Raw genomic sequence first — 72,089 nt, 5'->3', positions numbered from 1 at the left:
GTGTATATATGTATCTATATAGTGTGTACGTGTCCCGCAGTGTATATATGTATCTATATAGGGTGTACGTGTCCCGCAGTGTATATATGTATCTATATAGTGTGTACGTGTCCTGCAGTGTATATATGTATCTATATAGGGTGTACGTGTCCTGCAGTGTATATATGTATCTATATAGGGTGTACGTGTCCTGCAGTGTATATATGTATCTATATAGTGTGTACGTGTCCTGCAGTGTATATATGTATCTATATAGTGTGTACGTGTCCTGCAGTGTATATATGTATCTATATAGTGTGTACGTGTCCTGCAGTGTATATATGTATCTATATAGTGTGTACGTGTCCTGCAGTGTATATATGTATCTATATAGTGTGTACGTGTCCTGCAGTGTATATATGTATCTATATAGGGTGTACGTGTCCTGCAGTGTATATATGTATCTATATAGGGTGTACGTGTCCTGCAGTGTATATATGTATCTATATAGGGTGTACGTGTCCTGCAGTGTATATATGTATCTATATAGTGTGTACGTGTCCTGCAGTGTATATATCTATCTATATAGGGTGTACGTGTCCTGCAGTGTATATATGTATCTATATAGGGTGTACGTGTCCTGCAGTGTATATATGTATCTATATAGGGTGTACGTGTCCTGCAGTGTATATATGTATCTATATAGGGTGTACGTGTCCTGCAGTGTATATATGTATCTATATAGGGTGTACGTGTCCTGCAGTGTATATATCTATCTATATAGGGTGTACGTGTCCTGCAGTGTATATATGTATCTATATAGTGTGTACGTGTCCTGCAGTGTATATATGTATCTATATAGGGTGTACGTGTCCTGCAGTGTATATATCTATCTATATAGGGTGTACGTGTCCTGCAGTGTATATATGTATCTATATAGGGTGTACGTGTCCTGCAGTGTATATATGTATCTATACATACCTTGCTGTACCCCCCTCCTCTCACTCCCGGTATACATGGACAGTGTCAGTATATACTGTTTACATTTGTAGATTTAATGTCTCCTCGTCCCCTAATTCACATTCTTTACATTTCCCTTGTCCCGGAGATGAGACCTATTATGGTAATGAGAGCGGGCGAGAGACATGAAAGCGGGCGAGAGCCGGGAGAGGAGGCAGAGAATGGAGCCAAAGCTCAGGACACGGGCCCCGGGGGGTATACAGCACATGGGAGGAGGGTGCAGATACATGAGAGACCGTATATACCAGAGGGTGCAGAGAGCCCTGTATATACCAGAGGGTGCAGAGGGTCCTGTATATACCAGAGGGTGCAGAGAGCCCTGTATATACCAGAGGGTGCAGAGGGTCCTGTATATACCAGAGGATGCAGAGAGCCCTGTATATACCAGAGAGTGCAGAGAGCCCTGTATATACCAGAGGATGCAGAGAGCCCTGTATATACCAGAGGATGCAGAGAGCCCTGTATATACCAGAGAGTGCAGAGAGCCCTGTATATACCAGAGGGTGCAGAGAGCCCTGTATATACCAGAGAGTGCAGAGAGCCCTGTATATACCAGAGGATGCAGAGAGCCCTGTATATACCAGAGGGTGCAGAGGGTCCTGTATATACCAGAGAGTGCAGAGGGTCCTGTATATACCAGAGGGTGCAGAGGGCCCTGTATATACCAGAGGGTGCAGAGGGCCCTGTATTATACCAGAGGGTGCAGAGGGTCCTGTATATACCAGAGAGTGCAGAGGGTCCTGTATATACCAGAGGGTGCAGAGGGTCCTGTATATACCAGAGAGTGCAGAGGGTCCTGTATATACCAGAGGGTGCAGAGGGTCCTGTATATACCAGAGGGTGCAGAGGGCCCTGTATATACCAGAGGGTGCAGAGAGCCCTGTATATACCAGAGAGTGCAGAGGGTCCTGTATATACCAGAGGGTGCAGAGGGTCCTGTATATACCAGAGGGTGCAGAGGGTCCTGTATATACCAGAGGGTGCAGAGGGCCCTGTATATACCAGAGGGTGCAGAGGGTCCTGTATATACCAGAGGGTGCAGAGGGCCCTGTATATACCAGAGAGTGCAGAGGGTCCTGTATATACCAGAGAGTGCAGAGGGTCCTGTATATACCAGAGGGTGCAGAGGGTCCTGTATATACCAGAGAGTGCAGAGGGTCCTGTATATACCAGAGAGTGCAGAGGGTCCTGTATATACCAGAGGGTGCAGAGGGCCCTGTATATACCAGAGGATGCAGAGAGCCCTGTATATACCAGAGAGTGCAGAGGGTCCTGTATATACCAGAGGGTGCAGAGGGTCCTGTATATACCAGAGGGTGCAGAGGGTCCTGTATATACCAGAGGGTGCAGAGGGCCCTGTATATACCAGAGGGTGCAGAGGGTCCTGTATATACCAGAGGGTGCAGAGGGTCCTGTATATACCAGAGGGTGCAGAGGGTCCTGTATATACCAGAGAGTGCAGAGGGTCCTGTATATACCAGAGAGTGCAGAGGGTCCTGTATATACCAGAGAGTGCAGAGGGTCCTGTATATACCAGAGAGTGCAGAGGGTCCTGTATATACCAGAGAGTGCAGAGGGTCCTGTATATACCAGAGGGTGCAGAGGGTCCTGTATATACCAGAGGGTGCAGAGGGCCCTGTATATACCAGAGGGTGCAGAGGGCCCTGTATATACCAGAGGGTGCAGAGAGCCCTGTATATACCAGAGAGTGCAGAGAGCCCTGTATATACCAGAGGGTGCAGAGGGCCCTGTATATACCAGAGGGTGCAGAGGGCCCTGTATATACCAGAGGGTGCAGAGGGTCCTGTATATACCAGAGGGTGCAGAGGGCCCTGTATTATACCAGAGGGTGCAGAGGGTCCTGTATATACCAGAGAGTGCAGAGGGTCCTGTATATACCAGAGGGTGCAGAGGGCCCTGTATATACCAGAGGGTGCAGAGAGCCCTGTATATACCAGAGGGTGCAGAGGGTCCTGTATATACCAGAGGGTGCAGAGGGTCCTGTATATACCAGAGAGTGCAGAGGGTCCTGTATATACCAGAGAGTGCAGAGGGTCCTGTATATACCAGAGGGTGCAGAGGGTCCTGTATATACCAGAGGGTGCAGAGGGCCCTGTATTATACCAGAGGGTGCAGAGGGTCCTGTATATACCAGAGAGTGCAGAGGGTCCTGTATATACCAGAGGGTGCAGAGGGCCCTGTATATACCAGAGGGTGCAGAGGGTCCTGTATATACCAGAGGGTGCAGAGGGTCCTGTATATACCAGAGGGTGCAGAGGGTCCTGTATATACCAGAGGGTGCAGAGGGTCCTGTATATACCAGAGGGTGCAGAGGGTCCTGTATATACCAGAGGGTGCAGAGAGCCCTGTATATACCAGAGGATGCAGAGAGCCCTGTATATACCAGAGGGTGCAGAGGGTCCTGTATATACCAGAGGGTGCAGAGGGCCCTGTATATACCAGAGGGTGCAGAGAGCCCTGTATATACCAGAGGGTGCAGAGGGTCCTGTATATACCAGAGGGTGCAGAGGGCCCTGTATATACCAGAGAGTGCAGAGGGTCCTGTATATACCAGAGAGTGCAGAGGGTCCTGTATATACCAGAGGGTGCAGAGGGTCCTGTATATACCAGAGAGTGCAGAGGGTCCTGTATATACCAGAGGGTGCAGAGGGTCCTGTATATACCAGAGGGTGCAGAGGGTCCTGTATATACCAGAGGGTGCAGAGGGCCCTGTATATACCAGAGGGTGCAGAGGGTCCTGTATATACCAGAGGGTGCAGAGGGCCCTGTATATACCAGAGAGTGCAGAGGGTCCTGTATATACCAGAGAGTGCAGAGGGTCCTGTATATACCAGAGGGTGCAGAGGGTCCTGTATATACCAGAGAGTGCAGAGGGTCCTGTATATACCAGAGAGTGCAGAGGGTCCTGTATATACCAGAGGGTGCAGAGGGTCCTGTATATACCAGAGGGTGCAGAGGGCCCTGTATATACCAGAGGGTGCAGAGGGCCCTGTATATACCAGAGGGTGCAGAGAGCCCTGTATATACCAGAGAGTGCAGAGAGCCCTGTATATACCAGAGGGTGCAGAGGGCCCTGTATATACCAGAGGGTGCAGAGGGCCCTGTATATACCAGAGGGTGCAGAGATCCATCTATATACACCATTGTGCGGTGGTACTATTAGGTGACGGGGCATGGACACCATTGTGCGGTGGTACTGGTAATATTTCTTTTCTTCTAGACTCCAATGAGTACAGAAGTGATTGATTTGCAGCCGCACCGGAGATTTGTGACGTCATCTGGTTACTGATTACTGACATTCCTGACCAAACCGCCTGCCCTAGATGAGTCTTATAGCCATATATCACCGCACCTGTATACAGAGACATCAGTGCACCTGCTGCTCACCATATCTGTATGTTCTACATAATGACAGAGGGGTGTGTGGATGCTGTACTGTGTAAAAGTTTTAGGCAGGTAGTGGAGTGGAAATGATCCATAATAAGCGCCTGTTCATATGACCAGGATTCTCAGTTCTGTTTTCTCGCTGGAATTACCGCCTGAACGTGATGCTGGGAGATGTAGCCGTATATGGCTGTATATGATCCTAGGGGTGCTGCACCCACAAACATTGTGTACTGACGTAATTACAGGACTATGTACAGTACAGGGCGGTATGTCACCGGGGCACACCTCATATAAACGGTGACATGAACTACATTAGGTGAATCCCGCCTGCAAACCCAAAAGACAGGAATGAAAGAAAATAACAACGAGAGGAAAAATATTCTCAAAACCAACAAAAAAAATATACAGAAAAACACAATGTGAAAATCATAGGAAAAATAATACTGCAATAAGGTGCCTGATAAATATCACTATAAATAGTGTAAATAATACTGCCATACACTGGCCAATAATATCACTAGAAATAGTAGAAATAATACTGCCATACATTGCTCTATTATGTCACTAGAAATAATACTGCCATACATTGCCCATTAGTATCACTAGAAATAGTAGAAATAATACTGCCATACACTGCACAATAATATCACTATAAATAGTAGAAATAATACTGCCATACACTGCCGAATAATATCTCTATAAATAGTAGAAATAATACTGCCATACACTGGTTAATAATATCACTATAAATAGTAGAAATAATACTGCCATACACTGCTCTATTATATCACTATAGATAGTAGAAATAATACTGCCATACACTGCACAATAATATCACTATAAATAGTAGAAATAATACTGCCATACACTGGTTAATAATATCACTATAAATAGTAGAAATAATACTGCCATACACTGCTCTATTATATCACTATAGATAGTAGAAATAATACTGCCATACACTGCACAATAATATCACTATAAATAGTAGAAATAATACTGCCATACACTGGTTAATAATATCACTATAAATAGTAGAAATAATGCTGCCATACACTGCACAATAATATCACTATAAATAGTAGAAATAATACTGCCATACACTGCACAATAATATCACAATAGATAGTAGAAATAATACTGCCATACATTGCCCAATAATATCACAATAGATAGTAGAAATAATACTGCCATACATTGCCCATTAGTATCACTAGAAATAGTAGAAATAATACTGCCATACACTAGCCAATAATATCTCTATAAATAGTAGAAATAATACTGCCATACACTGGCCAATAATATCTCTATAAACAGTAGAAATAATACTGCCATACACTGCCCAATAATATCACTATAAATAGTAGAAATAATAGTGCCATACACTGGTTAATAATATCACTATAAATAGTAGAAATAATACTGCCATACACTGCTCTATTATATCACTATAGATAGTAGAAATAATACTGCCATACACTGCTCTATTATATCACTATAAATAGTAGAAATAATACTGCCATACACTGGCCAATAATATCATTATAAATAGTAGAAATAATACTGCCATACACTGCCCAATAATATCACTATAAATAGTAGAAATAATACTGCCATACACTGCCCAATAATATCACTATAAATAGTAGAAATAATACTGCCATACACTGCCCAATAATATCACTATAGATAGTAGAAATAATACTGCCATACACTGCACAATAATATCACTATAGATAGTCGAAATAATACTGCCATACACTGCACAATATCACTATAGATAGTAGAAATAATACTGTCATACACTGGCCAATAATATCACTAAAGATAGTAGAAATAATACTGCCATACACTGCCCAATAATATCACTATAAATAGTAGAAATAATACTGCCATACACTGCCCAATAATATCACTATAGATAGTAGAAATAATACTGCCATACACTGCACAATATCACTATAGATAGTAGAAATAATACTGTCATACACTGGCCAATAATATCACTAAAGATAGTAGAAATAATACTGCCATACACTGGCCAATAATATCACTATAAATAGTAGAAATAATACTGCCCAATAATGTCACCATAAATAGTAGAAATAATACTGCCATACACTGCCCAATAATATCACTATAAATAGTAGAAATAATACTGCCCAATAATGTCACCATAAATAGTAGAAATAATACTGCCATACACTGCCCAATAATATCACTATAAATAGTAGAAATAATACTGCCCAATAATGTCACCATAAATAGTAGAAATAATACTGCCATACACTGCCCAATAATATCACTATAAATAGTAGAAATAATACTGCCATACACTGCACAATAATATCACTATAAATAGTACAAATAATACTGCCATACACTGCTCTATTATATCACTATAGATAGTAGAAATAATACTGCCATACACTGCACAATAATATCACTATAAATAGTAGAAATAATACTGCCATACACTGCCGAATAATATCACTATAAATAGTAGAAATAATACTGCCATACACTGCCCAATAATATCACTATAAATAGTAGAAATAATACTGCCATACACTGGTTAATAATATCACTATAAATAGTAGAAATAATACTGCCATACACTGCTCTATTATATCACTATAAATAGTAGAAATAATACTGCCATACACTGGCCAATAATATCACTAGAAATAGTAGAAATAATACTGCCATACACTGCCCAATAATATCACTAGAAATAGTAGAAATAATACTGCCATACACTGCCCAATAATATCACTAGAAATAGTAGAAATACTACTGCCATACACTGCACAATAATATCACTATAGATAGTAGAAATAATACTGCCATACACTGCTCTATTATATCACTATAGATAGTAGAAATAATACTGCCATACACTGCCGAATAATATCACTATAAATAGTAGAAATAATACTGCCATACACTGCCCAATAATATCACTATAAATAGTAGAAATAATACTGCCATACACTGGTTAATAATATCACTATAAATAGTAGAAATAATACTGCCATACACTGCACAATAATATCACTATAAATAGTAGAAATAATACTGCCATACACTGCCGAATAATATCACTATAAATAGTAGAAATAATACTGCCATACACTGCCCAATAATATCACTATAAATAGTAGAAATAATACTGCCATACACTGGTTAATAATATCACTAGAAATAGTAGAAATAATACTGCCATACACTGCTCTATTATATCACTATAGATAGTAGAAATAATACTGCCATACACTGCACAATAATATCACTATAAATAGTAGAAATAATACTGCCATACACTGGCCAATAATATCACTATAGATAGTAGAAATAATACTGCCATACACTGCCCAATAATATCACTATAAATAGTAGAAATAATACTGCCATACACTGGCCAATAATATCACTATAAATAGTAGAAATAATACTGCCATACACTGGTTAATAATATCACTAGAAATAGTAGAAATAATACTGCCATACACTGCTCTATTATATCACTATAGATAGTAGAAATAATACTGCCATACACTGCACAATAATATCACTATAGATAGTAGAAATAATACTGCCATACACTGCCCAATAATATCACTATAAATAGTAGAAATAATACTGCCATACACTGGCCAATAATATCACTATAAATAGTAGAAATAATACTGCCATACACTGCACAATAATATCACTATAAATAGTAGAAATAATACTGCCATACACTGCTCTATTATATCACTATAGATAGTAGAAATAATACTGCCATACACTGCACAATAATATCACTATAGATAGTAGAAATAATACTGCCATACACTGCCCAATAATATCACTATAAATAGTAGAAATAATACTGCCATACACTGGCCAATAATATCACTATAAATAGTAGAAATAATACTGCCATACACTGCACAATAATATCACTATAAATAGTAGAAATAATACTGCCATACACTGGTTAATAATAAGATAAGAGATAAGATAAGATAAGATAAGATAATCCTTTAATAGTCCCACCTTGGGGAAATTTCAGCGTGTTACAGCAGCATAGTAATACAGATACAGGATAATACACAGTAATATGTTACAGACGTAGACACAGATAAGCTGAGAAGAGAAGATATACTAGGAGTCCATGGCAGCTAAGGAAAAACAGAAGAGAAAGAGGAAGACCTCATGGTCATCCTCATAGTCATTAGCTCTCTGTGCGGAGAGATCTTCGTTTGGTCTGATGTAGATTATACAGCCTGGTCGCGGTTGGAAGGAAGGACCTGCGATAGCTCCTTCTCACACTCGGGGTGAAGCAGACGGTCACTTACAGTGCTGCCAAGTCCCATCAGGGTCCCATACATGGTGTGGGATTTGTTCCCCCGCATGGAGGTCACCACGGACAGTCTCCTTCTGTCACCCACCACCTGTACTGGGTCCAAGGGGCTCCCCAGGACAGAGCTGGCCCTCCTGATCAGCCTGTCAAGTCTATTTCTGTCCCTGGTTGATATACACCTTCCCCAGCAGGCCACACCAAAAAAGATGGCTGAGGCAACCACAGAGTTGAAGAAGGCCCTAAGAAGTGTCCCTGGACTCCGAAGGCCCTCAGCCTCCTGAGCAGGTAGAGTCTGCTGTGGCCCTTTCTGTGCAGCGCCTCCAGGTGGTCAGCCCAGTCTAGTTTATTATTGAGGAGCACACCCAGGTACTTATAGGTCCTGACTATCTCAATACATGTTCCTTGGATCTCCACCGGGGTCGGAGCACCTTTCCGTTTACTAAAGTCCACCACCATCTCCTTGGTCTTCCCAGCATTAATCCTGAGCTGGTTCTGCTGACCCCAGTCCACACAGTCCCGGTTTAAGTCTCTGTATTCCCTATCGTCGCCATCAGTGATAAGGCCGACTATAGCAGAGTCATCGGAGGACTTCTGTAAGTAACAGCTGGATGAGTTGTGCCTAAAGTCAGCAGTGTACAGTGTGAAGAGGAATGGGGCAAGAACTGTACCTTGAGGTGCCCCCGTACTACAGATCACAGTGTCAGAGCTGGACCTTGTGGTGCCCCCGTACTACAGATCACAGTGTCAGAGCTGGACCTTGTGGTGCCCCCGTACTACAGATCACAGTGTCAGAGCTGGACCTTGTGGTGCCCCCGTACTACAGATCACAGTGTCAGACACACAGTCCTGGGCTCTCACATACTGAGGGTGGGGTGTCAGGTAGTCTAGGATCCAGTTGGACAGGTGATGGTCCACACCACCAAGGTTCAGCTTCTCCCTCAGTAGCCCTGGCTGAATGGTGTTGAACGCACTGGAGAAATCAAAGAACATTATTCTCACAGTGTTCCCGGGTTTCTCCAGGTGAGAGAGAGCTCTATGAAGAAGGTGGATGATGGCGTCATCTACCCCAATGCCTGGCCGGTAGGCAAACTGGAGGGGGTCCAGAGCGGAGCTCACTAGGGGGCGTAGGTGTGTCAGGACCAGTCTCTCTAGGACCTTCATCAGGTGGGATGTCAGTGCTACAGGTCGGTAGTCATTGTAGCCCATCGGGTTGGGTTTCTTTGGGACTGGTACCACGCAAGATGTTTTCCACAGTTGAGGTACCACCCCCAGCTTCAGGCTCATATTGTACATGTGCGTTATAATACCACACAGCTGGTCACTGCACATTTTAAGAACTCTTGCGCTTATACCATCAGGTCCCCCCGCTTTGTTCACTCTAATGTTCTTCATTTCCTTACACACCTGAGACTCCTGCAGGATCAGATAGTCAGATTGCAGTTGACCGCAGGTCGGTGGGGGTTGGGTCTTGGAGTGTGAGGGGAGGGCGGTTGGCTGACATGCTGGTGGAGGGAGCATTGGCTTGGAGTCGAATCTATTGAAGAATAGATTAAGCTCGTTAAGCCACTTCCTGTCCCCTACTGTTCGGTGCCTTGTCTTTTCCTTGTGTCCTGAAATTGCCTTAAGGCTGTCCCACACCTCAGAGATTCTACCCTCCCCCATCTGTAGCTCCATCTTCCGTCTGTAGTTGGCTTTCCCTTCCCTGATCAATTGTCTTAGCTGTTTCTGCACCGCCCCCAGGCCATCTTTGTCCCCAGACCTAAAAATTCTCTTTTTTTGCTTGAGGAGAGTTTTAATCTCAGAGTTAATCCATGGTTTGTTATTGGAGAAACACCTCACCTTCCTAGTTGGTACCGTGCTGTCCACACAGAAATTAATGTAGTCCGTTATGCAATGTGTGAGTCCCTCAATGTCCTCTGGAAATGAGTCTTGAAACACTTCCCATAAAGTTATATCAAAGCAGTCCCTTAGAGACTCGACACTTCCCTCTGACCAAATCTTCACGGTACTATAGATAGTAGAAATAATACTGCCATACACTGCACAATAATATCACTATAAATAGTAGAAATAATACTGCCATACACTGCCGAATAATATCACTATAAATAGTAGAAATAATACTGCCATACACTGCCCAATAATATCACTATAAATAGTAGAAATAATACTGCCATACACTGGCTAATAATATCATTATAAATAGTAAAAATAATACTGCCATACACTGCTCTATTATATCACTATAGATAGTAGAAATAATACTGCCATACATTACACAATAATATCACTATAAATAGTAGAAATAATACTGCCATACACTGCCCAATAATATCACTACAAATAGAAGAAATAATACTGCCATACACTGCACAATAATATCACTATGGATAGTAGAAATAATACTGCCATACACTGCACAATAATATCACTATAAATAGTAGAAATAATACTGCCATACACTGCCGAATAATATCACTATAAATAGTAGAAATAATACTGCCATACACTGCCCAATAATATCACTATAAATAGTAGAAATAATACTGCCATACACTGGCTAATAATATCATTATAAATAGTAAAAATAATACTGCCATACACTGCTCTATTATATCACTATAGATAGTAGAAATAATACTGACATACACTGCACAATAATATCACTATAAATAGTAGAAATAATACTGCCATACACTGCCCAATAATATCACTACAAATAGAAGAAATAATACTGCCATACACTGCACAATAATATCACTATAGAAAGTAAAAATAATACTGCCATACACTGCACAATAATATCACTATAGAAAGTAAAAATAATACTGCCATACACTGGCTAATAATATCATTATAAATAGTAAAAATAATACTGCCATACACTGCTCTATTATATCACTATAGATAGTAGAAATAATACTGCCATACACTGCACAATAATATCACTATAAATAGTAGAAATAATACTGCCATACACTGCCCAATAATATCACTACAAATAGAAGAAATAATACTGCCATACACTGCACAATAATATCACTATAGAAAGTAAAAATAATACTGCCATACACTGCACAATAATATCACTATATATAGTAGAAATATTACTGCCATACACTGCACAATAATTTCACTATAAATAGAAGAAATAATACTGCCATACACTGGCCAATAATATCACTATAAATAGTAGAAATAATACTGCCATACACTGGCCAATAATATCACTATAAATAGTAGAAATAATACTGCCATACACTGGCCAATAATATCACTATAGATAGTAGAAATAATCCTGCCATACACTGCCCAATAATATCACTACAGATAGTAGAAATAATACTGCCAAACACTGCACAATAATATCACTACAGATAGTAGAAATAATACTGCCAAACACTGCATAATAATATCACTATAAATAGTAGAAATAATACTGCCATACACTGGCCAATAATATCACTATAAATAGTAGAAATAATACTGCCATACACTGGCCAATACTATCATTATAAATAGTACAAATAATACTGCCATACACTGCTCTATTATATCACTATAGATAGTAGAAATAATCCTGCCATACACTGCCCAATAATATCACTATAGATAGTAGAAATAATACTGCCATACATTGCCCAATAATATCACTAAAGATAGTAGAAATAATACTGCCATACACTGCACAATAATATCACTATAGATAGTAGAAATAATACTGCCATACACTGGCCAATAATATCACTATAGATAGTAGAAATAATACTGCCATACACTGCACAATAATATCATTATAAATAGTAGAAATAATACTGCCATACACTGGCCAATAATATCACTATAAATAGTAGAAATAATACTGCCATACACTGGCCAATAAAATCACTATAGATAGTAGAAATAATACTGCCATACACTGCACAATAATATCACTACAAATAGTAGAAATAATACTGCCATACACTGGCCAATAATATCACTATAGATAGTAGAAATAATACTGCCATACACTGGCCAATAATATCACTATAAATAGTAGAAATAATACTGCCATACACTGCACAATAATATCACTATAAATAGTTGAAATATTACTGCCATACACTGCACAATAATTTCACTATAAATAGTAGAAATAATACTGCCATACACTGGCCAATAATATCACTATAAATAGTACAAATAATACTGCCATACACTGCTCTATTATATCACTATAGATAGTAGAAATAATCCTGCCATACACTGCCCAATAATATCACTATAAATAGTAGAAATAATACTGCCATACACTGCTCTATTATATCACTATAGATAGTAGAAATAATCCTGCCATACACTGGCCAATAATATCACTAAAGATAGTAGAAATAATACTGCCATACACTGGCCAATAATATCACTATAAATAGTAGAAATAATACTGCCATACACTGGCCAATAATATCACTATAGATAGTAGAAATAATACTGCCATACACTGGGCAATAATATCACTATAGATAGTAGAAATAATACTGCCATACACTGCACAATAATATCAATTTAAATAGTAGAAATATTACTGCCATACACTGCACAATAATTTCACTATAAATAGTAGAAATAATACTGCCATACACTGGCCAATAATATCATTAAAGATCGTAGACATAATACTGCCATACACTGCACAATAATATCAATTTAAATAGTAGAAATATTACTGCCATACACTGCACAATAATTTCACTATAAATAGTACAAATAATACTGCCATACACTGCTCTATTATATCACTATAGATAGTAGAAATAATCCTGCCATACACTGCCCAATAATATCACTACAGATAGTAGAAATAATACTGCCATACACTGCATAATAGTATCACTATAAATAGTAGAAATAATACTGCCATACACTGGCAAATAATATCACTATAAATAGTAGAAATAATCCTGCCATACACTGCCCAATAATATCACTATAAATAGTAGAAATAATACTGCCATACACTGCTCTATTATATCACTATAGATAGTAGAAATAATCCTGCCATACACTGCCCAATAATATCACTATACATAGTAGAAATAATACTGCCATACACTGGCCAATAATATCACTAAAGATAGTAGAAATAATACTGCCATACACTGGCCAATAATATCACTATAGATAGTAGAAATAATACTGCCATACACTGCCCAATAATATCACTATAGATAGTAGAAATAATACTGCCATACACTGGGCAATAATATCACTATAGATAGTAGAAATAATACTGCCATACACTGCCCAATAATATCACTATAGATAGTAGAAATAATACTGCCATACACTGGCCAATAATATCACTATAAATAGTAGAAATAATACTGCCATACACTGGCCAATAATATCACTATAGATAGTAGAAATAATACTGCCATACACTGGGCAATAATATCACTATAGATAGTAGAAATAATACTGCCATACACTGCCCAATAATATCACTACAAATAGAAGAAATAATACTGCCATACACTGGGCAATAATATCACTATAGATAGTAGAAATAATACTGCCATACACTGGCCAATAATATCACTATAGATAGTAGAAATAATACTGCCATACACTGCCCAATAATATCACTACAAATAGAAGAAATAATACTGCCATACACTGGGCAATAATATCACTATAGATAGTAGAAATAATACTGCCATACACTGGCCAATAATATCACTATAGATAGTAGAAATAATACTGCCATACACTGCCCAATAATATCACTATAAATAGTAGAAATAATACTGCCATACTCTGCACAATAATATCACTATAGATAGTAGAAATAATACTGTCACTGCAGAAATACAGGCCTGTCACTGCAGAAATAATACTGCCATACACTGGCCAATAATATCACTATAGATAGTAGAAATAATACTGCCATACACTGCACAATAATATCATTATAAATAGTAGAAATAATACTGCCATACACTGGCCAATAATATCACTATAAATAGTAGAAATAATACTGCCATACACTGGCCAATAATATCACTATAGATAGTAGAAATAATACTGCCATACACTGGCCAATAATATCACTACAAATAGTAGAAATAATACTGCCATACACTGGCCAATAATATCACTATAAATAGTAGAAATAATACTGCCATACACTGCACAATAATATCAATTTAAATAGTAGAAATATTACTGCCATACACTGCACAATAATTTCACTATAAATAGTAGAAATGATACTGCCATACACTGGCCAATAATATCATTAAAGATAGTAGACATAATACTGCCATACACTGCACAATAATATCAATTTAAATAGTAGAAATATTACTGCCATACACTGCACAATAATTTCACTATAAATAGTACAAATAATACTGCCATACACTGGCCAATAATATCACTATAAATAGTAGAAATAATACTGCCATACACTGGCCAATACTATCATTATAAATAGTACAAATAATACTGCCATACACTGCTCTATTATATCACTATAGATAGTAGAAATAATACTGCCATACACTGCCCAATAATATCACTAAAGATAGTAGAAATAATACTGCCATACACTGGCCAATAATATCACTATAGATAGTAGAAATAATACTGCCATACACTGGCCAATAATATCACTATAAATAGTAGAAATAATACTGCCATACACTGGCCAATAATATCACTATAAATAGTAGAAATAATACTGCCATACACTGCACAATAATATCACTATAAATAGTAGAAATAATACTGCCATACACTGCCCAATAATATCACTATAAATAGTAGAAATAATACTGCCATACACTGCTCTATTATATCACTATGGATAGTAGAAATAATACTGCCATACACTGCACAATAATATCACTATAAATAGTAGAAATAATACTGCCATACACTGCCCAATAATATCACTATAAATAGTAGAAATAATACTGCCATACACTGCTCTATTATATCACTATGGATAGTAGAAATAATACTGCCATACACTGCACAATAATATCACTATAAATAGTAGAAATAATACTGCCATACACTGGCCAATAATATCATTATAAATAGAAGAAATAATACTGCCATACACTGCTCTATTATATCACTATAAATAGTAGAAATAATACTGCCATACACGGGCCAATAATATCACTATAAATAGTAGAAATAATACTGCCATACACTGCCCAATAATATCACTATAAATAGTAGAAATAATACTGCCATACTCTGCACAATAATATCACTATAGATAGTAGAAATAATACTGTCACTGCAGAAATACAGGCCTGTCACTGCAGAAATAATACTGCCATACACTGGCCAATAATATCACTATAAATAGTAGAAATAATACTGCCATACACTGGCCAATAATATCACTATAGATAGTAGAAATAATACTGCCATACACTGGCCAATAATATCACTATAAATAGTAGAAATAATACTGCCATACACTGGCCAATAATATCACTATAGATAGTAGAAATAATACTGCCATACACTGGCCAATAATATCACTATAGATAGTAGAAATAATACTGCCATACACTGCACAATAATATCACTACAAATAGTAGAAATAATACTGCCATACACTGGCCAATAATATCACTATAGATAGTAGAAATAATACTGCCATACACTGGCCAATAATATCACTATAAATAGTAGAAATAATACTGCCATACACTGCACAATAATATCACTATAAATAGTAGAAATATTACTGCCATACACTGCACAATAATTTCACTATAAATAGTAGAAATAATACTGCCATACACTGGCCAATAATATCATTAAAGATAGTAGACATAATACTGCCATACACTGCACAATAATATCAATTTAAATAGTAGAAATATTACTGCCATACACTGCACAATAATTTCACTATAAATAGTACAAATAATACTGCCATACACTGCTCTATTATATCACTATAGATAGTAGAAATAATCCTGCCATACACTGCCCAATAATATCACTACAGATAGTAGAAATAATACTGCCATACACTGCATAATAGTATCACTATAAATAGTAGAAATAATACTGCCATACACTGGCCAATAATATCACTATAAATAGTAGAAATAATCCTGCCATACACTGCCCAATAATATCACAATAAATAGTAGAAATAATACTGCCATACACTGCTCTATTATATCACTATAGATAGTAGAAATAATCCTGCCATACACTGCCCAATAATATCACTATAGATAGTAGAAATAATACTGCCATACACTGGCCAATAATATCACTAAAGATAGTAGAAATAATACTGCCATACACTGGCCAATAATATCACTATAAATAGTAGAAATAATACTGCCATACACTGGCCAATAATATCACTATAGATAGTAGAAATAATACTGCCATACACTGCACAATAATATCAATTTAAATAGTAGAAATATTACTGCCATACACTGCACAATAATTTCACTATAAATAGTAGAAATAATACTGCCATACACTGGCCAATAATATCATTAAAGATAGTAGACATAATACTGCCATACACTGCACAATAATATCAATTTAAATAGTAGAAATATTACTGCCATACACTGCACAATAATTTCACTATAAATAGTACAAATAATACTGCCATACACTGCTCTATTATATCACTATAGATAGTAGAAATAATCCTGCCATACACTGCCCAATAATATCACTACAGATAGTAGAAATAATACTGCCATACACTGCATAATAGTATCACTATAAATAGTAGAAATAATACTGCCATACACTGGCAAATAATATCACTATAAATAGTAGAAATAATCCTGCCATACACTGCCCAATAATATCACTATAAATAGTAGAAATAATACTGCCATACACTGCTCTATTATATCACTATAGATAGTAGAAATAATCCTGCCATACACTGCCCAATAATATCACTATACATAGTAGAAATAATACTGCCATACACTGGCCAATAATATCACTAAAGATAGTAGAAATAATACTGCCATACACTGGCCAATAATATCACTATAGATAGTAGAAATAATACTGCCATACACTGCCCAATAATATCACTATAGATAGTAGAAATAATACTGCCATACACTGGGCAATAATATCACTATAGATAGTAGAAATAATACTGCCATACACTGCCCAATAATATCACTATAGATAGTAGAAATAATACTGCCATACACTGGCCAATAATATCACTATAAATAGTAGAAATAATACTGCCATACACTGGCCAATAATATCACTATAGATAGTAGAAATAATACTGCCATACACTGGGCAATAATATCACTATAGATAGTAGAAATAATACTGCCATACACTGCCCAATAATATCACTACAAATAGAAGAAATAATACTGCCATACACTGGGCAATAATATCACTATAGATAGTAGAAATAATACTGCCATACACTGGCCAATAATATCACTATAGATAGTAGAAATAATACTGCCATACACTGCCCAATAATATCACTACAAATAGAAGAAATAATACTGCCATACACTGGGCAATAATATCACTATAGATAGTAGAAATAATACTGCCATACACTGGCCAATAATATCACTATAGATAGTAGAAATAATACTGCCATACACTGCCCAATAATATCACTATAAATAGTAGAAATAATACTGCCATACTCTGCACAATAATATCACTATAGATAGTAGAAATAATACTGTCACTGCAGAAATACAGGCCTGTCACTGCAGAAATAATACTGCCATACACTGGCCAATAATATCACTATAGATAGTAGAAATAATACTGCCATACACTGCACAATAATATCATTATAAATAGTAGAAATAATACTGCCATACACTGGCCAATAATATCACTATAAATAGTAGAAATAATACTGCCATACACTGGCCAATAATATCACTATAGATAGTAGAAATAATACTGCCATACACTGGCCAATAATATCACTACAAATAGTAGAAATAATACTGCCATACACTGGCCAATAATATCACTATAAATAGTAGAAATAATACTGCCATACACTGCACAATAATATCAATTTAAATAGTAGAAATATTACTGCCATACACTGCACAATAATTTCACTATAAATAGTAGAAATGATACTGCCATACACTGGCCAATAATATCACTACAGATAGTAGAAATAATACTGCCATACACTGCATAATAGTATCACTATAAATAGTAGAAATAATACTGCCATACACTGGCCAATAATATCACTATAAATAGTAGAAATAATCCTGCCATACACTGCCCAATAATATCACTATAAATAGTAGAAATAATACTGCCATACACTGCACAATAATATCACTATAAATAGTAGAAATAATACTGCCATACACTGCCCAATAATATCACTATAAATAGTAGAAATAATACTGCCATACACTGCTCTATTATATCACTATGGATAGTAGAAATAATACTGCCATACACTGCACAATAATATCACTATAAATAGTAGAAATAATACTGCCATACACTGCCCAATAATATCACTATAAATAGTAGAAATAATACTGCCATACACTGCTCTATTATATCACTATGGATAGTAGAAATAATACTGCCATACACTGCACAATAATATCACTATAAATAGTAGAAATAATACTGCCATACACTGGCCAATAATATCATTATAAATAGAAGAAATAATACTGCCATACACTGCTCTATTATATCACTATAAATAGTAGAAATAATACTGCCATACACGGGCCAATAATATCACTATAAATAGTAGAAATAATACTGCCATACACTGCCCAATAATATCACTATAAATAGTAGAAATAATACTGCCATACTCTGCACAATAATATCACTATAGATAGTAGAAATAATACTGTCACTGCAGAAATACAGGCCTGTCACTGCAGAAATAATACTGCCATACACTGGCCAATAATATCACTATAAATAGTAGAAATAATACTGCCATACACTGGCCAATAATATCACTATAGATAGTAGAAATAATACTGCCATACACTGGCCAATAATATCACTATAAATAGTAGAAATAATACTGCCATACACTGGCCAATAATATCACTATAGATAGTAGAAATAATACTGCCATACACTGGCCAATAATATCACTATAGATAGTAGAAATAATACTGCCATACACTGCACAATAATATCACTACAAATAGTAGAAATAATACTGCCATACACTGGCCAATAATATCACTATAGATAGTAGAAATAATACTGCCATACACTGGCCAATAATATCACTATAAATAGTAGAAATAATACTGCCATACACTGCACAATAATATCACTATAAATAGTAGAAATATTACTGCCATACACTGCACAATAATTTCACTATAAATAGTAGAAATAATACTGCCATACACTGGCCAATAATATCATTAAAGATAGTAGACATAATACTGCCATACACTGCACAATAATATCAATTTAAATAGTAGAAATATTACTGCCATACACTGCACAATAATTTCACTATAAATAGTACAAATAATACTGCCATACACTGCTCTATTATATCACTATAGATAGTAGAAATAATCCTGCCATACACTGCCCAATAATATCACTACAGATAGTAGAAATAATACTGCCATACACTGCATAATAGTATCACTATAAATAGTAGAAATAATACTGCCATACACTGGCCAATAATATCACTATAAATAGTAGAAATAATCCTGCCATACACTGCCCAATAATATCACAATAAATAGTAGAAATAATCCTGCCATACACTGCCCAATAATATCACTATAAATAGTAGAAATAATCCTGCCATACACTGCCCAATAATATCACAATAAATAGTAGAAATAATACTGCCATACACTGGCCAATAATATCACTAAAGATAGTAGAAATAATACTGCCATACACTGGCCAATAATATCACTATAAATAGTAGAAATAATACTGCCATACACTGGCCAATAATATCACTATAGATAGTAGAAATAATACTGCCATACACTGGGCAATAATATCACTATAGATAGTAGAAATAATACTGCCATACACTGCACAATAATATCAATTTAAATAGTAGAAATATTACTGCCATACACTGCACAATAATTTCACTATAAATAGTAGAAATAATACTGCCATACACTGGCCAATAATATCATTAAAGATAGTAGACATAATACTGCCATACACTGCACAATAATATCAATTTAAATAGTAGAAATATTACTGCCATACACTGCACAATAATTTCACTATAAATAGTACAAATAATACTGCCATACACTGCTCTATTATATCACTATAGATAGTAGAAATAATCCTGCCATACACTGCCCAATAATATCACTACAGATAGTAGAAATAATACTGCCATACACTGCATAATAGTATCACTATAAATAGTAGAAATAATACTGCCATACACTGGCCAATAATATCACTATAAATAGTAGAAATAATCCTGCCATACACTGCCCAATAATATCACTATAAATAGTAGAAATAATACTGCCATACACTGCTCTATTATATCACTATAGATAGTAGAAATAATCCTGCCATACACTGCCCAATAATATCACTATAGATAGTAGAAATAATACTGCCATACACTGGCCAATAATATCACTAAAGATAGTAGAAATAATACTGCCATACACTGGCCAATAATATCACTATAAATAGTAGAAATAATACTGCCATACACTGGCCAATAATATCACTATAGATAGTAGAAATAATACTGCCATACACTGGGCAATAATATCACTATAGATAGTAGAAATAATACTGCCATACACTGCCCAATAATATCACTACAAATAGAAGAAATAATACTGCCATACACTGGGCAATAATATCACTATAGATAGTAGAAATAATACTGCCATACACTGGCCAATAATATCACTATAGATAGTAGAAATAATACTGCCATACACTGCCCAATAATATCACTACAAATAGAAGAAATAATACTGCCATACACTGGGCAATAATATCACTATAGATAGTAGAAATAATACTGCCATACACTGGCCAATAATATCACTATAGATAGTAGAAATAATACTGCCATACACTGCCCAATAATATCACTACAAATAGAAGAAATAATACTGCCATACACTGCACAATAATATCACTATAGATAGTAGAAATATTACTGCCATACACTGCACAATAATTTCACTATAAATAGTACAAATAATACTGCCATACACTGCTCTATTATATCACTATAGATAGTAGAAATAATCCTGCCATACACTGCCCAATAATATCACTACAGATAGTAGAAATAATACTGCCATACACTGCATAATAATATCACTATAAATAGTAGAAATAATACTGCCATACACTGGCCAATAATATCACTATAAATAGTAGAAATAATACTGCCATACACTGGCCAATACTATCACTATAAATAGTACAAATAATACTGCCATACACTGCTCTATTATATCACTATAGATAGTAGAAATAATCCTGCCATACACTGCCCAATAATATCACTAAAGATAGTAGAAATAATACTGCCATAGACTGCACAATAATATCACTATAGATAGTAGAAATAATACTGCCATACACTGGCCAATAATATCACTATAAATAGTACAAATAATACTGCCATACACTGCTCTATTATATCACTATAGATAGTAGAAATAATCCTGCCATACACTGCCCAATAATATCACTAAAGATAGTAGAAATAATACTGCCATAGACTGCACAATAATATCACTATAGATAGTAGAAATAATACTGCCATACACTGGCCAATAATATCACTATAAATAGTAGAAATAATACTGCCATACACTGGCCAATAATATCACTATAAATAGTAGAAATAATACTGCCATACACTGGCCAATAATATCACTATAGATAGTAGAAATAATACTGCCATACACTGCACAATAATATCACTATAGATAGTAGAAATAATACTGCCATACACTGCACAATAATATCACTATAGATAGTAGAAATAATACTGCCATACACTGGCCAATAATATCACTATAAATAGTAGAAATAATACTGCCATACACTGCATAATAATATCACTATAGATAGTAGAAATAATACTGCCATACACTGCCCAATAATATCACTATAAATAGTAGAAATAATACTGCCATACACTGCACAATAATATCACTATAGATAGTAGAAATAATACTGCCATACACTGGCCAATAATATCACTATAAATAGTAGAAATAATACTGCCATACACTGGCCAATAATATCACTATAAATAGTAGAAATAATACTGCCATACACTGCCCAATAATATCACTATAGATAGTAGAAATAATACTGCCATACACTGCACAATAATATCACTATAGATAGTAGAAATAATACTGCCATACACTGCACAATAATATCACTATAGATAGTAGAAATAATACTGCCATACACTGGCCAATAATATCACTATAAATAGTAGAAATAATACTGCCATACACTGCACAATAATATCACTATAAATAGTAGAAATAATACTGCCATACTCTGCACAATAATATCACTATAGATAGTAGAAATAATACTGTCATACACTGGCCAATAATATCACTATAAATAGTAGAAATAATACTGCCATACACTGCACAATAATATCAATTTAAATAGTAGAAATATTACTGCCATACACTGCACAATAATTTCACTATAAATAGTACAAATAATACTGCCATACACTGGCCAATAATATCACTATAAATAGTAGAAATAATACTGCCATACACTGGCCAATAATATCACTATAAATAGTAGAAATAATACTGCCATACACTGGCCAATAATATCACTATAGATAGTAGAAATAATACTGCCATACACTGCACAATAATATCATTATAAATAGTAGAAATAATACTGCCATACACTGGCCAATAATATCACTATAAATAGTAGAAATAATACTGCCATACACTGGCCAATAATATCACTATAGATAGTAGAAATAATACTGCCATACACTGGCCAATAATATCACTACAAATAGTAGAAATAATACTGCCATACACTGGCCAATAATATCACTATAAATAGTAGAAATAATACTGCCATACACTGCACAATAATATCAATTTAAATAGTAGAAATATTACTGCCATACACTGCACAATAATTTCACTATAAATAGTACAAATAATACTGCCATACACTGGCCAATAATATCACTATAAATAGTAGAAATAATACTGCCATACACTGGCCAATACTATCATTATAAATAGTACAAATAATACTGCCATACACTGCTCTATTATATCACTATAGATAGTAGAAATAATCCTGCCATACACTGCCCAATAATATCACTATAGATAGTAGAAATAATACTGCCATACACTGCCCAATAATATCACTAAAGATAGTAGAAATAATACTGCCATACACTGCACAATAATATCACTATAGATAGTAGAAATAATACTGCCATACACTGGCCAATAATATCACTATAAATAGTAGAAATAATACTGCCATACACTGGCCAATAATATCACTATAAATAGTAGAAATAATACTGCCATACACTGGCCAATAATATCACTATAAATAGTAGAAATAATACTGCCATACACTGGCCAATAATATCACTATAGATAGTAGACATAATACTGCCATACACTGCACAATAATATCACTATAGATAGTAGAAATAATACTGCCATACACTGCTCTATTATATCACTATGGATAGTAGAAATAATACTGCCATACACTGCACAATAATATCACTATAAATAGTAGAAATAATACTGCCATACACTGGCCAATAATATCATTATAAATAGTAGAAATAATACTGCCATACACTGCCCAATAATATCACTATAAATAGTAGAAATAATACTGCCATACACTGCTCTATTATATCACTATAAATAGTAGAAATAATACTGCCATACACTGGCCAATAATATCACTATAAATAGTAGAAATAATACTGCCATACACTGCCCAATAATATCACTATAAATAGTAGAAATAATACTGCCATACTCTGCACAATAATATCACTATAGATAGTAGAAATAATACTGCCATACACTGCACAATAATATCACTATAGATAGTAGAAATAATACTGCCATACACTGCTCTATTATATCACTATGGATAGTAGAAATAATACTGCCATACACTGCACAATAATATCACTATAAATAGTAGAAATAATACTGCCATACACTGGCCAATAATATCACTATAGATAGTAGAAATAATACTGCCATACACTGCACAATAATATCATTATAAATAGTAGAAATAATACTGCCATACACTGCACAATAATATCACTATAGATAGTAGAAATAATACTGCCATACACTGGCCAATAATATCACTATAAATAGTAGAAATAATACTGCCATACACTGGCCAATAATATCACTATAGATAGTAGAAATAATACTGCCATACACTGCACAATAATATCACTATAGATAGTAGAAATAATACTGCCATACACTGCTCTATTATATCACTATGGATAGTAGAAATAATACTGCCATACACTGCACAATAATATCACTATAAATAGTAGAAATAATACTGCCATACACTGGCCAATAATATCACTATAGATAGTAGAAATAATACTGCCATACACTGCACAATAATATCACTATAGATAGTAGAAATAATACTGCCATACACTGCTCTATTATATCACTATGGATAGTAGAAATAATACTGCCATACACTGCACAATAATATCACTATAAATAGTAGAAATAATACTGCCATACACTGGCCAATAATATCATTATAAATAGTAGAAATAATACTGCCATGCACTGCACAATAATATCACTATAGATAGTAGAAATAATACTGCCATACACTGGCCAATAATATCACTATAAATAGTAGAAATAATACTGCCATACACTGGCCAATAATATCACTATAGATAGTAGAAATAATACTGCCATACACTGCACAATAATATCACTACAAATAGTAGAAATAATTCTGCCATACACTGGCCAATAATATCACTATAAATAGTAGAAATATTACTGCCATACACTGCACAATAATTTCACTATAAATAGTAGAAATAATACTGCCATACACTGGCCAATAATATCATTAAAGATAGTAGACATAATACTGCCATACACTGCACAATAATATCAATTTAAATAGTAGAAATATTACTGCCATACACTGCACAATAATTTCACTATAAATAGTACAAATAATACTGCCATACACTGCTCTATTATATCACTATAGATAGTAGAAATAATCCTGCCATACACTGCCCAATAATATCACTACAGATAGTAGAAATAATACTGCCATACACTGCCCAATAATATCACTACAGATAGTAGAAATAATACTGCCATACACTGCATAATAATATCACTATAAATAGTAGAAATAATACTGCCATACACTGGCCAATAATATCACTATAAATAGTAGAAATAATCCTGCCATACACTGCTCTATTATATCACTATAGATAGTAGAAATAATCCTGCCATACACTGCCCAATAATATCACTATAGATAGTAGAAATAATACTGCCATACACTGGGCAATAATATCACTATAGATAGTAGAAATAATACTGCCATACACTGCCCAATAATATCACTATAAATAGTAGAAATAATACTGCCATACACTGGCCAATAATATCACTATAAATAGTAGAAATAATACTGCCATACACTGCCCAATAATATCACTATAAATAGTAGAAATAATACTGCCATACACTGGCCAATAATATCACTACAGATAGTAGAAATAATACTGCCATACACTGGCCAATAATATCACTACAGATAGTAGAAATAATACTGCCATACACTGCCCAATAATATCACTATAAATAGTAGAAATAATACTGCCATACACTGGCCAATAATATCACTACAGATAGTAGAAATAATACTGCCATACACTGCCCAATAATATCACTACAAATAGAAGAAATAATACTGCCATACACTGGCCAAAAAGAAGGGTGCGTCTTATAGTCTGAATGTGCCTGGCCTGGCACCCGCCGTAATAGAGAGGCGGATGCCGGCAAGTGATAGACGCCGGGGCCTGAGACATCGCTGCGCTCCTCTGCCCTGCATGAAGCCAGCAGCGGGAGGAGTGATGCTATTCCGCTCCTCCGTCCCCCCGCCGCTGGCTTCATGCAGGGCAGAGGATCGTAGCGATGTCTCAGGCCCCGGCGTCTATCCCTCGCCGGCATCCACCTCTCTAGTACAGCGGATGCCGGGTCAGTATCGGTGGCCCCTTCTCCCCCGGGGCCGGTCACCACCGGCCCCCACCGGCCCCGTACCTGTAGAGTTGCAGGCCGGCTCCTGCGCGGCGATATCACAGGAGCCGACCTGTTCGGGTGACAGCCGGAAGCCTAATGAGGCCCCCAGGCCTGTCACTGCTATATTAGTATTGCGGCTGGGCCTATGACCAGCCGTAATACTAATACACAGAATGTCCCACAGACAGCAATACAGTTGTATTGTCTATGGGACTTGCAATCAAGTGACCGCAGGTTCAAGCCCCCGGGGGGGAATAAAATAGTAAAAAAAAAAAAAAAAAAAAACCCTTTAAAAATATATAATAAAAATATGAAAAATAAAAGTTCTAAATCACCTCCTGTCCCTAGAATATATATATAAAAGTAGAAAATCATATGTCATAAACCACCGGGTTTTTTTTTCAATACAAGGTGATCTAAGCAATAGATATTCCCCAAAATGGTATAACTAAAAAGTACTTCTGGCCCCGCAAAAAAAACACTCTATGCGTCCCCGTACAGCTGCAGGGTCACCTGTCAATGTGCAAAACTACAACTCCCATATATTAAATATTTTTTGCTTCAAATTTTTTTCCCCTATTTTCCTCCTCTAAAACCTAGGTGCGTCTTATAGTCCGAAAAATACGGTATACTGTGTGGGGGCACATGGAAAGATGATTGGGAATGGGCGGAGTCAACGTAGAAGTGGGTGGAGCTAAATTTGCCGTGGCGCGGCCCTCTAGCATAGTTTCAATTTCTTATACGGCCCCATGGGAAAATTAATTGCCCACCCCTGCTATAGATTGTAGAAATAATACTGCTATACATTACACAATAATATCACTATAGATAGTAGAAATAAAACTGCCATACACTGCACAATAATATCACTAGAAATAGTAGAAATAATACTGCCATACACTGCACAATAATATCATTATAAATAGTAGAAATAATACTGCCATACACTGCACAGTAATATCACTAGAAATAGTAGAAATAATACTGCCATACACTAGCCAATAATATAATTATAAATAGTAGAAATAATACTGCCATACACTGGCCAATAATATCACTATAAATAGTAGAAATAATACTGCCATACACTGCTCTATTATGTCACTATAAATAGTAGAAATAATACTGCCATACACTGGCCAATAATATCACTATAAATAGTAGAAATAATACTGCCATACGCTGCCCAATAGTATCACTAGAAATAGTAGAAATAATACTGCCATACACTGCACAATAATATCATTAAAGATAGTAGAAATAATACTGCCATACACTGCACAATAATATCAATTTAAATAGTAGAAATATTACTGCCATACACTGCACAATAATTTCACTATAAATAGTAGAAATGATACTGCCATACACTGGCCAATAATATCACTATAAATAGTAGAAATAATACTGCCATACACTGCCCAATAATATCACTATAAATAGTAGAAATAATACTGCCATACACTGCCCAATAATATCACTATAAATAGTAGAAATAATACTGCCATACACTGCCCAATAATATCACTATAAATAGTAGAAATAATACTGCCATACACTGGCCAATAATATCACTATAGATAGTAGAAATAATACTGCCATACACTGGCCAATAATATCACTATAGATAGTAGAAATAATACTGCCATACACTGGCCAATAATATCACTATAAATAGTAGAAATAATACTGCCATACACTGGCCAATAATATCATTAAAGATAGTAGACATAATACTGCCATACACTGCACAATAATATCACTATAGATAGTAGAAATAATACTGCCATACACTGCACAATAATATCACTATAGATAGTAGAAATAATACTGCCATACACTGGCCAATAATATCACTATAGATAGTAGAAATAATACTGCCATACACTGCACAATAATATCAATATAAATAGGGACTAGAGATGGAGGAGGAGACGGTCAGTGACTAGAGATGAGGCAGGAGACAGTCAGTGACTAGAGATGGGGCAGGAGACAGTCAGTGACTAGAGATGAGGCAGGAGACAGTCAGTGACTAGAGATGGAGCAGGAGACAGTCAGTGACTAGAGATGGGGCAGGAGACAGTCAGTGACTAGAGATGGGGCAGGAGACAGTCAGTGACTAGAGATGGAGCAGGAGACAGTGACTAGAGATGGGGCAGGAGACGGTCAGGGACTAGAGATGGGGCAGGAGACAGTCAGTGAGTAGAGATGGGGCAGGAGACAGTCAGTGACTAGAGATGGGGCAGGAGACAGTCAGTGACTAGAGATGAGGCAGGAGACAGTCAGTGACTAGAGATGGGGCAGGAGACAGTCAGTGACTAGAGATGAGGCAGGAGACAGTCAGTGACTAGAGATGGGGCAGGAGACAGTCAGTGACTAGAGATGGGGCAGGAGACAGTCAGTGACTAGAGATGGAGCAGGAGACGGTCAGTGACTAGAGATGGGGCAGGAGACGGTCAGTGACTAGAGATGGAGCAGGAGACGGTCAGTGACTAGAGATGAGGCAGGAGACGGTCAGTGACTAGAGATGAGGCAGGAGACAGTCAGTGACTAGAGATGAGGCAGGAGACGGTCAGTGACTAGAGATGAGGCAGGAGACAGTCAGTGACTAGAGATGAGGCAGGAGACAGTCAGTGACCAGAGATGAGGCAGGAGACGGTCAGTGACTAGAGATGGGGCAGGAGACAGTCAGTGACTAGAGATGAGGCAGGAGACAGTCAGTGACTAGAGATGGAGCAGGAGACAGTCAGTGACTAGAGATGAGGCAGGAGACAGTCAGTGACTAGAGATGGAGACAGTCAGGGACTAGAGATGGGGCAGGAGACAGTCAGTGACTAGAGATGAGGCAGGAGACAGTCAGTGACTAGAGATGGAGCAGGAGACAGTCAGTGACTAGAGATGAGGCAGGAGACAGTCAGTGACTAGAGATGAGGCAGGAGACGGTCAGTGACTAGAGATGGAGACAGTCAGGGACTAGAGATGGGGCAGGCGACAGTCAGTGACTAGAGATGGAGCAGGAGACGGTCAGTGACTAGAGATGGAGACAGTCAGGGACTAGAGATGGGGCAGGCGACAGTCAGTGACTAGAGATGAGGCAGGAGACGGTCAGTGACTAGAGATGGAGCAGGAGACGGTCAGTGACTAGAGATGAGGCAGGAGACGGTCAGTGACTAGAGATGAGGCAGGAGACGGTCAGTGACTAGAGATGAGGCAGGAGACGGTCAGTGACTAGAGATGGAGACAGTCAGGGACTAGAGATGGGGCAGGAGACAGTCAGTGACTAGAGATGAGGCAGGAGACAGTCAGTGACTAGAGATGGAGCAGGAGACGGTCAGTGACTAGAGATGGAGCAGGAGACAGTCAGTGACTAGAGATGAGGCAGGAGACAGTCAGTGACTAGAGATGAGGCAGGAGACAGTCAGTGACTAGAGATGGAGCAGGAGACGGTCAGTGACTAGAGATGGAGACAGTCAGGGACTAGAGATGGGGCAGGAGACAGTCAGTGACTAGAGATGAGGCAGGAGACAGTCAGTGACTAGAGATGGAGCAGGAGACGGTCAGTGACTAGAGATGGAGCAGGAGACGGTCAGTGACTAGAGATGGGGCAGGAGACGGTCAGTGACTAGAGATGAGGCAGGAGACAGTCAGTGACTAGAGATGAGGCAGGAGACAGTCAGGGACTAGAGATGGGGCAGGCGACAGTCAGTGACTAGAGATGGAGCAGGAGACGGTCAGTGACTAGAGATGGAGACAGTCAGGGACTAGAGATGGGGCAGGCGACAGTCAGTGACTAGAGATGAGGCAGGAGACGGTCAGTGACTAGAGATGGAGCAGGAGACGGTCAGTGACTAGAGATGAGGCAGGAGACGGTCAGTGACTAGAGATGAGGCAGGAGACGGTCAGTGACTAGAGATGGAGACAGTCAGGGACTAGAGATGGGGCAGGAGACAGTCAGTGACTAGAGATGAGGCAGGAGACAGTCAGTGACTAGAGATGGAGCAGGAGACGGTCAGTGACTAGAGATGGAGACAGTCAGGGACTAGAGATGGGGCAGGAGACAGTCAGTGACTAGAGATGGAGCAGGAGACAGTCAGTGACTAGAGATGGGGCAGGAGACAGTCAGTGACTAGAGATGGAGCAGGAGACAGTCAGTGACTAGAGATGGAGCAGGAGACAGTCAGGGACTAGAGATGGAGCAGGAGACAGTCAGTGACTAGAGATGGAGCAGGAGACAGTCAGTGACTAGAGATGGAGCAGGAGACAGTCAGTGACTAGAGATGGGGCAGGAGACAGTCAGTGAGGAGGTCCCGGGCACCTTGAGCAGGGAGCAGAGTTGAGTAAGTTTTGGAGGCGGGCCGGGTAAGAGGAGGAGGGCCGGGGTGAGGAGGGGGAGGGGAGGGGAGAGGCATTGTCTGCAGACTTTGTAGAGGAAGGAGTCTCACAGTCACCCCGACCTGATGACATGAGCGCCCTGAACCTGGACACCTACAGCCTGTCCCTCATCACTGCCAAGGAGGACATCCTGAGTGATAGGACCTCCACTGACTGGTGAGCTGCTGGAGGAGAGAGCGCCTATACTGTACTCCATATCTATAGAGGAGAGTGCGCCTATAGCTGTCTGTACTGTACTCAGTATCTATAGAGGAGAGTGCGCCTATAGCTGTCTGTACTGTACTCAGTATCTATAGAGGAGAGTGCGCCTATAGCTGTCTGTACTGTACTCAGTATCTATAGAGGAGAGTGCGCCTATAGCTGTCTGTACTGTACTCCATATCTATAGAGGAGAGTGCGCCTATAGCTGTCTGTACTGTACTCAGTATCTATAGAGGAGAGTGCACCTATAGCTGTCTGTACTGTACTCCATATCTATAGAGGAGAGTGCACCTATAGCTGTCTGTACTGTACTCAGTATCTATAGAGGAGAGTGCGCCTATAGCTGTCTGTACTGTACTCCGTATCTATAGAGGAGAGTGCACCTATAGCTGTCTGTACTGTACTCAGTATCTATAGATCAGAGGGCACCTATAGCTGTCTGTACTGTACTCAGTATCTATAGAGGAGAGTGCACCTATAGCTGTCTGTACTGTACTCAGTATCTATAGAGGAGAGTGCGCCTATAGCTGTCTGTACTGTACTCCGTATCTATAGAGGAGAGTGCGCCTATAGCTGTCTGTACTGTACTCAGTATCTATAGAGGAGAGTGCACCTATAGCTGTCTGTACTGTACTCCGTATCTATAGAGGAGAGGGCGCCTATAGCTGTCTGTACTGTACTCAGTATCTATAGAGGAGAGTGCGCCTATAGCTGTCTGTACTGTACTCAGTATCTATAGAGGAGAGTGCGCCTATAGCTGTCTGTACTGTACTCAGTATCTATAGAGGAGAGTGCGCCTATAGCTGTCTGTACTGTACTCAGTATCTATAGAGGAGAGTGCACCTATAGCTGTCTGTACTGTACTCAGTATCTATAGAGGAGAGTGTGCCTATAGCTGCCTGTACTGTACTCAGTATCTATAGAGGAGAGGGCACCTATAGCTCTGTACTGTACTCAGTATCTATAGAGGAGAGTGCGCCTATAGCTGTCTGTACTGTACTCAGTATCTATAGAGGAGAGGGCACCTATAGCTGTCTGTACTGTACTCCGTATCTATAGAGGAGAGTGCGCCTATAGCTGTCTGTACTGTACTCCGTATCTATAGAGGAGAGTGCACCTATAGCTGTCTGTACTGTACTCCGTATCTATAGAGGAGAGTGCGCCTATAGCTGTCTGTACTGTACTCAGTATCTATAGATCAGAGTGCGCCTATAGCTGTCTGTACTGTACTCCGTATCTATAGAGGAGAGGGCGCCTATAGCTGTCTGTACTGTACTATCTATAGAGGAGAGTGCACCTATAGCTGTCTGTACTGTACTCAGTATCTATAGAGGAGAGGGCGCCTATAGCTGTCTGTACTGTACTCAGTATCTATAGAGGAGAGGGCGCCTATAGCTGTCTGTACTGTACTCAGTATCTATAGAGGAGAGTGCACCTATAGCTGTCTGTACTGTACTCAGTATCTATAGAGGAGAGTGCGACAATAGCTGTCTGTACTGTACTCAGTATCTATAGAGGAGAGTGCCCCTATAGCTGTCTGTACTGTACTCCGTATCTATAGAGGAGAGTGCGCCTATAGCTGTCTATACTGTACTCCGTATCTATAGAGGAGAGTGCGCCTATAGCTGTCTGTACTGTACTCAGTATCTATAGAGGAGAGTGCACCTATAGCTGTCTGTACTGTACTCAGTATCTATAGAGGAGAGGGCGCCTATAGCTGTCTGTACTGTACTCAGTATCTATAGAGGAGAGTGCACCTATAGCTGTCTGTACTGTACTCAGTATCTATAGAGGAGAGTGCGACAATAGCTGTCTGTACTGTACTCAGTATCTATAGAGGAGAGTGCCCCTATAGCTGTCTGTACTGTACTCCGTATCTATAGAGGAGAGTGCGCCTATAGCTGTCTATACTGTACTCCGTATCTATAGAGGAGAGTGCGCCTATAGCTGTCTGTACTGTACTCAGTATCTATAGAGGAGAGTGCACCTATAGCTGTCTGTACTGTACTCAGTATCTATAGAGGAGAGTGCGCCTATAGCTGTCTGTACTGTACTCCGTATCTATAGAGGAGAGTGCGCCTATAGCTGCCTATACTGTACTCCGTATCTATAGAGGAGAGTGCGCCTATAGCTGTCTGTACTGTACTCAGTATCTATAGAGGAGAGTGCACCTATAGCTGTCTGTACTGTACTCAGTATCTATAGAGGAGAGTGCGCCTATAGCTGTCTGTACTGTACTCCGTATCTATAGAGGAGAGTGCGCCTATAGCTGTCTGTACTGTACTCAGTATCTATAGAGGAGAGTGCACCTATAGCTGTCTGTACTGTACTCCGTATCTATAGAGGAGAGGGCGCCTATAGCTGTCTGTACTGTACTCAGTATCTATAGAGGAGAGTGCGCCTATAGCTGTCTGTACTGTACTCAGTATCTATAGAGGAGAGTGCGCCTATAGCTGTCTGTACTGTACTCAGTATCTATAGAGGAGAGTGCGCCTATACTGTACTCCGTATCTATAGAGGAGAGTGCGCCTATACTGTACTCCGTATCTATAGAGGAGAGTGCGCCTATAGCTGTCTGTACTGTACTCAGTATCTATAGAGGAGAGTGCACCTATAGCTGTCTGTACTGTACTCAGTATCTATAGAGGAGAGTGCGCCTATAGCTGTCTGTACTGTACTCCGTATCTATAGAGGAGAGTGCGCCTATAGCTGTCTGTACTGTACTCAGTATCTATAGAGGAGAGTGCACCTATAGCTGTCTGTACTGTACTCCGTATCTATAGAGGAGAGGGCGCCTATAGCTGTCTGTACTGTACTCAGTATCTATAGAGGAGAGTGCGCCTATAGCTGTCTGTACTGTACTCAGTATCTATAGAGGAGAGTGCGCCTATAGCTGTCTGTACTGTACTCAGTATCTATAGAGGAGAGTGCGCCTATAGCTGTCTGTACTGTACTCAGTATCTATAGAGGAGAGTGCACCTATAGCTGTCTGTACTGTACTCAGTATCTATAGAGGAGAGTGTGCCTATAGCTGCCTGTACTGTACTCAGTATCTATAGAGGAGAGGGCACCTATAGCTGTCTGTTCTGTACTCAGTATCTATAGAGGAGAGTGCACCTATAGCTGTCTGTACTGTACTCAGTATCTATAGAGGAGAGTGCGCCTATAGCTGTCTGTACTGTACTCAGTATCTATAGAGGAGAGTGCACCTATAGCTGTCTGTACTGTACTCAGTATCTATAGAGGAGAGTGCGCCTATAGCTGTCTGTACTGTACTCCGTATCTATAGAGGAGAGTGCGCCTATAGCTGTCTGTACTGTACTCATTATCTATAGAGGAGAGTGCGCCTATAGCTGTCTGTACTGTACTCAGTATCTATAGAGGAGAGTGCGCCTATAGCTGTCTGTACTGTACTCAGTATCTATAGAGGAGAGTGCGCCTATAGCTGTCTGTACTGTACTCAGTATCTATAGAGGAGAGTGCGCCTATAGCTGTCTGTACTGTACTCAGTATCTATAGAGGAGAGGGCACCTATAGCTGTCTGTACTGTACTCAGTATCTATAGAGGAGAGTGCACCTATAGCTGTCTGTACTGTACTCAGTATCTATAGAGGAGAGTGCACCTATAGCTGTCTGTACTGTACTCAGTATCTATAGAGGAGAGTGCACCTATAGCTGTCTGTACTGTACTCAGTATCTATAGATCAGAGTGCACCTATAGCTGTCTGTACTGTACTCAGTATCTATAGAGGAGAGTGCACCTATAGCTGTCTGTACTGTACTCAGTATCTATAGAGGAGAGTGCACCTATAGCTGTCTGTACTGTACTCAGTATCTATAGATCAGAGTGCACCTATAGCTGTCTGTACTGTACTCAGTATCTATAGAGGAGAGTGCACCTATAGCTGTCTGTACTGTACTCAGTATCTATAGAGGAGAGTGCACCTATAGCTGTCTGTACTGTACTCAGTATCTATAGAGGAGAGTGCACCTATAGCTGTCTGTACTGTACTCAGTATCTATAGAGGAGAGTGCACCTATAGCTGTCTGTACTGTACTCAGTATCTATAGATCAGAGTGCGCCTATAGCTGTCTGTACTGTACTCAGTATCTATAGAGGAGAGTGCGCCTATAGCTGTCTGTACTGTACTCAGTATCTATAGAGGAGAGTGCGCCTATAGCTGCCTATTCTGTACTCCGTATCTATAGAGGAGAGTGCGCCTATAGCTGTCTATATTTTGGCTCCACTACCCATATAGGTGTACACTATACACGGCTGCCTGTTTTCTTTCTCAGTATATAGTCCCCTCTGCAAGCCTGCCATCTTTACAGTATAATACTCTCTTTACTGGTCCACATACAGTATAATGCTCTCTTTACTGGTCCACATACAGTATAATGCTCTCTTTACTGGTCCACACACAGTATTATTCTCTACTAGGCCTCATACAGTATAATGCTCTCTCTATTAGGCCACATACACTACAATGCTCTCTTTACTAGGCCACATACAGTATAATGCTCTCTTTAGTAGGCCACATACAGTATAATGCTCTCTCTACTAGGCCACATACAGTATAATGTTCTCTCTACTAGGCCACATACAGTATAATGCTCTCTCTACTAGGCCACATACAGTATAATGCTCTCTCTACTAGGCCACATACAGTATAATGCTCTCTCTACTAGGCCTCATACAGTATAATGCTCTCCCTACAAGGCCACAAACAGTATAATTCTCTCTCTACTAGGCCACATACAGTATAATTCTCTTTTTACTAGACCACATACAGTATAATGCTCTCTCTACTAGGCCACATACAGTATAATGCTCTCTCTACTAGGCCACATACAGTATAATGCTCTCTCTACTAGGCCACATACAGTATAATGCTCTTTTTACTAGGCCACATACAGTATAATGCTCTCTCTACTAGGCCACACACAGTATAATGCTCTCTCTACTAGGCCACATACAGTATAATGCTCTCTTTACTGGTCCACACACAGTATAATTCTCTACTAGGCCTCATACAGTATAATGCTCTCTCTACTAGGCCACATACAGTATAATGCTCTCTCTATTAGGCCACATACACTACAATGCTCTCTTTACTAGGCCACATACAGTATAATGCTCTCTTTAGTAGGCCACATACAGTATAATGCTCTCTCTACTAGGCCACATACAGTATAATGCTCTCTCTACTAGGCCACATACAGTATAATGCTCTCTCTACTAGGCCACATACAGTATAATGCTCTCTCTATTAGGCCACATACACTACAATGCTCTCTTTACTAGGCCACATACAGTATAATGCTCTCTTTAGTAGGCCACATACAGTATAATGCTCTCTCTACTAGGCCACATACAGTATAATGCTCTCTCTACTAGGCCACATACAGTATAATGCTCTCTCTACTAGGCCACATACAGTATAATGCTCTCTCTACTAGGCCACATACAGTATAATGCTCTCTCTACTAGGCCTCATACAGTATAATGCTCTCCCTACAAGGCCACAAACAGTATAATTCTCTCTCTACTAGGCCACATACAGTATAATTCTCTTTTTACTAGACCACATACAGTATAATGCTCTTTTTACTAGGCCACATACAGTATAATGCTCTCTCTACTAGGCCACATACAGTATAATGCTCTCTCTACTAGGCCACATACAGTATAATGCTCTTTTTACTAGGCCACATACAGTATAATGCTCTCTCTACTAGGCCACACACAGTATAATGCTCTCTCTACTAGGCCACATACAGTATAATGCTCTTTTTACTAGGCCACATACAGTATAATGCTCTCTCTACTAGGCCACACACAGTATAATGCTCTCTCTACTAGGCCACATACAGTATAATGCTCTCTCTACTAGGCCACATACAGTATAATGCTCTCTCTACTAGGCCACATACAGTATAATGCTCTCCCTACAAGTCCACATACAGTATAATTCTCTCTATACTAGGCCACATGCAGTATAATGCTCTCTCTACTAGACCACATACAGTATAATGCTCTCTTTACTAGGCCACATACAGTATAATGCTCTCTCTACTAGGCCACATACAGTATAATGCTCTCTCTACTAGGCCACATACAGTATAATGCTCTCTCTACTAGGCCACATACAGTATAATGCTCTCTCTACTAGGCCACATACAGTATAATGCTCTACTAGGCCACATACAGTATAATGCGCTCTCTACTAGGCCACACACAGTATAATGCTCTCTCTACTAGGCCACATACAGTATAATGCTCTTTTTACTAGGCCACATACAGTATAATGCTCTCTCTACTAGGCCACATACAGTAAAATGCTCTCTCTACTAGGCCACATACAGTATAATGTTCTCTCCACTACGCCACATACAGTATAATGTTCTTTTTACTAGGCCACATGCAGTATAATGCTCTCTCTACTAGGCCACATACAGTATAATGCTCTCTCTACTAGGCCACATACAGTATAATGCTCTTTTTACTAGGCCACATACAGTATAATGCTCTCTCTACTAGGCCACATACAGTATAATGCTCTCTCTACTAGGCCACATACAGTATAATGCTCTCTCTACTAGGCCACATACAGTATAATTCTCTCTCTACTAGGCCACATGCAGTATAATGCTCTCTACAAGGCCACATACAGTATAATTCTCTCTCTACTAGGCCACATGCAGTATAATGCTCTCTCTACTAGGCCACATACAGTATAATACTCTCTCTACTAGGCCACATACAGTATAATGCTCTTTTTACTAGGCCACATACAGTATAATGCTCTCTCTACTAGGCCACACACAGTATAATGCTCTCTCTACTAGGCCACATACAGTATAATGCTCTTTTTACTAGGCCACATACAGTATAATGCTCTCTCTACTAGGCCACATACAGTATAATGCTCTCTCTACTAGGCCACATACAGTATAATGCTCTACTAGGCCACATACAGTATAATGCTCTCTCTACTTGGCCACATACAGTATAATGCTCTTTTTACTAGGCCACATACAGTATAATGCTCTCTCTACTAGGCCACATACAGTATAATGCTCTCTCTACTAAGCCACATACAGTATAATGCTCTCTCTACTAGGCCACATACAGTATAATGCTCTTTTTACTAGGCCACATACAGTATAATGCTCTCTCTACTAGGCCACACACAGTATAATGCTGTCTCTACTAGGCCACATACAGTATAATGCTCTCTCTACTAGGCCACACACAGTATAATGCTCTCTCTACTAGGCCACACACAGTATAATGCTCTCTCTACTAGGCCACATACAGTATAATGCTCTTTTTACTAGGCCACATACAGTATAATGCTGTCTCTACTAGACCACATACAGTATAATGCTCTCTCTACTAGGCCACACACAGTATAATGCTCTCTCTACTAGGCCACATACAGTATAATGCTCTCTCTACTAGGCCACATACAGTATAATGCTCTTTTTACTAGGCCACATACAGTATAATGCTCTCTCTACTAGGCCACATACAGTATAATGCTCTCTCTACTAGGCCACATACAGTATAATGCTCTCTCTACTTGGCCACATACAGTATAATGCTCTCTCTACTAGGCCACATACAGTATAATGCTCTCTCTACTAGGCCACATACAGTATAATGCTCTCTCTACTTGGCCACATACAGTATAATGCTCTCTCTACTAGGCCACACACAGTATAATGCTCTCTCTACTAGGCCACATACAGTATAATGCTCTCTCTACTAGGCCACATACAGTATAATGCTCTTTTTACTAGGCCACATACAGTATAATGCTCTCTCTACTAGGCCACATACAGTATAATGCTCTCTCTACTAGGCCACATAGAGTATAATGTTCTTTTTACTAGGCCACATACAGTATAATGCTCTCTCTACTAGGCCACATACAGTATAATGCTCTCTCTACTAGGCCACATACAGTATAATGCTCTCTCTACTAGGCCACATACAGTATAATGCTCTCTCTACTAGGCCACATACAGTATAATGCTCTCTCTACTAGGCCACATACAGTATAATGCTCTCTGTACTAGGCAACTTACAGTATAATGCTCTCTCTACTAGGCCACATGCAGTATAATGCTCTCTCTACTAGGCCACATACAGTATAATGCTCTCTCTACTAGGCCACATACAGTATAATGCTCTCTCTACTAGGCCACATACAGTATAATGCTCTCTTTACTAGGCCACATACAGTATAATGCTCTCTCTACTAGGCCACATACAGTATAATGCTCTCTCTCTACTAGGCCACATACAGTATAATGCTCTCTCTACTAGGCCACATACAGTATAATGCTCTCTCTACTAGGCCACATACAGTATAATGCTCTACTAGGCCACATACAGTATAATGCTCTCTCTACTAGGCCACACACAGTATAATGCTCTTTTTACTAGGCCACATACAGTATAATGCTCTCTACAAGGCCACATACAGTATAATTCTCTCTCTACTAGGCCACATGCAGTATAATGCTCTCTCTACTAGGCCACATACAGTATAATGCTCTCTCTACTAGGCCACATACAGTATAATGCTCTCTCTACTAGGCCACATACAGTATAATGCTCTCTCTACTAGGCCACATACAGTATAATGCTCTCTCTACTAGGCCACATACAGTATAATGCTCTCTCTACTAGGCCACATACAGTATAATGCTCTCTCTACTAGGCCACATACAGTATAATGCTCTCTACTAGGCCACATACAGTATAATGCTCTCTCTACTTGGCCACATACAGTATAATGCTCTACTAGACCACATACAGTATAATGCTCTCTCTACTAGGCCACACACAGTATAATGCTCTCTCTACTAGGCCACATACAGTATAATGCTCTTTTTACTAGGCCACATACAGTATAATGCTGTCTCTACTAGGCCACATACAGTATAATGCTCTCTCTACTAGGCCACATACAGTATAATGCTCTCTCTACTAGGCCACATACAGTATAATGCTCTCTCTACTAGGCCACATACAGTATAATGCTCTCTCTACTAGGCCACATACAGTATAATGCTCTCTCTACTAGGCCACATACAGTATAATGCTCTCTCTACTTGGCCACATACAGTATAATGCTCTTTTTACTAGGCCACATACAGTATAATGCTCTCCCTACTAGGCCACATACAGTATAATGCTCTCTCTACTAAGCCACACACAGTATAATGCTCTCTCTACTAGGCCACATACAGTATAATGCTCTTTTTACTAGGCCACATACAGTATAATGCTCTCTCTACTAGGCCACACACAGTATAATGCTCTCTCTACTAGGCCACATACAGTATAATGCTCTTTTTACTAGGCCACATACAGTATAATGCTGTCTCTACTAAGCCACATACAGTATAATGCTCTCTCTACTAGGCCACACACAGTATAATGCTCTCTCTACTAGGCCACATACAGTATAATGCTCTCTCTACTAGGCCACATACAGTATAATGCTCTTTTTACTAGGCCACATACAGTATAATGCTCTCTCTACTAGGCCACATACAGTATAATGCTCTCTCTACTAGGCCACATACAGTATAATGCTCTCTCTACTTGGCCACATACAGTATAATGCTCTCTCTACTTGGCCACATACAGTATAATGCTCTCTCTACTAGGCCACACACAGTATAATGCTCTCTCTACTAGGCCACATACAGTATAATGCTCTCTCTACTAGGCCACATACAGTATAATGCTCTTTTTACTAGGCCACATACAGTATAATGCTCTCTCTACTAGGCCACATACAGTATAATGCTCTCTCTACTAGGCCACATACAGTATAATGCTCTCTCTACTTGGCCACATACAGTATAATGCTCTCTCTACTAGGCCACACACAGTATAATGCTCTCTCTACTAGGCCACATACAGTATAATGCTCTCTCTACTAGGCCACATACAGTATAATGCTCGTTTTACTAGGCCACATACAGTATAATTCTCTCTCTACTAGGCCACATGCAGTATAATGCTCTCTCTACTAGGCCACATACAGTATAATGCTCTCTCTACTAGGCCACATACAGTATAATGCTCTCTCTACTAGGCCACATACAGTATAATGCTCTCTCTACTAGGCCACATACAGTATAATGCTCTACTAGACCACATACAGTATAATGCTCTCTACTAGGCCACATACAGTATAATGCTCTCTCTACTTGGCCACATACAGTATAATGCTCTACTAGACCACATACAGTATAATGCTCTCTCTACTAGGCCACACACAGTATAATGCTCTCTCTACTAGGCCACATACAGTATAATGCTCTTTTTACTAGGCCACATACAGTATAATGCTGTCTCTACTAGGCCAAATACAGTATAATGCTCTCTCTACTAGGCCACATACAGTATAATGCTCTCTCTACTAGGCCACATACAGTATAATGCTCTCTCTACTAGGCCACATACAGTATAATGCTCTCTCTACTAGGCCACATACAGTATAATGCTCTCTCTACTAGGCCACATACAGTATAATGCTCTCTCTACTTGGCCACATACAGTATAATGCTCTTTTTACTAGGCCACATACAGTATAATGCTCTCTCTACTAGGCCACATACAGTATAATGCTCTCTCTACTAAGCCACACACAGTATAATGCTCTCTCTACTAGGCCACATACAGTATAATGCTCTTTTTACTAGGCCACATACAGTATAATGCTCTCTCTACTAGGCCACACACAGTATAATGCTCTCTCTACTAGGCCACATACAGTATAATGCTCTTTTTACTAGGCCACATACAGTATAATGCTGTCTCTACTAGGCCACATACAGTATAATGCTCTCTCTACTAGGCCACACACAGTATAATGCTCTCTCTACTAGGCCACATACAGTATAATGCTCTCTCTACTAGGCCACATACAGTATAATGCTCTTTTTACTAGGCCACATACAGTATAATGCTCTCTCTACTAGGCCACATACAGTATAATGCTCTCTCTACTAGGCCACATACAGTATAATGCTCTCTCTACTTGGCCACATACAGTATAATGCTCTCTCTACTTGGCCACATACAGTATAATGCTCTCTCTACTAGGCCACACACAGTATAATGCTCTCTCTACTAGGCCACATACAGTATAATGCTCTCTCTACTAGGCCACATACAGTATAATGCTCTTTTTACTAGGCCACATACAGTATAATGCTCTCTCTACTAGGCCACATACAGTATAATGCTCTCTCTACTAGGCCACATACAGTATAATGCTCTCTCTACTTGGCCACATACAGTATAATGCTCTCTCTACTAGGCCACACACAGTATAATGCTCTCTCTACTAGGCCACATACAGTATAATGCTCTCTCTACTAGGCCACATACAGTATAATGCTCTCTCTACTAGGCCACATACAGTATAATGCTCTCTCTACTAGGCCACATACAGTATAATGCTCTCTCTACTAGGCCACATAGAGTATAATGTTCTTTTTACTAGGCCACATACAGTATAATGCTCTCTCTACTAGGCCACATACAGTATAATGCTCTCTCTACTAGGCCACATACAGTATAATGCTCTCTCTACTAAGCCACATACAGTATAATGCTCTCTCTACTAGGCCACATACAGTATAATGCTCTCTCTACTAGGCCACATACAGTATAATGCTCTCTCTACTAGGCCACATACAGTATAATGCTCTCTCTACTAGGCCACATACAGTATAATGCTCTCTGTACTAGGCAACTTACAGTATAATGCTCTCTCTACTAGGCCACATGCAGTATAATGCTCTCTCTACTAGGCCACATACAGTATAATGCTCTCTGTACTAGGCAACTTACAGTATAATGCTCTCTCTACTAGGCCACATGCAGTATAATGCTCTCTCTACTAGGCCACATACAGTATAATGCTCTCTACTAGGCCACATACAGTATAATGCTCTTTTTACTAGGCCACATACAGTATAATGCTCTTTTTACTAGGCCACATACAGTATAATGCTGTCTCTACTAGGCCACATACAGTATAATGCTCTCTCTACTAGGCCACACACAGTATAATGCTCTCTCTACTAGGCCACATACAGTATAATGCTCTCTCTACTAGGCCACATACAGTATAATGCTCTTTTTACTAGGCCACATACAGTATAATGCTCTCTCTACTAGGCCACATACAGTATAATGCTCTCTCTACTAGGCCACATACAGTATAATGCTCTCTCTACTTGGCCACATACAGTATAATGCTCTTTTTACTAGGCCACATACAGTATAATGCTCTCTCTACTAGGCCACATACAGTATAATGCTCTCTCTACTAGGCCACATACAGTATAATGCTCTCTCTACTAAGCCACATACAGTATAATGCTCTCTCTACTAGGCCACATACAGTATAATGCTCTTTTTACTAGGCCACATACAGTATAATGCTCTCTCTACTAGGCCACACACAGTATAATGCTCTCTCTACTAGGCCACATACAGTATAATGCTCTCTCTACTAGGCCACATACAGTATAATGCTCTCTCTACTAGGCCACATACAGTATAATGCTCTCTACTAGGCCACATACAGTATAATGCTCTCTCTACTAGGCCACATACAGTATAATGCTCTTTTTACTAGGCCACATACAGTATAATGCTCTTTTTACTAGGCCACATACAGTATAATGCTGTCTCTACTAGGCCACATACAGTATAATGCTCTCTCTACTAGGCCACACACAGTATAATGCTCTCTCTACTAGGCCACATACAGTATAATGCTCTCTCTACTAGGCCACATACAGTATAATGCTCTTTTTACTAGGCCACATACAGTATAATGCTCTCTCTACTAGGCCACATACAGTATAATGCTCTCTACTAGGCCACACACAGTATAATGCTCTCTCTACTAGGCCACACACAGTATAATGCTCTCTACTAGGCCACATACAGTATAATGCTCTCTCCACTACGCCACATACAGTATAATGCTCTTTTTACTAGGCCACATACAGTATAATGCTCTCCCTACTAGGCCACACACAGTATAATGCTCTCTCTACTAGGCCACACACAGTATAATGCTCTCTTCACTACGCCACATACAGTATAATGCTCTCTACTAGGCCACATACAGTATAATGCTGTCTCTACTAGGCCACATACAGTATAATGCTCTCTCTACTAGGCCACATACAGTATAATGCTCTCTCTACTAGGCCACATACAGTATAATGCTCTCTCTACTAGGCCACATACAGTATAATGCTCTCTCTACTAGGCCACATACAGTATAATGCTCTACTAGGCCACATACAGTATAATGCTCTTTTTACTAGGCCACATACAGTATAATGCTCTCTTTACTAGGCCACATACAGTATAATGCTCTCTCTACTAGGCCACATACAGTATAATGCTCTTTTTACTAGGCCACATACAGTATAATGCTCTCTCTACTAGGCCACACACAGTATAATGCTCTCTCTACTAGGCCACATACAGTATAATGCTCTTTTTACTAGGCCACATACAGTATAATGCTCTCTCTACTAGGCCACATACAGTATAATGCTCTCTCCACTACGCCACATACAGTATAATGTTCTTTTTACTAGGCCACATACAGTATAATGCTGTCTCTACTAGGCCACATACAGTATAATGCTATCTCTACTAGGCCACATACAGTATAATGCTCTCTCTACTAGGCCACATACAGTATAATGCTCTCTCTACTACGCCACATACAGTATAATGCTCTTTTTACTAGGCCACATACAGTATAATGCTCTCTCTACTAGGCCACACACAGTATAATGCTCTCTCTACTAGGCCACACACAGTATAATGCTCTCTCTACTAGGCCACACACAGTATAATGCTCTCTCTACTAGGCCACACACAGTATAATGCTCTCTCTACTACGCCACATACAGTATAATGCTCTTTTTACTAGGCCATATACAGTATAATGCTCTCTTTACTAGGCCACACACAGTATAATGCTCTCTCTACTAGGCCACATACAGTATAATGCTCTCTCTACTAGGCCACATACAGTATAATGCTCTCTTTACTAGGCCACATACAGTATAATGCTCTCTCTACTAGGCCACATACAGTATAATGCTCTCTCTACTACGCCACATACAGTATAATGCTCTTTTTACTAGGCCACATACAGTATAATGCTCTCTCTACTAGACCACATACAGTATAATGCTCTCTCTACTAGGCCACACACAGTATAATGCTCTCTCTACTAGGCCACATACAGTATAATGCTCTTTTTACTAGGCCACATACAGTATAATGCTCTCTCTACTAGGCCACATACAGTATAATGCTCTCTCTACTAGGCCACATACAGTATAATGCTCTCTCTACTAGGCCACATACAGTATAATGCTGTCTCTACTAGGCCACATACAGTATAATGCTCTCTCTACTAGGCCACACACAGTATAATGCTCTCTCTACTAGGCCACACACAGTATAATGCTCTCTCTACTAGGCCACATACAGTATAATGCTCTTTTTACTAGACCACATACAGTATAATGCTCTCTCTACTAGGCCACATACAGTATAATGTTCTCTTTACTAGGCCACATACAGTATAATGTTCTTTTTACTAGGCCACATACAGTATAATGCTCTCTACTAGGCCACATACAGTATAATGCTCTTTTTACTAGGCCACATACAGTATAATGCTCTCTCTACTAGGCCACATACAGTATAATGCTCTCTCTACTAGGCCACATACAGTATAATGCTCTTTTTACTAGACCACATACAGTATAATGCTCTCTCTACTAGGCCACATACAGTATAATGTTCTCTTTACTAGGCCACATACAGTATAATGTTCTTTTTACTAGGCCACATACAGTATAATGCTCTCTACTAGGCCACATACAGTATAATGCTCTTTTTACTAGGCCACATACAGTATAATGCTCTCTCTACTAGGCCACATACAGTATAATGCTCTCTCTACTAGGCCACATACAGTATAATGCTCTTTTTACTAGGCCACATATAGTATAATGCTCTCTCTACTAGGCCACATACAGTATAATGCTCTCTCCACTACGCCACATAGAGTATAATGTTCTTTTTACTAGGCCACATACAGTATAATGCTCTCTCTACTAGGCCACATACAGTATAATGCTCTTTTTACTAGGCCACATATAGTATAATGCTGTCTCTACTAGGCCACATACAGTATAATGCTCTCTCTACTAGGCCACACACAGTATAATGCTCTCTCTACTAGGCCACATAGAGTATAATGTTCTTTTTACTAGGCCACATACAGTATAATGCTCTCTACTAGGCCACATACAGTATAATGCTCTTTTTACTAGGCCACATACAGTATAATGCTCTCTACTAGGCCACACACAGTATAATGCTCTCTCTACTAGGCCACATACAGTATAATGCTCTCTCTACTAGGCCACACACAGTATAATGCTCTCTCTACTAGGCCACATACAGTATAATGCTCTTTTTACTAGGCCACACACAGTATAATGCTCTCTCTACTAGGCCACATACAGTATAATGCTCTTTTTACTAGGCCACATACAGTATAATGCTCTCTACTAGGCCACACACAGTATAATGCTCTCTCTACTAGGCCACATACAGTATAATGCTCTTTTTACTAGGCCACATACAGTATAATGCTCTCTCTACTAGACCACACACAGTATAATGCTCTCTCTACTAGGCCACACACAGTATAATGCTCTTTTTACTAGGCCACATACAGTATAATGCTCTCTCTACTAGGCCACATACAGTATAATGCGCTCTCTACTAGGCCACATACAGTATAATTCTCTCTCTACTAGGCCACACACAGTATAATGCTCTCTCTACTAGGCCACATACAGTATAATTCTCTTTTTACTAGACCACATACAGTATAATGCTCTCTCTACTAGGCCACACACAGTATAATGCTCTTTTTACTAGGCCACATACAGTATAATGCTCTCTCTACTAGGCCACATACAGTATAATGCTCTCTCTACTAGGCCACACACAGTATAATGCTCTCTCTACTAGGCCACATACAGTATAATGCTCTCTCTACTAGGCCTCATACAGTATAATGCTCTTTTTACTAGGCCACATATAGTATAATGCTGTCTCTACTAGGCCACATACAGTATAATGCTCTCTCTACTAGGCCACACACAGTATAATGCTCTCTCTACTAGGCCACATACAGTATAATGCTCTACTAGGCCACATACAGTATAATGCTCTACTAGGCCACATACAGTATAATGCTCTCTCTACTAGGCCACATACAGTATAATGCTCTACTAGGCCACATACAGTATAATGCTCTCTCTACTAGGCCACATACAGTATAATGCTCTCTCTACTAGGCCACATACAGTATAATGCTCTACTAGGCCACATACAGTATAATGCTCTCTCTACTAGGCCACATACAGTATAATGCTCTCTCTACTAGACCACATACAGTATAATGCTCTCTCTACTAGGCCACATACAGTATAATGCTCTCTCTACTAGGCCACACACAGTATAATGCTCTCTCTACTAGGCCACACACAGTATAATGCTCTCTCTACTAGGCCACACACAGTATAATGCTCTCTCTACTAGGCCACATACAGTATAATGCTCTCTCTACTAGGCCACATACAGTATAATGCTCTCTTTACTGGTCCATATATGGTATAGCGTTCCCTTTATTGGTCCCTATGCAGAATAATGTTCCCATTACTGTTTTTTCTGTATTAGGGCAGTAAATGGAACTTTATACTGTGTGAAGGGGCAATGAAGGGAGCATTATTCTGTGTGGCGGTAGTAAATGGAGCATTATACTTTGTGGGGGCAGGGAAGTGAACATTATACACAGCTTTTATCTGCCCTGGACCAGTGAAAACTGCTGTCTAATTTGGTAATCTCTCAACCCCATGTTACCAGGGTGTCTCTAGAGTACTCGGCATCCCCCCCCCCGCCACACACACACACATCAGGAAGACTCTAGAGTACTCGATGGCCTTCTACACGTTACCAGGGTGTCTCTAGAGTACTCAGTACCCCCTTCCCCTCACACTCACTATCAGGGTGTCTCTAGAGTACTCAGTACCCCCTTCCCCTCACACTCACTATCAGGGTGTCTCTAGAGCACTTGGTGCCCCATCAGTCTGCCTCTTATCTGGAGCTGCACCCTGTGCGCTGACACCTGAGGTATGACTGATGTTATGGCGGAACATTCTTGTAGGAAGAGATTTATAGAATCTGCAGATGAGGGCAAAGGTTTCTGTGTCACAATTCATGGACACCAAGGGGAGTGACTGAGCAGAGGCTAAGGAGAAGGAACCTTCACAGGGAACAGAGGAGACTGCAGGATAGTAGGGGTATACAGAGAGGAGACTGCGGGATAGTACGGGTATACAGAGAGGAGACTGCGGGATAATAAGGGGTATACAGAGAGGAGACTGCAGGATAGTACGGGTATACAGAGAGGAGACTGCGGGATAGTACGGGTATACAGAGAGGAGACTGCGGGATAATAAGGGGTATACAGAGAGGAGACTGCAGGATAGTACGGGTATACAGAGAGGAGACTGCGGGATAGTACGGGTATACAGAGAGGAGACTGCGGGATAATAAGGGGTATACAGAGAGGAGACTGCAGGATAGTACGGGTATACAGAGAGGAGACTGCAGGATAGTAGGGGTATACAGAGAGGAGACTGCAGGATAGTAGGGATATACAGAGAGGAGACTGCAGGATAGTAGGGGTATACAGAGAGGAGACTGCAGGATATTAGGGGTATACAGAGAGGAGACTGCGGGATAGTACGGGTATACAGAGAGGAGACTGCGGGATAATAAGGGGTATACAGAGAGGAGACTGCAGGATAGTACGGGTATACAGAGAGGAGACTGCGGGATAGTACGGGTATACAGAGAGGAGACTGCGGGATAATAAGGGGTATACAGAGAGGAGACTGCAGGATAGTACGGGTATACAGAGAGGAGACTGCAGGATAGTAGGGGTATACAGAGAGGAGACTGCAGGATAGTAGGGATATACAGAGAGGAGACTGCAGGATAGTAGGGGTATACAGAGAGGAGACTGCAGGATATTAGGGGTATACAGAGAGGAGACTGCAGGATAGTAGGGGTATACAGAGAGGAGACTGCAGGATAGTAGGGGTATACAGAGAGGAGACTGCAGGATAGTAAGGGTATACAGAGAGGAGACTGCAGGATAGTAGGGGTATACAGAGAGGAGACTGCAGGATATTAGGGGTATACAGAGAGGAGACTGCAGGATAGTAGGGGTATACAGAGAGGAGACTGCAGGATATTAGGGGTATACAGAGAGGAGACTGCAGGATAGTAGGGGTATACAGAGAGGAGACTGCAGGATAGTAGGGGTATACAGAGAGGAGACTGCAGGATAGTAGGGGTATACAGAGAGGAGACTGCAGGATAGTAGGGGTATACAGAGAGGAGACTGCAGGATAGTAAGGGTATACAGAGAGGAGACTGCAGGATAGTAAGGGTATACAGAGAGGAGACTGCAGGATAGTAGGGGTATACAGAGAGGAGACTGCAGGATATTAGGGGTATACAGAGAGGAGACTGCAGGATAGTAGGGGTATACAGAGAGGAGACTGCAGGATATTAGGGGTATACAGAGAGGAGACTGCAGGATAGTAGGGGTATACAGAGAGGAGACTGCAGGATAGTAGGGGTATACAGAGAGGAGACTGCAGGATAGTAGGGGTATACAGAGAGGAGACTGCAGGATAGTAGGGGTATACAGAGAGGTGACTGCAGGATAGACTCTCCTGTTATTCCTCTCTCTGTATCTCCTGTCTTGTACTCTCCTGTTATTCCTCTCTCTGTATCTCCTGTCCTGTGCTCTCTCCTGTTATTCCTCTCTCTGTATCTCCTGTCCTGTACTCTCTCCTGTTGTTCCTCTCTCTGTATCCCCTGTCCTGTACTCTCTCCTGTTATCCCTCTCTCTGTATCTCTTGTCCTGTACTCTCTCCTGTTATTCCTCTCTCTGTATCTCCTGTCCTGTGCTCTCTCCTGTTATTCCTCTCTCTGTATCTCCTGCCCTGTACTCTCTCCTGTTATCCCTCTCTCTGTATCTCTTGTCCTGTACTCTCTCCTGTTATTCCTCTCTCTGTATCTCCTGTCCTGTGCTCTCTCCTGTTATTCCTCTCTCTGTATCTCCTGCCCTGTACTCTCTCCTGTTATTCCTCTCTCTGTATCTCCTGTCCTGTACTCTCCTGTTATTCCTCTCTCTGTATCTCCTGTCCTGTACTCTCTCCTGTTATTCCTCTCTCTGTATCTCCTGTCCTGTACTCTCCTGTTATTCCTCTCTCTGTATCTCCTGTCCTGTGCTCTCTCCTGTTATTCCTCTCTCTGTATCTCCTGTCCTGTGCTCTCTCCTGTTATTCCTCTCTCTGTATCTCCTGTCCTGTGCTCTCTCCTGTTATTCCTCTCTCTGTATCTCCTGTCCTGTGCTCTCTCCTGTTATTCCTCTCTCTGTATCTCCTGTCCTGTGCTCTCTCCTGTTATTCCTCTCTCTGTATCTCCTGCCCTGTACTCTCTCCTGTTATTCCTCTCTCTGTATCTCCTGTCCTGTACTCTCTCCTGTTATTCCTCTCTCTGTATCTCCTGTCCTGTACTCTCTCCTGTTATTCCTCTCTCTGTATCTCCTGTCCTGTACTCTCTCCTGTTATTCCTCTCTCTGTATCTCCTGTCCTGTACTCTCTCCTGTTATTCCTCTTTCTGTATCTCCTGTCCTGTACTCTCTCCTGTTATTCCTCTCTCTGTATCTCCTGCCCTGTACTCTCTCCTGTTATTCCTCTCTCTGTATCTCCTGTCCTGTGCTCTCTCCTGTTATTCCTCTCTGTATCTCCTGTCCTGTGCTCTCTCCTGTTATTCCTCTCTCTGTATCTCCTGTCCTGTGCTCTCTCCTGTTATTCCTCTCTCTGTATCTCCTGTCCTGTGCTCTCTCCTGTTATTCCTCTCTCTGTATCTCCTGTCCTGTGCTCTCTCCTGTTATTCCTCTCTCTGTATCTCCTGTCCTGTGCTCTCTCCTGTTATTCCTCTCTCTGTATCTCCTGTCCTGTGCTCTCTCCTGTTATTCCTCTCTCTGTATCTCCTGTCCTGTGCTCTCTCCTGTTATTCCTCTCTCTGTATCTCCTGTCCTGTGCTCTCTCCTGTTATTCCTCTCTCTGTATCTCCTGTCCTGTGCTCTCTCCTGTTATTCCTCTCTCTGTATCTCCTGTCCTGTGCTCTCTCCTGTTATTCCTCTCTCTGTATCTCCTGTCCTGTGCTATCTCCTGTCCTGTGCTCTCTCCTGTTATTCCTCTCTCTGTATCTCCTGTCCTGTGCTCTCTCCTGTTATTCCTCTCTCTGTATCTCCTGTCCTGTGCTCTCTCCTGTTATTCCTCTCTCTGTATCTCCTGTCCTGTGCTCTCTCCTGTTATTCCTCTCTCTGTATCTCCTGTCCTGTGCTCTCTCCTGTTATTCCTCTCTCTGTATCTCCTGTCCTGTGCTCTCTCCTGTTATTCCTCTCTCTGTATCTCCTGTCCTGTGCTCTCTCCTGTTATTCCTCTCTGTATCTCCTGTCCTGTACTCTCTCCTGTTATTCCTCTCTCTGTATCTCCTGTCCTGTGCTCTCTCCTGTTATTCCTCTCTGTATCTCCTGTCCTGTGCTCTCTCCTGTTATTCCTCTCTCTGTATCTCCTGTCCTCTCTCCTGTTATTCCTCTCTCTGTATCTCCTGTCCTGTACTCTCTCCTGTTATTCCTCTCTCTGTATCTCCTGTCCTGTACTCTCTCCTGTTATTCCTCTCTCTGTATCTCCTGCCCTGTACTCTCTCCTGTTATTCCTCTCTCTGTATCTCCTGTCCTGTACTCTCTCCTGTTATCCTCTCTCTGTATCTCCTGTCCTGTACTCTCTCCTGTTATCCCTCTCTCTGTATCTCCTGTCCTGTACTCTCTCCTGTTATTCCTCTCTCTGTATCTCCTGTCCTGTACTCTCTCCTGTTATTCCTCTCTCTGTATCTCCTGCCCTGTACTCTCTCCTGTTATTCCTCTCTCTGTATCTCCTGTCCTGTGCTCTCTCCTGTTATTCCTCTCTCTGTATCTCCTGTCCTGTGCTCTCTCCTGTTATTCCTCTCTCTGTATCTCCTGTCCTGTGCTCTCTCCTGTTATCCCTCTCTCTGTATCTCCTGTCCTGTACTCTCTCCTGTTATTCCTCTCTCTGTATCTCCTGTCCTGTACTCTCTCCTGTTATTCCTCTCTCTGTATCTCCTGCCCTGTGCTCTCTCCTGTTATTCCTCTCTCTGTATCTCTTGTCCTGTACTCTCTCCTGTTATTCCTCTCTCTGTATCTCCTGTCCTGTGCTCTCTCCTGTTATTCCTCTCTCTGTATCTCCTGTCCTGTGCTCTCTCCTGTTATTCCTCTCTCTGTATCTCCTGTCCTGTACTCTCTCCTGTTATTCCTCTCTCTGTATCTCCTGTCCTGTACTCTCTCCTGTTATTCCTCTCTCTGTATCTCCTGTCCTGTGCTCTCTCCTGTTATCCCTCTCTCTGTATCTCCTGTCCTGTACTCTCTCCTGTTATTCCTCTCTCTGTATCTCCTGTCCTGTACTCTCTCCTGTTATTCCTCTCTCTGTATCTCCTGTCCTGTGCTCTCTCCTGTTATTCCTCTCTCTGTATCTCCTGTCCTGTACTCTCTCCTGTTATTCCTCTCTCTGTATCTCCTGTCCTGTGCTCTCTCCTGTTATTCCTCTCTCTGTATCTCTTGTCCTGTACTCTCTCCTGTTATTCCTCTCTCTGTATCTCCTGTCCTGTACTCTCTCCTGTTATTCCTCTCTCTGTATCTCCTGTCCTGTACTCTCTCCTGTTATTCCTCTCTCTGTATCTCCTGCCCTGTGCTCTCTCCTGTTATTCCTCTCTCTGTATCTCTTGTCCTGTACTCTCTCCTGTTATTCCTCTCTCTGTATCTCCTGTCCTGTACTCTCTCCTGTTATTCCTGTCTGTCCTCGGGGACTGTAGCCGTAGTTGTTGTGGGGTTGTGTCCCATCCGTTGTGTGCGCAGTGCCTGTGCCAACCTGTGAAGAGCCTGTGACCCACATCCAAGTCTGTGAGCGGTTGCGTCCGTCCATCTCTCGGCTTTGCATGGAGGCCGGCGGCAATCCTTGTAATAAGTAACAGAGATTATTCGGATTTCCCATTAAAGCGATTTCTTGTCTTCGTTTCTCCTTCCACATGGCGCAGCGAGGAATAGGAATCCGACATCTCAGTACCTGCAGCCACAACGGGGCACGTCCGGTCACATGTTCATGAATAAAACACGCTTCATATACCGGCTAAGGTCCGCCCTGTCATTCTGACACCCGCTATATGGCAGAGATGTCCGTGACCCCTTCAGACGCCAGGTCCGTGGTGTTCCTGCTCCCTCTGTACCCCGGAGTCGCCCCGGCTGCTCCTTGTGTGTTGGGTGGAGCTGCAGCCGCCATGATCTTCATTTGCTCTTCAGCCTCGCATTATCTTCACTTATTCCCTTCCGTTTCCTTATTATCCCGCTTGGCCCACCTTTCTGTCTTGGTGAGCAGATAATTGTCAGTTTTCAGGTCCTTCGTTCCGTGTGTCTCCACCCCACGACTACTCTGCCCTTCTCTTAGGTCCTTGGCCGTCATCTGGTTGTACCTGTCACATGTAGTATGACTGCAGGTAATCGTGGTGATACAGACCCGTGACCGCCATTCTTATGTGTGTCCCTACTTGGTGGTTACCTGGGAGCAGGGCCTATATCCACCTGCATGTCTGGCCATGGAACTCATGTATGATATGATACCACTCGTGACCGCCATCTCCTGCCACCTCCACCCCTCCATCCTCTGCCCCTTGGCCCGCTGGCTGCAGTTGGTGCTTTTACTTCTTCAGATAAATAATTAATATACGTTTTACATCAGCAGTAAAGAATGTGCCCCCCCCCCTCGTACTCTCCAACCTGGCGTGACGTCATGGAGTCCTCTACATGGCTACTCACCTTGTTACCTTTGGCTTTAGATCAGGATCATTCCTGCAGACTGTAGTCTCTGATAAGTGGAGAAGGATCCATCACGTGTCATGTATCCGTCATATGTCTGCTATGTGTTATGTATCTCATGTGTCATGTATCCATCACGTCTGCTATATGTCATGTATCCCTCATATGTCTGCTATATGTCATGTATCCATCATATGTCTGCTATATGTCATGTATCCCTCATGTATCCGTCATATGTCTGCCATGTGTCATGTATCCCTCATGTATCCATCATATGTCTGCTATATGTCATGTATCCATCATATGTCTGCCATGTGTCATGTGTCCCTCATGTATCCATCATATGTCTGCTATATGTCATGTATCCATCATATGTCTGCCATGTGTCATGTGTCCCTCATGTATCCATCATATGTCTGCTATATGTCATGTATCCATCATATGTCTGCTATATGTCATGTATCCCTCATGTATCCATCATATGTCTGCTATATGTCATGTATCCATCATATGTCTGCCATGTGTCATGTGTCCCTCATGTATCCATCATATGTCTGCTATATGTCATGTATCCATCATATGTCTGCCATGTGTCATGTATCCCTCATGTATCCATCATATGTCTGCTATATGTCATATATCCCTCATGTATCCGTCATATGTCTGCCATGTGTCATGTATCCCTCATGTATCCATCATATGTCTGCTATATGTCATGTGTCCCTCATGTATCCATCATATGTCTGCTATGTCATATATCCCTCATGTATCCGTCATATGTCTGCCATGTGTCATGTATCCCTCATGTATCCATCATATGTCTGCTATATGTCATGTATCCCTCATGTATCCATCATATGTCTGCTATATGTCATGTATCCCTCATGTATCCATCATGTCTGCTATGTCATATATCCCTCATGTATCCATCATATGTCTGCTATATGTCATGTATCCATCATATGTCTGCTATATGTCATGTATCCCTCATGTATCCCTCATGTATCCATTATATGTCTGCTATATGTCATGTATCCCTCATGTATCTGTCATATGTCTGCTATATGTCATGTATCCATCATGTAGCTGTCCAATAGAGGACCCTCCATCGTAGACTTAGCCCCACATTGGGTCCCAATGAAGTTGGATGACCATTGCTGGGGTGACCCTGGGCTCTACATCCTCAGCCTCGGTGTTGGGGTGGTGACCCGATACATGGGAGATGTAGAGTGTGGTAGACACAATAGGCAGGAAGGGTTGGGGGTAGGGCGGCTGAGGGCTGTGTTGTGTAGTATTGCTGCAGGCTTCTATATCCGGTGCTGGCTGTGGGACAATAGGACATTCCAGGAATATTAACATCTTCTGGCGTCTCGAAATAAAACTACAAGTAACTATGTGCTGAGACAGGTCCTGGAAGCGAAGTGTTTAACCCCGCTCCTGCCAGGCAGCCTGGTACACGGGGCATACGAGGGGCCGACCAGACCTCTCCGGAAACCTGCTCGTATTGTATGAGATCATTTACTCTGCAACAGCTTCAAAGACGTCTCTGAAAACTCCCGCACCCCGATCAGCACTCAGAGAGTTAAAGCTACACCCCGCTGATTACTGGGACTAATTACAGGAAGGGAAGGACTATATAGAGGCACAGTATACAGGGGTAGGGGACTATAGAAACGGCCGCAGATCAGTGACCAAGCTCTGTCCAACCATAATGAGTCAATGTCCGGTTATCAGGAGTAATGTCCGGTTATCGGGGAGTAATGTCCGGTTATCAGGAGTAATGTCCGGTTATCGGGGAGTAGTGTCCGGTTATCGGGGAGTAGTGTCCGGTTATCGGGGAGTAGTGTCCGGTTATCGGGGAGTAGTGTCCGGTTATCGGGGAGTAGTGTCCGGTTATCGGGGAGTAGTGTCCGGTTATCGGGGAGTCGTGTCCGGTTATCGGGGAGTCGTGTCCGGTTATCGGGGAGTCGTGTCCGCTTATCGGGGAGTCGTGTCCGCTTATCGGGGAGTCGTGTCTGGTTATGTTGAGTCCTCTCCAGTTATCAGGGAGCCAGTTCTAACCATTTGATATATTAGAAGTTGCAGTTGTATATCTTGCACTGATGATGTCATCAGACTGCACGTTGCGCTAACATATTGTGGTTTTCCCCTTTAGGGCTGTTTTCACTTATGAGAAGAGATGGAGCCTGAAGTTGTCGGATTCTGGAGGTGAGAGGCAGTAGAAGACTCCGGTCTGTCCTGCACCTTTTCACTTTTCTGCTGTGAGTCCTTCACAGATATTTTGTATGTGATTTATTTGCCCTGTCTCATTTGATAATTACCCCTGAAGAGGGCAGCAGGAATGGGGTCCATGTGGTCGTAGGAACAAGTCTATGTCATTTCCCTGCACCTAAAGGACCACTGTTGGCGGTAGCGGAGCAAGGCTCGAGAGCTGGACATGTTACCAAGACCTCTGGAAAAGTAATACCTAGTGTGGGGTCTGGGCATGACTCTGTGTCACGTGGTGCCCCCTATGGCCCTACCCTAGACATAAGATTGTGGTCAGTATGGAATAAGTTTAGGGGTAGGTTGGTGAGCATTTAAAACCACCAAGTCTTGTGGAGAAGGTCCATGATCTCCACACATTTCTGCCTCCAGTGGAGGTTGTACATCAGGGGTCTCCTGTAACCAGGAAAGCCAAGTTCCTCCTCTGCCAGAAGAACCGTAGCTATAGCCGGACCACCAGTGACTGAGGAGGCTTTGTTGCATCATGGCCTAGTTTACCAGATCTCTACCAGGTCTAGTAACTCCAAGGTATAAACAGCTAGTAAGGGCTGTAGAGAAGGCCAATGATTAACTAAGACTTCCCGACTCGATGACTTCCAGCAACGTCTCAAGTCTCGCACACGGTCTACTTCCCAGGCCTGCACTATGGTAGAGCCGCCATTAATCACTGTGGGAATGTGGAGATAATATCTGAGGTTCCCACACAGCTCTAGGGATTAGGAAATGTCCGCAGGAAGATCTCATGGTCCTAACCTAGAAGTACCTCCAACTCTATACCTCATGAGGTGGAGACTCTACCTACACTTAGCTACACTACCTTATATACGGTCAGATATGGCAACCAAGCTGGTAATGGATCATATCTTATGAGAATCTGAGCCCTACGAGCTCTTCCCATGTGTGGTCACATTAATCTGTGGGTAGAAACTTCCCTCCTCCCAATCAGCGGAAATTCCTGAGAGAGCAATTATTGTGGAAGAGACGTAGACTGGAGGATATTCTAGAAGCGGGTCCTGAGGACGTGTCACGGATCAGCTTGGCATGGATGAGTCTGGAGCTTATTGAGAAGATCTGGGTGGACAGTGAACGCAGAGGCCACAGGGAGCCGTATTGCAACTAAGAATGTCATATGCCGAATATCGGCTAAGCAGGTGGAGGACAGCAGAATATGGTGGCTGTAGGGTGCAGGCCGTAGACACTCCCTGATAATATGGCAGATGCTAGTGGTCAGAATGGGCAACGATAGTGATAGAACTGGCAGGAGTATGGTGGCAATCTACCAGCTAATGCCAGTCATGCAAAGTTTTGGTTTTGTGGCTGCTTACAATTGGTTCTCGGCCGTAAGTCATCGTGGTCTCTACGACGGGACACTATACAGATAATGTGGGTGTTGGGTCTGTTAGTCCTGTACATTATAGCCTAGGAGGGTGCGGGTTTTGGGCCTGGCAAATATTTTCTCATGTAATAATTGTCTTAATGTCTTAAGCATGTTGGACGTCATCTTCCGGGATTATGTAGTCATTCCCATTATAGTACAGTCATGTAGTCCCCTATCCTGGGAATCTGCTGAAGTCCTGCATGGAAGAACGCTCTTCGCCCGTTTCCTCATTCTGACAGCTGGGACAGTTCACCGCAGTCATGGTGCCCTCCCTCCCCCTATAAGACTGCTTGCTATATAAACAAGACCCCCTCCTCACATTCCTTGGGTGACTTGTCCTTGTGTTAATGGCCGCGGTGTCCTGTAAACATCTGCTTCTTAATATATTAGATTTTCCGGCCGGGCTCTCTGCTCATGTCTCTTCCTACTGTATATGGAAGATATTTACATAGCTTGTCCTGAGAATGTACAGTACTCAGGAGTCTTCAGGGAACCTGAGGGCCTCAAGACAGTGAGCATCCATAAGAGACATCAGGGAACATGAGGGCTTCAGGACAGTGAGAATCCATAAGAGGCACAAGAGTCTTCAGGGAACCTGAGGGCCTCAAGACAGTGAGCATCCATAAGAGACATAAGGGAACCTGAGGGCCTCAGGACAGTGAGCATCCATAAGAGATACGAGAGTCTTCAGGGAACCCGGGGCCTGAAGACAGCGAGCATCCATAAGAGACATCAGGGAACATGAGGGCTTCAGGACAGTGAGCATCCATAAGAGATACGAGAGTCTTCAGGGAACCCGGGGCCTCAAGACAGGGAGCATCCATAAGAGATACGGGGGTCTTCAGGGAACCCAAGGGCCTCAAGACAGTAAGCATCCATAAGAGACATGAGAGTCTCACGGAACATGAGGGCTTCAGGACAGTGAGAATCCATAAGAGGCACAAGAGTCTTCAGGGAACCCGGGTGCCTCAGGACAGTGAGCATCCATAAGAGACATGAGAGTCTCACGGAACATGAGGGCTTCAGGACAGTGAGAATCCATAAGAGGCACAAGAGTCTTCAGGGAACCCGGGTGCCTCAGGACAGTGAGCATCCATAAGAGACACGAGAGTCTTCAGGGAACCCGGGGGCCTCAGGACAGTGAGCATCCATAAGAGACACGAGAGTCTTCAGGGAACCCGGGGGCCTCAGGACAGTGAGCATCCATAAGAGACACGAGAGTCTTCAGGGAACCCGGGGCCTGAAGACAGTGAGAATCCATAAGAGGCGCAAGAGTCTTCAGGGAACCCGGGGGCCTCAGGACAGTGAGCATCCATAAGAGATACGAGAGTCTTCAGAGAACCCGGGGCCTGAAGACAGCGAGCATCCATAAGAGATACGAGAGTCTTCAGAGAACCCGGGGCCTGAAGACAGTAAGCATCCATAAGAGATACGAGAGTCTTCAGGGAACCCAAGGGCCTCAAGACAGTGAGCATACATAAGAGACATGAGAGTCTCACGGAACATGAGGGCTTCAGGACAGTGAGAATCCATAAGAGGCACAAGAGTCTTCAGGGAACCCGGGGGCCTCAGGACAGTGAGCATCCATAAGAGACACGAGAGTCTTCAGGGAACCCGGGGGCCTCAAGACAGTGAGCATACATAAGAGACATGAGAGTCTTCAGGGAACCCGGGGCCTGAAGACAGTGAGAATCCATAAGAGGCGCAAGAGTCTTCAGGGAACCCGGGTGCCTCAAGACAGGGAGCATCCATAAGAGACACGAGAGTCTTCAGGGAACCCGGGGGCCTCAGGACAGTGAGCATCCATAAGAGATACGAGAGTCTTCAGAGAACCCAGGGCCTGAAGACAGTGAGAATCCATAAGAGGCGCAAGAGTCTTCAGGGAACCCGGGTGCCTCAAGACAGTGAGCATACATAAGAGACATGAGAGTCTTCAGGGAACCCGGGGCCTGAAGACAGTGAGAATCCATAAGAGGCGCAAGAGTCTTCAGGGAACCCGGGTGCCTCAAGACAGGGAGCATCCATAAGAGACACGAGAGTCTTCAGGGAACCCGGGGGCCTCAGGACAGTGAGCATCCATAAGAGATACGAGAGTCTTCAGAGAACCCGGGGCCTGAAGACAGTGAGAATCCATAAGAGGCGCAAGAGTCTTCAGGGAACCCGGGTGCCTCAAGACAGTGAGCATCCATAAGAGACACGAGAGTCTTCAGGGAACCCGGGGGCCTCAAGACAGTGAGCATACATAAGAGACATGAGAGTCTTCAGGGAACCCGGGGCCTGAAGACAGTGAGAATCCATAAGAGGCGCAAGAGTCTTCAGGGAACCCGGGTGCCTCAAGACAGGGAGCATCCATAAGAGACACGAGAGTCTTCAGGGAACCCGGGTGCCTCAAGACAGGGAGCATCCATAAGAGACACGAGAGTCTTCAGGGAACCCGGGGCCTCAAGACAGGGAGCATCCATAAGAGACACGAGATTCTTCAGGAAACCCGGGGGCCTCAAGACAGTGAGCATCCATAAGAGATACGAGAGTCTTCAGGGAACCCAAGGGCCTCAAGACAGTAAGCATCCATAAGAGACATGAGAGTCTCACGGAACATGAGGGCTTCAGGACAGTGAGAATCCATAAGAGGCACAAGAGTCTTCAGGGAACTCGGGGGCCTCAAGACAGTGAGCATCCATAAGAGGCACAAGAGTCTTCAGGGAACCCGGGGGCCTCAAGACAGGGAGCATCCATAAGAGACACGAGAGTCTTCAGAGAACCCGAGGGCTTCGGGACAGGGAGCATCCATAAGAGACACAAGAGCCTCAGGGAACCCAAGGGCCTCAGGACAGTGAGCATTCATAAGAGACATGAGAGTCTTCAGGGAACCCGGGGGCCTCAAGACAGGGAGCATCCATAAGAGACACAAGAGCCTCAGGGAACCCAAGGGCCTCAGGACAGTGAGCATTCATAAGAGACATGAGAGTCTTCAGGGAACCCAGGGGGCCTCAGGACAGTGAGTGTCCATAAAATGTTTTATGTGTCCAAAACTTTTTTTTTTTTTTAATGGGATTGGAATAGTGGTGGCCACTAAAGTCTGAGAACCCATCTGGTGCACAACTTCAGCCTGTTTCCACCAACGTTATGCACTAAACCAAATATAATGTTCATTACAAGGCATCAAGTTTTCACTTATCTGACCTAACCATGAAGTCTAATGAATGTACAGGACCACTGCATGACCAGGTGACCTCAGGAGTGATGGGTGAGGTTACTGATGGCCAAGTTGATGGAATGACTCCAGAAGTGATGTTACTGGGCTTTCCTGGGTGATGGTAACAGACTCCGGGACAATATGAGAAGACACAGGACCTTGGTGGGACCCCTTCCAAAATCTACTCAGAACAACGGATGTAATTATATAATGGGCACTTCCATCCTGGAACGAGCTGCAGTCTAATACTCTCCGATGTCCCAAGTGTTTACAGTGATGGAGAGCTGGAGTGCTGCTAAGTACCACCACCACCATTATGTTCTACATAAAGAACATCAGCCAAATCCTAGTCATTCCCTGAGCCTGAGGCCGCAGATCTCGCAGGATCCCAGAAAAGCGGTCATCCTCTGGAGCAGCTGTCACCATGTATTGTCCCAGATCGGGTGACGTTCCTGACAGATGGAAGATTGTCCACTGCCATAAAATGTACATGAGGCGTGAAAAGGTAGACTATGAGAACCACAAAGAAGGGCCTATCTGGTATCGTTAGAGCCTATTGACCCCACCATTATTCTATTGTGACCCTCGTAACGCAAAGTCCTGCAGGTATTACACTGACCCCGGCTGGTCATACTGGAGAGGACAATGTATGTATGTACAGCATTGAGGGGGCAGTGACATTATATCTTCTTCTGACCCATGTTTACTGACTCTGTCTGGTGACCTTTGACCTGGTCACCAATGTGTTTTGCAGTGGGCGGTCTGGAAGAACTGACCAAGAAACTCAATAAGAACCTGATCCAGTATGGGCTGTGCAGGGTCAGCGACCCAAATGCTGGGGTGCCAAGGTTCATCCTCATACACTGGGTACGTACCATGTGCCCCATAACTAATCCCCCCCACAAAAAGTGTCCTACACCTTCATGTCTAACCACCTCTCACCAGTGAAAGGTTCTTCTATAGACTCCCCCATCGAGTCCAACTCTAACAGCTAATAATTAACCCTGACCGAGGCCGGTACAACAACGTCTTGTACTGCTAGTGTACCCCAAAATCCAGATCCAACTGAACTTCCCCAGTATAACCCTCTGGGGGTGCTACTGTCTGGAGCGTGAATACTCCATATATTCCATCTCAAACAACGTTGAAGATTGATTTTGGGACCTCCTCTTGTGTAAAGAGGATGAATGTTGAGGGTAGTGGTCCTGAGGGTTACAAGGGGGAAGGGGGACTGTTTCCTCTGTGTTTGACATAACTTGTATGCTCTACAGGTCGGGGAGAATGTGGACGCCTCTCGGAGAGAAGTCACCGCTCAGCACCTTCCTTCCATCCGCAAATTCTTCAAGGTAAGCGACCCAACATGGTGGCTGGGTGGAAAACAATGGGAGCTCAGATGTTCTGCGAGTGTCTTATGGTCCTGTCCTCTGTGGTTTGCCCCCTAGGAGGCTAACGTGGTTCTGGGTGCCCAGAGGGTTGAGGACATCACCCCAGAGCTGGTGGGACAGGCGGTGGGCAGAGTACCACCACCTGCCAGGGCCTTCCAGAAACCTCGGATCCCTGGCTCTCATGAGCTGGTGGTAAGTCTGTGACTGGTTGGACGCTCCACTGGGTGAGATACGGTACAGTTACTATTGACATTTCTTGGTATTTAGGGGACTAAGTATATGAAGACAAACCCAGCTGTAGAGATGAAGATCAGCAAGAGGGAGGCGTTCTGGCAGCGGTCAGAGGTGAGCGTCTACTCATCCTTCCGAGATGGGCCCTTCATTCTCTGGTTGGGGTAGTTATATGGGGGGGGGAGGATTAAGATGGTCAGTGACAGCCGGTGATTACCATACAGAGAGAAGAGGAGAAGAGAAAGGAGATGGAACGACTAAGACTGCAGGAAGAGAGGATTGCACTGGAGCGAGAGCGTGTCGAGAGAGAGAGGCTGGAGGAGGAAGAGCGAGAGCGCCGCATTCAGGAGAAGGAGCGGCTGGTGGAGGAGCAGAGGTATCTAAGCCTGGATTATTACAGGGACATGTGATAAGGGCTGAGGGTTTGGAATCGTTGTGTGATCACCATTGCCCCCTTGTGTCTCTATAGGAAAGAGCAGGCGAGGTTGGAAGCTGAGCGTCGGAGGGCCGAGAAGGAGCGATGGGTAAGTGAATCTCCAATGGTTGGGAGAGGGTTGGCATTACATAGGCAGTATCCCTCCCACATGGACATTCCTGCTGTTCCCCCTTCTCCTTCCATCTACGACCATTACTTTCTTCAATAACCTACCCACCTTGATGATCGGCCTTTGGCGTTACGAGCTGCTCCTCATACAACTTCTTTGTAGACATCTCTCCAAACAGCCCTTCCTATGGGGCCTCTCTCCTTACTCCTGCTGGGACACATACCTCCTGCCATGCTGTAGGCCATTTTTCGGTGGGAATAAGGTGAGCTGTTGGTGTATGTTGCAGGTACAGCAGCAGAAGGAGTACGAGGAGGAGCTGAAGGGACGGTTTAAGCGCAGTCAGTCCATTGAAATGGCCGCGGTGAGTATCTGATGTTGGTGCATTGATCCAGGAGGCAGCAGTCCAGAGCGATCCCCTCATTAGATTCAGTGACCCTACCCCCCAGTGTCCACACTGTCACAGTACAGAAGGGCCTCAGCCTAAAGCCTGATAAGCTATATGGTACCAGCCATGTAACTGTGCCCCTATAGTAAGAGCTGGTGCCTTCTGACCATCAGTAATGGCCATCTGATCCCCACAGGAAGCAGCTGCTCTCGTGTCCAGCAGATCCCTTCATCCTCGGGACTTCTTCCGTCAGCAGGAACGTTCAGTGTCCAGCTCATTCTCGCCTCCATCTACACCCAGCTCTCCATCTAAGTCCTCTTCAGGTAAGTAGCACGTGCTCCACTATCACATGCTGGTGGAAGAGGAATGGCCAGGCCCAAGGCTAGTTCATGTCACTAGAGACCCCCCAATGCAAACAGCAATGAATATGATCCTCATGACATTACGCCCTCCATTGGTTGTCAACATGGAGGTACCTCTGTAAAGATGAAGTCATGGGTAGGAGGGATGGTGCCCACCTGGGCAGGTTGTCCATCAGATGAGATGTTTCGTTGGGGATGATGGGACATTGTCATTGAGACTCAATAAAGGTCTTTGTATTTTATTTTTTTCTTCAAGGATTTTTCACCAGGACGACTCCTCGATATCAGCGCAGCATGACTGAGTCCATCTTGACCCCCACAAGCAGAAGTCCAACTTTCTTCCAGGGTTTCCAAAAAAGAGATTCCTTTAGCTCTGTTTCTCCCAGCCCGCTTCAAACCTGCTCACCAGCCTTCATCTTCTCCAAGTCTCCCCTACCCGGGACATCTCCTAAGGTGGATTCCTTACCTGCATTCATCCCCCCTCCAATAACGGCTACTCGAGTGAGTCCAGCACAAGTAAAAGGATATCCTCCTCAGACACCCCATACACCATCTGTAACTGGATCTAATGATCTCCCGTTCAGAGCAGAGTATGTGACCGTAAGTCAAGCAGAGCACAACAGTCAGACCCAGGAAAAATCCCAGCATGAAGACCTCCTCAGTGGGAAAAGTCCTGCCAGGACAGGTGGTCTGTACAGAGCGGAGCTTGTGCCAGTTGAGTCCCCATCCACATCCCAATCGGAGGTGCAGGAACTCCCAAATAAAGCCGCAAAATCTCCAACAAGCGTCACAGCTGACAAACCGACAGCAATAAAGGCCACCGTGTCTGTCTCCTCTCCAACCACAGAGGTAGCATTCACTAGTCCAGCACTCATCTCTGAGGTCAAAATACCTGCTGCCCCACCGAGCCCAGAGACAGCTGTACCAACACTATCTGCTGCAGAAGTCACTGCTACACCCACTCCAACTGCACTAGTCTCATTGTCTTCAGCTCTGCCCACTCACAAACCTACAAATAAGACCTCAGACATCAATGAAACAGTCCTGCCCACTAAGCCAATGTTATCATATGAAGCCAGAACGTCTCCAGGATCGGCTTCCTTGGTATCTTTGTTGGCTCCAACTCCTTATCGCACACAGAGAGCAGAGATTTCCACCACAAGGAGCTTGCTTAGCACTGCACCTTTAGGTGACAAAATTGTGAGTCTAGACCATCTAAGCCTCGAAACGTCCCCCACTTCTATTCTGGACTCCTCTGAAATATCATTGGAGAACAAATATCCGCCACCTTGTGAATTCCCACAACATTCCTCTGGAGTTTCACCTGTGCCCGTATCTGTGTGTCCGCCCAGTGGCAGCTTTCCTGAATATCAGCAGAGTATGTCACAAGCCACGGAGTCTTTGCCAATTGATGTGCCCGTCACCTCAGAGACCTCACCTAAACCTCACCCTAGTCCTACACAGACAGAAGTCCCACCAGTAGATCCTGTACTAATATCAGTCTCTCCACTTGTCTATAACTCTGCTACAACTCAAGCCAGTTTTGAGCAAGTTGATGCCCCAGAGTCTTCTGAAACTCAGATTCTTCCTGTAGAAAGCTCATCTGAAATTCAACCAAATGATATACAAACTAATCCTGCACTCCCACAGTCCTCAGCCGCTTCTTCTGGATATCCTACCTGGAGCTCACCAGAATCTGAGCCCAACAACAATCAAAGTCAAGTGTCATTTCAATCTGACTCTCCATCCAGCAATGACATCGGTGAAAATCTTCTACTACAGTCAACACCGATATCACCAAACATTCCTACTGAGACCTTGACTGAATTACAATCATATACCGTCCAAACTGAGATTCCATCAATAGCATGTTCATCAGAAGCTTCGGCCCTTAGTACTGAAAGCCAAACTGAGTCTCAACTCAATAATAAGCACAGTGATATTCCACCATCAGAGCCGTCACACGGGTCTTCAGCTCTTTCCACTGAAAGCTCAGCCGAATCTCATTATAATATCCCAGCTGATATTTCAGTAGTAGAGGCTTTATCCCAACCACAAGCAAATAATATCCATAGAGATACTCTACTAGTAGAGCCTTCATGTGAACCTCCACCCATTACCACCGAAGACTCTTCTGGACCTCAAGTAGATAATAACCCAACTGATATTCTACTAGTAGAGTCTTCATGTGAACCTCCACCCATTACCACCGAAGACTCTTCTGGACCTCAACTAGATAATATCCAAACTGATACTGTACTAGTAGAGTGTTCATGTGAACCTCCACCCATTACCACCGAAGACTCTTCTGGACCTCAAGTAGATAATAACCCAACTGATATTCTACTAGTAGAGTCTTCATGTGAACCTCCACCCATTACCACCGGAGACTCTTCTGGACCTCAACTAGATAATAACCCAACTGATATTCTACTAGTAGAGTGTTCATGTGAACCTCCACCCATTACCACCGAAGACTCTTCTGGACCTCAAGTAGATAATAACCCAACTGATATTCTACTAGTAGAGTCTTCAAGTGAACCTCCACCCATTACCACCGGAGACTCTTCTGGACCTCAACTAAATAATAACCCAGCTGATATTCTACTAGAAGAGCCTTCATGTGAACCTCCACCCATTACCACTGATGTCTCTTTTGGACTTCAACTAAATAATATCCAAGCTGATATTCCGTTACTAGAGCCTTCACGTGAACTTCCATCCATTACTACTAATGAAGCCTCTTCTGGAGATCATCTAAATGTCCATCCCGATATCCCATTACTAGAACCTCCACATGGTTCTCCATCCATTACCACTGAAGTCTTAGCTGGAGCTGAACTACATGTCCAAGCCGATATTCCCAAGCTTCCATTAACTGGATCCTTAACTAACCAGTCATCCCTTCTTCCTGAGCTTTTAACTGAAAATCAATCAAATAATATCCAAGTGGTGTCTGTCTCTGAACCTCCATCCATTACCACCGAAATCACTCCTGAGCCTCAACTAACTAATGTCCAAGCAGACATCCCATTCATACAGTCTCCACTGGTATCGTCATCCCTTTCTACTGAGAATTCTTCTGAGCTTCAACCAAATAACATTCAAGTTGAGTTCTTAACTGAACCACCATCTAGGACCACTGACAGCACTTCTGGAACTATTGTATTACTAGAGTCTTCACTTATGTCTTCATTCCATCCCATGGACTTCTCAGAAGAATCTCATATTATTAATAATAATCAGGAGGATGTGCTGTTACTAGAGTCTTCCTTGATATGTCCATCCAATGAGGGCTCAGGAGAACCTCAGACCAATAATAATCGAGAAGGTGACCTGATACCAGAGTCTTCCTTGATATGTCCATCACATGAGGACTCAGAAGAACCTCAGACCAATAGTAATCGAGAAGGTGACCTGATACCAGAGCTTTCCACGATATGTCCATCCCATGAGGACTCGGAAGAACCTCAGACCCATAATAATCAAGGAGGTGACCTGATACCAGAGCTTTCCACGATATGTACATCCATTGAGGGCTCGGGAGAACCTCAGACCAATAATAATCGAGAAGGTGACCTGATACCAGAGTTTTCCACAATATGTCCATCCCACGAGGGCTCATTGGAACCTAATTTTCAAGCTGATAATCAATTATTAGAGTCTTCACCGGTTTTATTTCCTTCCACTGAAAGCTCAAACGAACCTTCACTGGAAGAGATTCAACCTACTGTTATGACACTGGAGTCTTCTCCTGTGCCACCAGCACTTCGGACCATGAGCTCACCTGAACCTCAATCAAATAATATCTTAGCTGACATTCCACTGACAGGATCTTCATTCTTAACCAATGAGGAATCTTCTGAATCTCAAAGCAATCAGAACCATACTGATATAACATTAGCAGAGCTTTTGCCGATATCGTTGACAATTCCCACAGAAAGTCCAGCTGACATTGTAATTGAGAAGTTTTCTCCTCCTCCCTCTGAAAGCTCAGCTGAGTCTCCGCTTGTCCAAGCAGACGTTCCACAAGCAGAATCCTCATCTTCCACTGATACTACCATACTTTCTCCCGAAACACAAGTGAGTCATTCCAGAAGTGATGCTGAGTCTCCAGAGTCTACAGCCGTATCTACTGTTCCTACCACTGAAAGCCCACACACAATTCAGGCAAATGATGTCCAACCTGACAGTCTAGCACAAGAGTCCTCAACTCTTCCTTTCTCCATTCCAAGTGAAGTCTTCTCTGAGCTTCAGCTGAGTAATATAGAAGCTGATATTCCATCACAAGAAGCCCCACTTACAGCTCCAACTAATAACGTCCAAACTGACCATTCACTAACAGAGTCTTTCGCTGTAGAAGAGACTTCACCTATCACTGGTGATATCTCCACTGGACCCTTACCATATCAAGTTCAGGAAGGTATTGCACCTATAGATACTTTGCTGGTGCCATCACCCTCTTCCACTGAAAGTACTCCTGACTTCCAACCTTCTGATTATAATGATGGGGACAATCCTTTATTCTCCATCTCCACCAGTAATGGTGAGGAGTCTGTACCCCATACGTTACAAGCTGAGGTACAACCAGAGTCAGCACCGGTGTCTATCTGCCCTATCGACAACACATCATGCCTTGAGGGTGAAGTGGATGAAAGCCAGCCTGAAGGTCCATCACCTCTACTCGGTCCCCTCCCAGAAGAAGCTCTCCACAGTCCATCTCTACCAGCCTGCCTTCCCTCTGATAGCTCACCTCAATCAGCCTTAAGAAGCTCTTCTCCATCATGTGATACAGTTTATGCTGAGAAAGTCATTCTGGTTGAAGACCCTCATCCTGGTAGCCCACCACTTAACGGGGGTTTGATTGCTCTTGAGTCCACACCAACCATCAACCCTGTTGATCTTGAGGTGAAGACCACAGGCGATGCTTTACATAATACAGACCTCATGCCTGTCCATGATGTGCTGTCCTCCAGCATTACTGTAGATGACAATTCTGCAACTGACCCCAAACTAATTCCCAGTTGTGAGCAACGTCTACACAAGCAGCTCAACAGCAGCGCTCCTGAAGCTTTGCCTTGATCTAGAAATTGTACATATGTGATCTTCATGTATAACATAGGTAAGTGGACACATGGTCATAGGCTTCTAAGGTTATGCTGCTTGTCAAATTTACAACCTTTAAGCTTCTCATTAGACACTTGTCCATGAAGACACCTCATGTTGTAATGTTAATGGTCCTCTGACCACCTGTCTTCTCCCCGGCGATGAGTTGCCACTAGTTCCATTGTATAAATAGTGAAGTGTCTAAACAATGCTCCTCATATCTGTAACTGTGATAGAGACAGTAGATGTGGAATGTATCTGATCTGAGCCTTCTATATTCTCTACAGATTTCATGATCTGGTCAATGTCTTCCATCGAGGGGCTGCTATTATTGCCACCCATTCAGAAGAAGACAGTTCTTATTAGGACCACCTATAAAGGAGGAAATACCTTCAGTTACTATCAACTATCAATATGAAAGCATCTCAAAGTCGTCTAACACTATGTAAGCAACAGTCACGCAGAAGGTCCACTCCACAATCCTTGGCGGGACACGGATCGAGAGAGAGAAACTAGCGAAAATGGTGGTGACCGCCATCAAGCCCTGAATTCCCAATAATGACCATCTGGAAGCACAAAGTCTCTTTATTGTTCCAAAAAGCACTTATTGTAAAAGAACGTCATGGTGCATCAATCTGTTTAAGGACCCTCCAGTCATTGACATTCAACGGTCAAAAACTCATCAGAAGACACCTCCAGTCATTGAGCACCAATCAATCGGAAGATTCCTCCAATCATTGAGCACCTATCAGAAGACACCTCCAGTCGTTGAGCACCAATCAATCGGGAGACTCCTCCAGTCATTGATATTTAACAGTCAAAAACTGGTCTGAAGTCATTGAGCACCTATTAGAAGACACCTCCAGTCATTGAGCACCTGTCAGAAGACTCCTCCAGTCATTGAGCACCAATCAGAAGACCCCTACAGTCATTGAAGTCATTGAGCACTTGTCAGAAGACTCCTCCAGTCATTGAGCACCTGTCAGAAGACACCTCCAGTCATTGAGCACCTGTCAGAAGACACCTCCAGTCATTGAGCACCTGTCAGAAGACTCCTCCAGTCATTGAGCACCAATCAATCAGAACACACCTCCAGTCATTGAGCACCTGTCAGAAGACTCCTCCAGTCATTGAGCACCTGTCAGAACACACCTCCAGTCATTGAGCACCTGTCAGAAGACTCCTCCAGTCATTGAGCACCTGTCAGAAGACACCCCAAGTCATTGAGCACCTGTCAGAAGACACCCCAGGTCATTGAGCACCAATCAATCAGAAGACTCCTGCACTCATTGAGCACCTGCCAGAAGACACCTCCAGTCATTGAGCACCTGTCAGAAGACACCTCCAGTCATTGAGCACCTGTCAGAAGACACCTCCAGTCATTGAGCACCTGTCAGAAGACACCTCCAGTCATTGAACACCTGGCTAGAAGACCTCTACAGTCACTGAGCACTCATGAATGAGAAGATGCCCCAATCATTGAGTACCCATCAGTTAAGACATTTCCAGTCATTGAGCACTTGTCAGTGAAGAAGACCTCTCCAATCACTGAGCACCCATCAATCAGAAGACACCTCCAGTCATTGAGAAGAGCTCAAAAGATAACCCCAAATCTTCCCCCACCCCCCACTTTACTTGCTTTGGCAAATATATATTCGGACATGCCAATAAAGCTTCTTTGATTGATGGATTGAGATGCCAATCATAAAGATCATTTCCAACCACTTACTCCCATATTAATTCCTTATGTCTTAAAATCTAGAATGGAGCACCACGAGTGCACTTATAGGTGTAAGGCCTAATAACATGTCATCGGAGAGTGGGCACATCTACCATCAAATGTTGTATATACTTATAGCATAAGGTGAGGAGATGGCACCACCACATGGTCACATGATGGTCACACTGTCAGATGATAAAGGAGTTGGCACTATCACATGTATGGTGTGGCTGGTTCACACTGATGTGGCTATTTCGCTGCCCCCCAGTAGAGGTTCTCTGGAGACCCCACATTCTGTCACGTATCTATAATCTGTCACTAAATGTATAATGTAATGGTAGAGATGAATAAACGCACAGTATGGTATCATATGTAGCGGTGGTGTGGTATCTAGTAGCAGTATGATCTATTTTGTAGTAGGGTATCGTATATAGCAGCAGTACGGTATCATATATAGCAGCAGTACGGTATCATATATAGCAGCAGTACGGTATCGTGTATAGCAGCAGTATGGTATCGTATATAGCAGCAGTATGGTATCGTATATAGCAGCAGTACGGTATCGTATATAGCAGCAGTATGGTATCGTATATAGCATCAGTACAGTATCGTATATAGCAGCAGTATGGTATCGTGTGTAGCAGCAGTATGGTATCGTATAT

The 72,089-nt window shown here is 41.8% G+C and overlaps 1 protein-coding gene across 1 annotated transcript; it reads left to right on the top strand.

Annotated features, from left to right (window-relative positions):
* Nucleotides 1–31,548: 31,548 nt before the first annotated feature.
* On the top strand, nucleotides 31,549–71,787 carry LOC142186433 (uncharacterized). Its single transcript, XM_075261269.1, has 12 exons — nucleotides 31,549–31,671; nucleotides 57,010–57,062; nucleotides 62,448–62,560; nucleotides 62,965–63,039; nucleotides 63,136–63,270; nucleotides 63,346–63,423; nucleotides 63,534–63,685; nucleotides 63,779–63,833; nucleotides 64,141–64,215; nucleotides 64,436–64,562; nucleotides 64,858–69,723; nucleotides 69,995–71,787. The coding sequence occupies exons 1-11, from the start codon at nucleotides 31,586–31,588 to the stop codon at nucleotides 69,681–69,683; spliced, it is 5,775 nt and encodes a 1,924-aa protein (XP_075117370.1). The 5' UTR covers nucleotides 31,549–31,585; the 3' UTR covers nucleotides 69,684–69,723; nucleotides 69,995–71,787.
* Nucleotides 71,788–72,089: the final 302 nt, after the last annotated feature.

This window comes from Leptodactylus fuscus, unplaced genomic scaffold (genome assembly GCF_031893055.1).
Source record: "Leptodactylus fuscus isolate aLepFus1 unplaced genomic scaffold, aLepFus1.hap2 HAP2_SCAFFOLD_102, whole genome shotgun sequence".
In the NCBI taxonomy this organism is placed as follows: domain Eukaryota; kingdom Metazoa; phylum Chordata; class Amphibia; order Anura; family Leptodactylidae; genus Leptodactylus; species Leptodactylus fuscus.
The sequence above is the reverse complement of the archived record's forward strand: the minus strand, read 5'-3'. Positions and strand labels throughout refer to the sequence as shown.

Excerpts from the sequence above, each read along its gene's own strand:
- LOC142186433 (XM_075261269.1), top strand. The coding sequence starts at position 31,586 with ATGAGCGCCCTGAACCTGGACACCTACAGCCTGTCCCTCATCACTGCC. Across the intron at positions 31,672-57,009 it reads GATAGGACCTCCACTGACTG|GGCTGTTTTCACTTATGAGA; the intron begins GTGAGCTGCTGG and ends TTTCCCCTTTAG. Across the intron at positions 62,561-62,964 it reads GGTTCATCCTCATACACTGG|GTCGGGGAGAATGTGGACGC; the intron begins GTACGTACCATG and ends TATGCTCTACAG.